This window comes from Macrotis lagotis, chromosome 8 (genome assembly GCF_037893015.1).
Source record: "Macrotis lagotis isolate mMagLag1 chromosome 8, bilby.v1.9.chrom.fasta, whole genome shotgun sequence".
In the NCBI taxonomy this organism is placed as follows: Eukaryota; Metazoa; Chordata; class Mammalia; order Peramelemorphia; family Peramelidae; genus Macrotis; species Macrotis lagotis.
In genome coordinates, this window is record NC_133665.1 from 143,736,524 (window position 1) to 143,790,657 (window position 54,134).

The following is a 54,134-nucleotide window of genomic DNA, read 5'->3' on the forward strand; positions in this document are numbered from 1 at the left end:
TTCCAGTATCTTTGTGAAGAAACAACTGAACACAAGCATCAACAGGAGTATCAAAAGAAAGGAGGACACCTATAGAATTTGATTTACTAAGGGCTAGAGACTATGATGATTTGCCTGGGCTCAAGATTGGGACTGTAAACCAGTGGAGTCTAAGGATATTGAGATTACAGAATGGAGAGTGAAATAACTGCAGAAGTTAGGACTCTGGTCAGTGACAGGCTGAAATGTGATCTATGCCTATAATGGGGAGGATGTACAAAAACAGTCAGAAGATGCCTGTTGATGGAGTGCATATGCAGACTTTGTATATGTGGTATCAAATAGCCACGTATAAGCTCCTCAAACTTGTTTGGGTTTATCATATTCAACCATTGCTTACAGGTAAACCTCGCCAACCAGTCAGAATTCATTATATGATATCATAGCAATACAGAAACACATTTACTTAATATAGAATGTACTATTTGTAACAAGAAATAGGCATCAAGAAAAGAACACAGGATCCACTTCTCTCCTAACCTTTGATCTTCTGGAACAATCCAGGGATTGTTAGATTATGAGTCCTCTTTGCTTCCATTGTTGTGCCAGTTTTCCAACCTGGCACTGAAAAGCAGTGAAAGGCAAAACAGGTTAATAAATCCATCCTTTCCACACTCCCCAGTTCCTCTGCCTATAGGCATAGCCGGCAGGAAGTTAGTGTAATGCTCCCAGTGGTAGCATTGGGTACATTTCATTTTTCAGCATAGGAACCTGAATAATCATGGAATCTGTAGATAGTGCCCTCACTATTATCAATGAAGTCAAAATGTGGTTATAGAAATCCCTTTTCCAGAGAAAGCTTGGGAACAAGAGACTCAGGATGTTGAATCAGATCTTTGTCTCTCCATCTCACTTCATCACTTCCCTTCATCTTTCCCTATCTCACCTCTCAAATGAATTGGACTTAACCATGAAATCAGGAGGGTGATGTTTTTACTTGCAATTGTTTCTGTTTTTGTTAGAAACTCTGAGGGTCTTCCCTTCCCAGATTGATTCTTTTGTGAAGGCAAACTAGGCCATTTTTTTCCTCAATTCTTCCTTCATAAGTCTCTTAACCCTATGGTCTTAAAAAATAAATTTTTTTTAAAAGGCCAAGGCCATCCAGGGTCAGTTGACCTGATCTATGTCTTGTCACTGGATTCCTGATGACCATGGAGGAGAGAATGAGACTGATGACTCTGCATAATTCCCTTGCAAGACAAGACATCATCTTCCTGATGCCATTGGTCCTCCTTAAGAATGACTCCAACTCAAATGAACTTGCTTCACTTTTCTATCAAGAATTCTATCTACTGGGGCAGCTAGGTGGCACAGTGGATAAAGCACCAGCCCTGGAGTCAGGAGGACCTGGGTTCAAATCCGGTCTCAGACACTTAATAATTACCTAGCTGTGTGGCCTTGGACAAACCACTTAACTCCATTTGCTTTGCAAAAACCTTAAAAGAATTCTATCTACTTACTTGCTGGGTTGCTATAATTGCTCATCTCCAAGTCATCTATGAGGTACCAAAGAGTCCCATTAGACATCAAGTGCTAACATTCATTTTGTTTTTTGTTTTTGCAAGGCAATGGGGGTTAAGTGACTTGTGCTAGGTCACACTGCTAGATAAGTATTATGTGTCTGAGGCTGGATTTGAACTCAGATCCTCCTGACTCCAGGGTCATTGCTCTATCCACTGTACTGCCCAGCTGCCTCTAACATTTTGTATTGTACATAATTTCTGTCCTTATCTCATATGCAACCATAATACATGACATTATATATTATGCATTGTATATGCTATTCAAAATTTTAATTTGAATATAATACTCTGCAATTGGCCTCTGGATCTAGGATAATTGCCTGTGACTATGCTATATGCACATTGATGGCTTTTATGTTCTCTACTTATAGATATTATTATGCACTTAGGGAGTCTTTTGGGGTTTTGTAGGCATCTAAGGAAACGACTTCAATAGGTCAGAACTTAGTTTCTGGAAACTCCAAGGTGGTTTCCTTGCATTTTAAGGAAGTTGAGGACATGGGTGGTAAATTTCCATTTATGTATTGGGATCTACTGTCATGGTTCCTAACTATATTAGTAATAGATAGAACTCCTACCACAGAAGCCCAGAGACATCAGAAACTTTAGATTCATGTCTGAATAGAGGAATTGTCACAAAAGGCATGGGGAGAGTTGAAGAGAACTAGGGAGAAGCAGTGATCGTGGCAAAACACAACAGAAAATGTTGGGGTGGGGGAAGGAAAGAGAAGGGATACGTTAGTTATGGAGCTGATTTATTCACAGTCAAGAGGAAACTGAGGGATAGGTAGAGTGATATACTTTAGGTGAAGCTATGAATTGTTACAACCATTCTGGAAAGCAGTTTGGAATTTTGCTAAGAAAATGATGAACTGTCCATAACTGTTTTCCCAGTAGTGACACTGCTAGGAATGAACCTACAATGGTGTCAACAAGAGAGAAAAGTTCCATGTATATCCAAATATTCACAGTAGCAGACACAAAGTGGATAGCTATTGATTTGGAAATGACTAAACAATTTGTGATACATGAATGTAATGGAATATTACTGCTCCACAAGAAATGATGAATATGAAGAAATCAGAGAATGTGGGAAGATATATAGATCAATACAGATGAAGTAAATAGAACCTGGAAAACAATGTAAAGGATGACTACCACATCATAAAGAGAAGGAACAAAAGTAGCAGCAAAAACTGGGTATTGTGTAATTATGATGAACAGCTTATCCCCAAAGAAGAAATGGGAAAATATCTCCTTCCTTTCTTTTCAGAGGTGGAGAGCTATAGGTGTGCAACATTGCATGGACTGTCATGTTTGGTTGATATTGCAATTAATTTTGCTCAGTTACTCCCTCCCTCCTCAACTTTTTTGTCCTATGGCAAGGGATGGCTTGTTGGATAAGAAAAGGGAAGGAATGTTTTGGGTAATTTAATACAATAATAAGATAGATCAATAAAAATTTTAAAATTAAAAACAGATAAAACTGAGGGAGCTAAAAGAAACTAAGATGAACTCCTGCTATACCAAGGAATAGAGTATTTGACTGAAATTAGAAGGAAGGGAGAGATACTGCATGATGAGTCTGTAATGGCATCCTTGAACCCAGCAGATCCAGTAGTATCCTATAGCCAATAAAGCAAATGACAGCTTCCAAGAGGAATCTATAGATTTTCCTACAAGCTACAAAGACAAAGTTGGGAGGAGAGAGGAAATTATTCCTTCCTTACTTCATATGTCCCTCCCATCTCCATGGCAATTTCTCCCCAGTATTCACTATAGGACATTGTATCTATTTGTTTTTTTGCATGGGAGTGAGGGAGGGGACTGAAAATCATTCTTTTGCCCATTTATTTTTTTCCTGTTGTGAATAAGGAATATATCCTGAAATGAGGCCTTGTGTTGTATTTACATAGTTAGTATGCCGAGCATGGAGTTACTTAGGGATCCTAGAATATGAGGAGGGAGGATATAAAAGGATGGGATTGGATAAGTGTAGGCTTGATGACTTTGTGCATTTCTGCCTCACTTAAATCCAATTCATGCTCAAGTCAAGACATCAGTCCATGATATCATTGATCCTCTTCAAAAATGAAGGATGAGGGGTGGCTAGGTGGAGCAGTGGATAAAGCACCAGCCTTGGAGTCAGGAGTACCTGGGTTCAAATCCAGTCTCAGACACTTAATAATGACCTAGCTGTGTGGCCTTGGGCAAGCCACTTAACCCCATTTGCCTTGCAAAAACCTTAAAAAAATGAAGGATGAGCAATGATTAGGAGAGAAAGCTGGGTAAAAGACATATCTCAATGAACCTCTGGGGTTAGTAGATGTGAGTTTTCCAACCATAGAAGAGAAGAAATAATGATTAGGGTCCCCACCATCCAGTGTCCTGTGATAATAATAATAATAATAAAGTTATATATTACATTAAGATTTGTAAAGTGTTTCACATAAAATATTTGATTTGATTCTTGAAACCACCCTCTGTGGTTAATGCTTATTCTGCCAATAAGAAAACTGAGGATGAGAGAAGTTATATAGCTTTTCCAGTCATACAACCACTAAATGTCTGAGACAGGATTTGAACTAAGGTATTTCTTATTAGTCCTCTTTCCCAGATCCATACAGGAAATAACAGTAATAACTACAATGGCTAGCATTTTAAGATTTACAAAGAACTGTACCAGTGTGATCTCATTTGATAATGGGTAGCATTGGCTAAGCAAATACCAGTAGGAGCACCAGACATTTCAGATTGGGTTTCTGGCTCAGTAAATATTTAGTGGCCAGGTGTACAAAGGCTGAACTTTATCTCTATATGACACAACTTTGTAGCCTCTCCAGATGATAGTTGGATAGGAATAATACACAGGAGATACCCCTCACATAGACATATGACTCTTTACTGAGTCTGAGGCCGTGGGGGTCCAAATGTCAGTAGGTATGGTGGCAAGTTCTTGACTTAGTGTTTGAGGTCCTGAAATCCCATTAAAACTGTTAAAACTGTGGGAAGAGGTAAAAAATTCATATCTTTCTGTGACTTAGAGGAAATTATGGGATTAATAAAAATAGATCAAGTTGATTAGATAAAAATGAAAGGCTTTTATATACTTAAGAGGAAGATATCCAGTATAAGAAGGAAAGATCTAGATTAGGGGAAAAAAACCTTTTACATTAAACATTCTGAGAAAAGTTTCACATCTAAAATTTATAAGGCATTGATTCAAATTTATGAGTAAGAGCCATTTGCCAAAAGATAAGTGGAAAAAAGCTATGAATAAGCAGTTTTCAGAACAAACACAAACTATCCACAGCCACTGAAAAAATATTTAAAATCACTAACAACCAGAAAAATGAAACTAATGAAAACAGCTCTGAAATATAAGTTGACTTCCACAAAAGGGGCAAAGACAGTAAAGATTATAAAATTCAATACCAGTATGCCTGTGGAAAAATGGGCACACTAATATAATGCTACTATTATTATGAATTGGTTTGGTCTTTCTGGAAAACAATATAGAGTAAGATGATAAGTGTAGCATGGTTAATGGGGAAGGGGTGGTTTCACTTCATTATGATGAGATTATAGGACATGTCCTATGAAACTTGTGTATCTTAACTTACTGAGGATCACTTTAGATACAAAGAATATTAATTGGATGATAAATAATGTAATATTAAATACTTGGTAGGTCAAAACAAAAACAGTAACAGAAACAAAAAATGATTTAATTAAAGATAATGACAATGAGACAACCAAAATTTTGGGAATGTAGTCAAAGCAATCCTTAGGAGAAAATTTATATTTCTAAACACTTTCATCAACAAAAGAGAGAAAGAATAGATAAACAAATAGAACATACACTTAAAAAAACAATTTTAACAAATTTTAAAAATGCCAATTAAATTCCAAAATAGAAATTTTGAAAATCAAAGAAGAGATTAACAAAATTCAAAGCAGAAAACACATTGATTAGGAACTGCTGGACACTGCCATTCTTACATATTAATTGCTATCTATCACTTGTTCAGACAGTGCAAGTTGAATAGGAAATAATTGTTCAGCAGTCCTATAAAGGGTCTTTACCTTTTTGAGCAGTATGATGAGCATCCTAGGTTATTTGAATATAAAAATGTTGCCCTTCATTTTTTTTTTTTTAGAGTTTTGCAAGGTTATGGGGTTAAGTGGCTTGCCCAAGGCCACACAGCTAGGTAATTATTAAGTGTCTGAGGTTGGATTTGAATTCCGGTACTCCTGACTCCAGGGCTGGTACTCTATCCACGATGCCACCTAGCTGCCCCGCCCTTCATTTTCAAAGAAAATTACATCGGGGAGGTGATGCCATGATAGGCACATGAATTGGATTTGAATGAAGGAATGCTGTGCTAAGTCACCAGCCTCACTTTCCCTTCTAGAGTTGTCTGCGTCCAGTGGTCAGATATGAATCAGGATGACTGGAGATGACCCTGGATGCAAGGCAATCAGGGCTAAGTGACTTACCCAAGATCACACAGCTGTTACGTGTCTGAGGTCAAAGTTGAACTCAGGTCCTCTGACTTGAGAGCTGGTGCTCTACTCACTTTGCCATCCAGCTGCCCTTATTTGAGTATCTGATTGTTATATTCTGGTTAGTTAAGGAAATTTGGCTACATCCTGTTGACTTGTTATGAAACCAGCAAGATAATTCACATCTAGTCACAGCTTAGTGATAAGTGGTGCATTGGTAAATGTTTAACAACTGACTCTAGGAGAAAATGTATGCATGAAAACCTTTACATTATTTTGCATTGTTAACATTTTTTCCCCACTAGTTTCTTAAATCCAAAAATCAGGAAAATTATCAGTCCTCTTTTGGTTTGTAGTGTTTGTTAATTTTTGAAGTATGACTATTTAACCATATTGAAAATTTAACAGTTAGGCAATGTGAGCTGGTTCCAGCATGCCCTCATTCTCCTCCCCTCCCTTTTTGACTAGAGGAGGTTCTTATGAATTTCAAAAGAGCTGAAAGAGTATAGACTTTCCATTAGTATGCTAGCACAATTCCCAGAATTCCTGAGGAATTGTGCTAGGAGACAAAGACAAATTATATACCTGAAGGAGATGAAGTTTCAAGACTCTACAAAGAATCTAGGAAAAACCAGATACCATAAGGGATTCTACCAAATGGACTCTCAGGAGTTATAAATTAACCTTCTTTTGCTCCATAGACTCTAAATTTGAGACTATTTTCCTTTGGACTCTGTATATGGTTGTGGGAGACTGTGGCATCTACCTAGGGAGGAAGTATTCTGTGTCAAGTTCTTACCATATCACCTTAATAAATAATCCTAACTATATCTGGTTAATTGCTATAAACTGATAAGCAAAAAATGAAACCCTCTTGGAGGTGGTAGAGAAGGACTTGTGACATATACTATTAGAACAAAACAACTTCTCAGGAAGGCTAGGTGGCACAGTGGATAGAGCACCTTCTCTGTGGCCTTGGGCAAACCACTTAACTCCATTTGCCTTGCAAAAACCTTAAAAAAATTAAAAATATAAAAAAAAACTTCTCAATCCCTAAATACCTGAAGAGAGAAGTGGCAGCATATTCTAGGGCTCTGGTCTGCAGAGTAAATGGAGTTTACCCCAGACTAGGTGCTAGCTACATCTGGATTTGTTCACAAGAGTCAGTGAGTCCTCTGCAATTTCCAAAGAGGAGGAAATAAACCAGATGTTTGATCTGCACATTGAGTAGTAGCCTTGTGGGATGCTTGTTATCTAACCAGATATGAACTTCAACTAAGCTTTGTGGCAGAGACAGAGAAAGAAGACGGACCCTTTAAGTTCAGGGGCCCCAGGACCAGACCTGGATCTCTCTGAACACAGAGTCCCTTTGTGTGAGCCTCAAAGTGCGCTCTGCTAATTGTAGGAGGGGAGAAAGAATGCAGCTGACATTTAATAGCTGTTGGAGTTGATCTAAGTCCCAGGCTGATTCTCATCTTGGGAAGGTTTTACCCTGTAGTCAATAAGTCTCTACCCATAAAACTCAAATCTGGAAGATGCTTCTAAGCTGGACTTTCAGGAGGGATCCAGGAAGAAATGTGGAAGGGAGCAAACATCCTAGGAGGGAGGCACTATTATTGTCTTCATTTTATCTGTATAGAAACTAAGGCAAATAGAAGTTAAGTAACTTGCCCATGGCCTTCCTAATAGGTAGTTGAGACAACTAGTAAGTCTGTTGAGACAGGATTTGAATTCAGGACTTCCTGATTCTAGGCACATTACTCTGTACATCCTGTTGCCAGTTTCTATTGACAGAACGGAAGGATGATGGTGCTGGGGGGTGGGGATGGGAACTCCTCATATGGATCAGAAAGACTACTCTGAGAAGCCCTTCAAAAAATAAGAGGCAAAAAGGTATTCAGTGACTTCACTACAAGGACCATACTCAAGAATTTTATTTGAGAGAGGGAAAAAAAAAAGATGTTTCTACAAAAATAGTTCTAGCAGCATCATTTCTAATAGGAAAAAAGGGGGAAAAACAATGTGCTCAACAACTGGGGAGTGGTTGAATAAATTATTGTATATGGATGTAATGGAATATTACTGTGCCATAAGAAATTACCAATATGAATAATTCAAAGAGATACAGGGAAATTTATGTGAAGTGATACAGAGTGAAGGAGAACTAACAGAACAATAGGCTTTATGACTGCAACTATGTAAATAAAAAGAAAATTGAAAAACAAAATTCATGAAAAACACACAGGGAAACTTTGTTACTTTCTTGTTAAAGTTAAGATGTACTGTTTGGGGGTCTTATACACACAGTAAATAATAGAAATGTTTAGTTACATAGATAATACTTTACACTTTTCTCATATTGTTTTGTTTGGTTGCTTTTTAAATTTTCTTTTGTTCTTCCTTGTGTATTTGGAGGCTTAAACTTTTATTCAGACAATAAAATAAAGTTTATTACTAACAGTAAGGCAATCCCCTTGGGAGACTAATACATGTCTCTAATACTATGCAGTATGAATGAGTTTACCAATTGCAATTAAGAAATCAGGGTTGGGAGAAGGAGAGGGAAAGGAACAGAAAAGGGGTTCAAGGGGAATCCTGAAGATCAACTGCCAGCCTTAACTGCTTTTCATTTGCCTAACCTGTTTACTGACCCTTGTAATTTTTCTTTCTTCCAAATAGTTCTAATGCTTCCTTGGCTAATTCCTTTTCTTTAAAGACTGGAAATCATTGAGTAGCAAATAACAATAAAGAAGTATTTATAGACTATTTGCTATATGCAGGACTCTGGGCCAGAGACTGTGGAGCATGCAGAAAGAATTTAAGACAAAGTATTTGCCCTCAAGGGTTTATAGGCTAATTGGGGGGAGGCATTGTGCTAAGCATGTCACAAATATATCACTTGATCCTCATAAAAACTCATCGAAATAGATGTTGTTATTAACTACATTTTACAGTTGAGACAGGCTTGCCATTTGGAAACTGAGGCAAAAGGGTTAAGCAACTTGCTCATGATTTGAACTCAGGTCTTAGGGTTCTATCCACTGTGCTACCTAGTTGCCTCAAATTGGGAGATTGGGAATAAAAACTTAAAAAGATAATTTTTAAAAGGCAGCTGGGTGGCACAGTGGATTATTTGTTGCCCTTGGACTCGGGAATACTTGTGTTCAAATTCTGTCTTAGATATTTACTAGTAGCATGATACTGGGAAAATCACTTAAACTCTCTCAGCCTCATTTTCTTCTTCTATAAAATGATGGGATTGGGCTTTATAACCTCAAAGTTACCTTTAAGCTCTAAATACCAAGAATATAATCATCATTCTCTTTTATGTAACAAGGCAGATCTTATCCAATAATTCTACCAAGTTGGTAATATTACTGTATTCTCCCCATTTAATAGATGAGAAAACTGATGCTCAGAGGTATTTAGATAATCTTCCTGAACTTATTAAAAGGCAGAATGAACCTGGATTTTCTTATTTTAAATCTACTGCTTTTTCCATTATATCATGGATGCATTATACATGGCAGTTTGAATCAAGTGCCAAATAGAAATTACAGAGAGTGATTTAAGAGTTAAAAGGCTAGGGTATTCATTATGGAGAAGGTATGGAGCAGTAAGGAGAGGATGCTAGTGGGCAGTAGGAATAAAGACAAAAGTAGGAGGGAAGTGGCAGGGTTGGGAGGTGATGGCAGAAGATAAATTTAGAGGAATCATTGGATTCATACCAATCAGGATCTCCAAACAAGATTGGAAATATACATTGGGACCAGAAAGTAAAGGGTCTTGAATTAAAGACTTAACTCAAGCATCACCTTATACCTTTCCCAATTCCCCCAGTTTCTAGTGCAGTTCTTCCCAAGCTATCTTGTCTTTATTTTGTATATGGTAAATGTACATATATCTGGTACGAACATATATGTATATATATAATATTACTTGCAAATGTACATGTATATTAAATGCATATAGACATCCATGCACATTCACACATATTTTATATATAATCATATAAAATCATACATATATACACATATATAATCTTCTTTGGATTAGAAGCTCTGTGAGGGCAGGTATATTTTCTATTCCTACTACTTATTACAGTTCCTAGTCCATGAAAGGTAGTTAATACATTCTGATTGCTTACTAGAATTTCATCAAAGGGCCAAGTTGCCAGAGTTAAGGAGATCCCAATGGAGAAAAGTAAGGGAATGAAGAATTGCCCACAGATTAATGGATAATTTTTCCAAAGAATTAAACAAGAGTTAGCAGCATTTTCCATGTGATCTTAGGAAAGTAGCTTATCTTTTTTTTTGAACCTTTGTATGCTCATCTATAAAATGGGTTCAATGGTACTTGTAGTACCTACTTCATTATGTTGTAGTGATGACAATTCAATTCAACAAGTATTTTAAAAGCATTTGATATATATATATATATATATATATATATATATATATATATATATACAGTATTCTATTAGATGATGGAGATACAAAGGGGAAAATGAGTTTATATTCTACTGTGCGAATACAATGTGTCCCTAGATAATTAAACAAAAAGCATATACAAGTGACAAAGTAATTTCATGAAAGAGAAAGCAAAAAGGACTGAGGGAGGGGAGATCAGAAAAAGCATTCTGGAAGAGGTGGCTCCTAAAGCTGTATTTTCCAGGAAGCAAGGGATTTCAAGCCCAGGGGACCACCTCTACAAAGGTATAAAGGAATAGATTGCTGTGATGGGAACCAGCTAGTCATTTGACTAAAAGAGGGAATGCCTAAAGATTAGTAATATGAAGTAAGAATGGAAAAATAGATAAGAATCATATTGTGAAGAGCCTTAAATGCTAAGCCAGGGATTTCATATTTTATTCTGGAAGCAATAGGGAGCTATTAAGGATTTTTGACTAGATGGATGACATGGTCAGATTTATGTCTTAGTAATATTAACCTGGCAGTTAAGCAGACAGTGGATTGGAGAGGGGAGAGGAAGACAAATAAGGACAATGTTATAATAGTCTGGGTAAGAGGAGCTAAGGACCTGAATGACTAGATAGAAAAGGACAGAGTAAGAGATTTTTGTGGAAATAGGATCAATAAGACTGGGTCCTTGATTTGGAAATGTAGAGTTAGGTAGAGTAAGACACCCTTGCCAAGGATCATACCTGAGTGACTCCAAAGATAATAGCACTCTCAACAAAAATGAGCAAGTTTGTAGAATATATGAGATCTTTCTGGGGAAGGGTGAAATAAGATGAATTTCTTTTTGATGAATTTGAGGAGTTGATGGACTATCCAGTTGGAGAGGTCCAGAAGGCGGTTAATTTTGTGAGATTGAAGTTTAGGAGAGAGATTAGAGCTAGCTATTCATGCCCTTATATACATACACACACACACACATATATACTCATACATATAGCACACACACAACATACACACACCTATATTCATAAACTCACACATGCTTATTCAAGACTCATCTATGTAGAAATATTACTTGAACCCATGGGAAAAGCTAAGATCACTGAGGAGAGGAAAAGGGCCTAGGAGAAAATTTTAGAAGAGAATCACACTAACCTATCAAAGGAGCCTAAGAAAGAAGCATCAGTAAGTAGAAGGAGAACTAGCAGAAAACAAATTTTATAGAAGTCAGGGGAGGACAGAATGTTCAGAAGATAGGTAGGTATACAGCTTCAGAATGGCCAAACAGAATAAAAACTGAGAACAGATCATTGGTTTTGGTATTTAAAAGAGCATTCCTGACCTTGAAGAGAGTAGTTTCAGTAGATTAGTGGAGTTGGAAACTAGATTGAAAGAGATTGAGATGTGAGTGTGAGTTAAAGATATGAAAGTCACAAATGTAGACAATCTTTTTTTTTTGAAGTTTGCCTCTGAATGGGAGATAAGATAAAAGCTGGAAGGAAGAAAGGTCAAAAGAGGATTGGGGAATTTGGGGATGACTGTAGGTAGCAGGTAAGAAATCAATATAAAAGGAGAGATTGAAGATAAAAGAAAGAAAGAAAATAATTTGGGAACAAGCTTTCAAAGGAGATGAGAGGGGATGGGCATTAGTATGTTGAAAGACTATCTTTACTTCACAGACTCAGACAAAAGAGAGAATTGGGGATGCTGATGAGAGATTTTAGATGTGGAATTGGAGAGGACATGGAGATCATGTCTGCATTCTCTCTTTTCTTAGAAAAGTAGAGGACAATATCTTCTGAGAAGGAAAAGGACTAGATAGTGTAGGTAGTTTGAGAAATGGAGTTTTAAAGTAGTTTCTTTGGAGAATATGACAGACAATTAGGGAAGAATAAAAGAACTGTCATTTATCAAGGCTTCAGTTGAAACTAGATATGTAAATTTTGTCAGCATAGTTCTACTTTCTACTGCATCATATCAGCATGATCAACATTCATGAAGAGGGGAAGAAGGTGGAGGTTAACACAAGATATACTAGTAATAAGACAAAGGACTAAGAGAGTCAAAGATAGCTGGTAGTGTAAGATTGAAGAAGTCAACCATAAGGGCAAGACTCAGGAAGGATGGGAGATGAGGTACCAGTGAAGACTGGGAAAATAGGGAACCGTAGGATGACTAGAAGTCATGACTGAGGGAAGTATTGAAGGAAAGAAAATTATAATCAAGAAGACCTGTTTCAGAAAGTTAGATTATGGGAATAGAACAGTTACAGGTAGCTAAGGTAGAAAGAAAATAGAGGTCATGGTAATTTAGGAGGTCAGTAAAAGAAAAGATCAAATCTCCAGGAGAGAACCAATTATGTATTTTGAAGTCAGAGAGAAAGAATGAGTTAGGTACTAGACTTCTGGACAAAGGGGGCACCATGACCTGGTAAAAGGCTGTAACAAGTATTGAACTAGAAACTAGAGATTAATGGAGTGAACCACCTAGAAAAGTTGCTGAATGATAGTGGTGAAGTGGTGAAGTGGTGAAGATTCATTCTGGAAATGGAATTGAGGAGAAAATAGTATGCCTCCTCTTCTTTCTGGTCCATTACACCGAGGATCATGGAGAAGATGCCCAGGGATGCAGTATCTTCTGGGAAAAGTCACATTTTTTTTGAGCACCAAAACAACCAGAGCATGAAGAGATGAAATCCAGGGGCAACTATCAACAAAAATGTGAAACTGATACTCTCTGTCTCTCTCTGTTTCTCTCTCTCTCTGTCTCTCTCTATCTCTCTGTGTCTCTGTCTCTGTCTATGTCTCTCTCTCCCTCTGGGGCCTTGTTTTCAGCTTGATGTCCACTAATAATCATTATTAAACTGTTGGCTTCTTATTTTTTATTAATCTAGAAACACTAGCTTTCTCTATGTTCCTTGAACATGACCCTCAATCTCTTTTCCCTGGGTTTTTTAACTAGCTGTTTTCATGCCTGTCCTTGCTTACTTCCTACTCCTGAATTCCCTAGCTTCAGCTTAAATTCTATCTTTTTCTTCAAGATGTCTTTTCTAGTCTTTTTCCTTCTCCCCATATCTCATTATCACCATGCACTTCATCTAAGATTACCTTCCTCTTGTAGGTATACTGTTGTTTGCATGTTACCTTCGTCATTAAATTGTGAGTTATTTGAGAGCAGGAATCATGTTTTTGCTTGTCTTTATATCTCCACATTTATTATGTCTAGCACATGAGTACTTTTTAAATTTTTGTTGCTGTTGTCAGTCTTTCCAGAGATTTGTAGCATTATAGGTAACTCTGGAAGACCAACAAGCCTTCAAAATTTCAGGGAACAAAGTGGAATTTTTGCTTCCAGAGTAAGTGGTGGGGAAGACACAGTTAGGTCCCTATTAGTGCAATTAATGAATTCCCTTGAAGTGGTCATTTTATTTGAATTTGCATATTTTACATAATTATATCTTTGAATAGTACAAATTTGAAAGTATGTGAACCCTCCAGTGGCTATGCTATTTGAACTAATTGGAGCCTTGCAATAATTTGGGGCTAGGGTAGTCTCTCTTGCATTACAAAAAGACAGTTTCTTTGGTTTACTTTTGAAGACAGTTCTAAAAACAGATTCTCAGTTCCTCCTGGGTGAGTTGGCATGATTTAGAGAGAGGCTTTATTCTAAGGTTAGACTACCTGGGAATACAGTCTATTGAGTGAACACCTTCCCAAGCTACAAATTCTCTCAAATCCCATTCAATTCTAGATGAGGAGCAGGGTGGGTCTTACATGTCACACTGCCTTCAAAATACAAAGTGGATCCACCAGTGTATTTATTCATGTCAGACAACAAGTATTTATTGAACATCAACTATGTAAACATGAGGACAGAAAAGAAAAGCAAAAAAGATGTAACTACTTTTAAGGAACCCAGAATCTAATGGAGGAAGCAAATGAAATGGAGGTAATCAGCAGAGAGTAGGCATTAGTATTAAAGAAGACAGGGAAAAGATTCTTATAGAAGATGGGATATTAGTCAGGACTTGAAGGAATTCAGGAAACCCAAGAGGCAAATTTGAGGAAGGAGAGAATTCTGGGCCTGGGAGATAGCCAGTGAAACGCTGGATGGAATTGGAATATGGAGTATCTTGTACAAGGAACAGGTAGGAGGCCAGTGTCTTAGGATGGAAAGATAGGTGTAAAAAAGATTGAAAAAGGTTGGAGGTTGTCAAGTTATGAAGGACTTCGAATGCCAAGTAGAGGATTTTATATTTGATCCTAGAAGTGACAGAATGCTGCTGGAATTTACTGTATAGAGGAGTGACCTATACTTTGGGAAGATCAGTTTGACAGCTGAGTATGGACTGAAGTGGAGAGAGATTTGAAGTGAAATTTTATATCAGGTTGTTTTGATAGTCTAGGTGTCAGGTGATGACATCATTAAGGGAGAGAAGGGAGTGTATTGGACAGATGTTATGAAGTGGTAGCATCAATAGGACTTGGCAACATATTGGATATGGGAGGTGAGAGAGAGTGAGGAACTGAGAATGATAACTATATTGGGAGCCTACGTGACTGGAAGGATGGCAGAATCCTTGATGGTAATAGAGAATTTAGAAAAAGGTGAGGGTTTGAGAGAAAAGAAAATGAGTTTAGTTTTGGATATAATGAAGTCTACAGTATATCTAGTTCAAGATGTCCAATAGGCAATTGGAAATTCTAGCCTCGAAGTTAAGACAAAATAAGTAAATCTGAAAAACTTCAGCATAGAAATAATCATTGACTCTATGGAAGATGATGAGTTCACCATTTGAAATAGTATACAGGGAGAAATGAAGAGGTCTCAGGACAGAGTCTCAGGGAACTTTCATGGTTAATAGTAATGACTTGATTGGGGAGCAAACAAAAGAGACTGAAGCAGGTAAATACAGTGTCATAAAAATCTTTCTTCTCCCCCCTACTTTCTTGCATTCCATTTTATGATGTCTTCTCTTATTAGAATGTAAGCTTCTTGAGGGCAGGGACCATCTTGTTTGCTTTTAACACTTAGTATAACACCTGACACATATTAATCTCTTAATAAAGGGTCCACCTAAGTAGTTCATTCTATCATCTATCTATCTGTCTGTCTGTCTATCCATCCATCCATTTATGTATCTATCAATCTTTCTCTCGATACCATCTATCTATGCCATAAATTTATGTATCTATCCATCTATCTATGCTATGTATCTATCTTTTTTATGTATCCATCCTCTAATAAATCTATCTATGCCATGTATGGCTAGGGCTTTCTCCCCCATATGATAAGGGTTATCATTGTGTAGTTTGAAGGCACGTAGAATAAAAATCCCTATCCTTTTCTCCTATCACCCTTCTCCAGAGGAAAATTTAATTCCTGCCAGAAGGGGAAACAGGAGGTTGGGGCAAGAGGTCACCATTTGGCTCTCTTCAGAAAGAAAAGGTGCTGGGCCAGAATTATGTTTGCTTCCTTAATGTTATTCTAAAGGGATGTGATTTTCAGGTTCATTCTAATTTCTGATTGCTCTTTCTTTGATGGGGGGAAAGCAGGATCCCAAACTTTAAATCTAAGTTTTGACCCTTTTCACATCAAATGAACCCATATATGTCAAATAGCACAAACAAAACAAAACAAAATAAAATAACAACAACAAAAAATATTTATCCAATCTTGTAGCAAAACAGAAATCAGAGAAAATATACAGGAGAGTATATACCATACAATACAGAATGAAGGGACTCTCTTTGGGAGAGAGATAACTCAGCTCAACCAAGAGAGTCCTTGATCTCACCCAACTGGAAATTCCTTGAAGTCCCTGGAAGATGCAGAAGGCTGTTAGAGGCTGTCAATTCTTGTCATGTCATCTTCTTCCCATAGTCTATTCCTTCAGTAATCTGAAATGGAATTGGTATCTTCCAATATCTCTCTTAAAGTTGATAGCCAGAAGCACTGGAAATCCAAGGAGATTCAGAAACTTGAACTGAAGAGACTGAAACTCCTTCCCACTCTACCCTTGACTCAGGCATGGGGCATTGATTTCCACCAATGAGGACTGAATCCCATACTAGTGAGTTTTGGTCACATATACATGACATCTGTCATCTGATATTTATATTCTAATTTGCCTTAGATTTCTCAGTTCTAATGTCTTGAGTTCAACTTGTCAAACAAATCCTTATTGAGTGCAGAGTATTTACTTTAGGCCCTAATGACACTCCGTGCCTCAAAGAGCTTACATTTTTGGAAGAGGAGGAGAGAGTGTTATACATCCACAAATAAAACACTAACTCTACAACCCTGGATAACTGAACCTTTCTGAGGCTCAATTTATTCATCCATCAAATGAGGGTAATAATACTTTTACTACCAATCTACCTCACTGTGTTGCTGTGAAAATTGCTTTGTAAACTTCAAGGAGCTCTACAAATATGATACAAAACAGATTATAAGTGTTTGGGAGGGCAGGCATTGTGAGATCCCTAAGGTAAGACAGAAACTTCCCACAACTCTCCCTTCCCAGCCCAGAACAATGTTCTGCACAAAGTGGTCAAGAATAGTTGAGCAAATGCTTGAAAGAATGAAATGAGTTGGGAATTGCTCTCCATACTGCCTAGAACCCAGAGAAGAATAAAAAGAAGAGTTCCTGAATTGAAGGCAGAAGACTTGGATTCAAGTCTCAGCTCTGTCATTCCCTAGCTGGATGACCTTGAACAAATAACTCAAGTTCTTTGAGTCTCGGTTTACTTCTTTGTAAAATGGGGGAGTTGGACTAGATAGCCTTTAAGGTACCTTCCAGCTCTGTCATTTTAAGAAACCCATTTTGGACAGTTCATTTCCCCAGCAGACCCACCCCTGCCAAACTGGGCCTGGAAGGAAGTCTCAGTTCAGTCTGGGGACCCAGGGGGTGGGCATCCCAGATTGCTGAGGGCAGGGCCCAGTGGGGGGGCGGGGCAGCCTCCAATCAGACGGATGCCTGTGGTGGGGAACCTTTCCAGGATTCTGGGACTACAGTGGCCTTGGTTGCTCCCCTGCCCGCTGCTCTGTGAATGGAGAGAGCAAGGGTACCCGGGAGGGTGTGGAGAGGTCGGGGGTCGCAGCCCAAGTCCCTGCCTTCCCCCCCCCCTCCCCCGAGGCACCGCTAGACCCGGGCGCGCCAGCATCCCCAGTCTAGCCCTCCCCACTCTCCTCTGCCCCACCTGAACCGGGCAGGAGCGCGCCTCCATCAGGGGCGCGCCTGGGGAGGGGGGTGGCGACGGGGACGCGCCTCGGCGCGGGAGCGCGCCCCCGGGGGAGAACCGGAGCAAAGATGGAGGCCGGGCCGAAGCTGCCGCCAACGCTGAAGCCGCAGCCGATGCCGCCGCCGTCGGGGCCCCCGAGCCCGGGCGCTTAGGGTCCTGCCGCCCCCGGGCCTGGGTCCGGCCCACGCGGATCCCCCGCCCCAGGCCGGCCCCCCTGCGGAGCTCCAGCCGCCGCCTGGAGACTCGGACAGGTTCGTCTCCCGGCCCGGCCCCGGCCCCGGCCCCGGCCCCGGCCCCGGCCCCGGCCCCGGCCCCGGCCCGGGGGCCCCGCAGTCTCCTCTGCCCGGGCCGCCTCCTCGGGTCTCGGGGCTTGCTGCTGCGCTGCTCCCCCCCGGGCCTGGTCCCCCGGAGCCCCCGCTCCTGGGCCGCGCGGCCCCTCGCTCTCTCGGCCCGGCTCGGCCCAGTGTCTGCCCGGCTCCCCGCGCCTCCAACCCCCTCGCTCTGGCCTCCCCCCGGCCCCCAGCTTCTCCCTCTCCTTTTCCATTCCCCCCAGCTCCCTGCCCCCAGCCTCTTCTCCCCTGGGAAGGCTTTGGGCCTGGGCCCTGGGGCCCCCCCCCTTCCCAGCCCCAGCCCTTCTAGTCTTAGGGCCCCTGCCCCGCCTCCCCTGCCCTTCCGCCCCTCACTCCCACCCCTCAGCCCTGGGGTTCCAGGCTCTCAGGCCTTCATTTCCTTAGTTCCCTCCCCCTCTCCCCGCCCCACCCCCCTCTCCCAGTTCCCAGGCTCCTAACCATCAGGCTCCTGGTCCCCCAGCTCAGTGCATCCCCGCTCTCAGCCTTTATCCCAACCCCAAACCCTGCCACCATGCTGCCATCCCAGGAGGCCTCGAAGCTGTACCATGAGCATTATATGCGGAACTCGCGGGCCATTGGGGTGCTGTGGGCTATCTTCACCATCTGCTTCGCCATCATCAACGTGGTGGTCTTCATCCAGCCCTACTGGGTGGGCGACAGCGTGAGCACCCCCAAACCCGGCTACTTCGGCCTCTTCCACTACTGCGTGGGGAACGGGCTGACTGGCCGGGAGCTCACCTGCCGCGGCTCCTTCACCGACTTCAGCACCATCCCGTCTGGGGCCTTCAAGGCGGCCGCCTTCTTCGTGCTGCTGTCCATGGTGCTGATCCTGGGCTGCATCACCTGTTTCGCCCTCTTCTTCTTCTGCAACACAGCCACAGTCTACAAGATCTGTGCCTGGATGCAACTGCTCGCAGGTAGGAGGATGGAGGTGGCCATGGGAGGAAACTTGGGGGACCCCGAGGCCCATGCACAGTGGACTTGAGGGTTCCTGCCTCCCAGGCTCCCTCCAAGTCTGCTAGTGTGGCCTTGGCTCTATAAGCGGCAAAGACGACTTATGAGTACGCGTTATCCAGGATTATCAGTATCATTTCGAAAAGTCCCCTCACCTCCTTTTCCTGATCCTCACTGGTCATTCAGGTTCTGAGAGTGGTGTGCAGGTAATACTTTGTAGAAAGTTCTGTTCTTTGGACTCAGTCTTTGAGGTTGTATTAGAATGTGAATTAGAGTATAATGGGTGAGCATTTTTTATATAGCAAATAAGCTCTATCTATGAGTTAGAGTTAGGTTACGGGCTGACATGAGGGAATGAGTGCAGTGTGTATATGTGTATTTGTGTATAGAGTATGTGCTGAGAATGCATATCGATGTGTGACTGTGGAGGCTGGCTGTGAGAAAAGTATGCATGTGAAGGGTGTGAATGTGGAGGGTTATATAGTTGAGGGAGATCTCATAAGCATCCAACACATACTTGGGGCACCCAAGTTAGAATATATCACTCATCAAAGTGGTTCTCTGGGTCTTATCTTCTTCGAGGAGGAGTCTGTTAGCTCACAGGACCTTCTGAAACATCTTGCCAAAGCATTATCCTTAGCCAGAAAAGAGGCTATTGGGAAAGAGGACTGATTATTGTGAATGTCTTCCAGAATCCATTAGAGTTACCCTTTTAGGCTGGAGACAGAATTTGAAGACTCAGCTCCTCCCTGCATTTGCCTGAGTGCATGCATGGATGGAGGTGGGGGTGGAGAAGGATGGTGGAATTGGGAAGTGGGGGAGGAGGCATAGGAACAACTGGAAATAGCTGGGTGAACCCTATCAGACTGGGATAGATAGGTTGAGAGGATATGCCTAAAAGTGATGGTTAGTATTATTTAATAAACAGAAGAAAACTTCTCTAGCCAAATGAGGGCTGTACCCTTCAAAGCAATTGCCTCAGGAGACCACACACATAGGTCTGCTAGTGCTCAACACATTGTGAGAAATTTCTTTTTGGAAATTGCCTTCTGAGTCGATGACTCATTTTTAAAATATCTCAATAATGATAAATCTTGGTCCTTTGAGGGTGGATTTTACTTTTGGAAATAAGATAAAGTTAGTTGAAGTCAAAATTTGTAGATAATTTTGTTAAATAAGCTGGAGAATATTGATGCATGAATGATGTGTGTATTGTGTGTATTGTGTATGTGTATCTGTTTGCATTTATGGTAATATTGATGACAAAAATGAGAAAGTACTATAATTGAGGCAAATTTCTTGTGTAATCTGACTCTGAAGATGATTCCTAAAGAAAAGTTACAATAAAGTTATAAAGAATCCAGGTCTTGTTAAGAATGAGTACAAAACTCTCCCCCCACTCCACCCAAGTGACTTCTTTGGTGTAGATAACACTTCATAAATTCTAATCTGTTAAAAAACCATCACACTACAATTATTCTTCATATTACTTTATAGACACTCTTATACCTGCAAATAGGCCATTGTAGGGATAGGCATGCCTTTCTGTGTCTAAGTGGGAACCTTTGCAGTATACAGAATGAGGATTCTGGCTTCATCATTCTTAAGTTTGCATTTCATCCTCCCTCCCACCCCAAAGCCCCTCCAAGCCCTCTGGCAATCTGGACAATTGTTACAGATGGCTTCTAGGTCTAGCATTAAAGTCCTCAACTATTCTTTAGAAAGTTTTCAATGATTTAAAGATTTACTGCTGATTTCCTGGTCCTCAAATCCCCCCAATCCATATAAATTTAATCTTGAGGATTTGGCATTTTTTTCTGGTTTGGTTGCTGTTATCTAGTATCTCCAAGCAGTCACAGATTTACAAAACATTAGGACCAGAAGAGATCTTAGGGATCATCTGATCCAACTCCCTAATCTTATAGATGAGAAAACCAAGGTCCTAAGGGGGGGGCAGTAACTTGCCCCCAAGGCCACACATATGGTTTCTGGCAGAACTGCAATAAACCCCCCAAATTTCCTGAGTACTATAAGAGTCAAGTTGGGGTCAGAAAGAGCTTAGGACTTTGATCCATTTGCTTGAAGGTTTCTGGGCTCTCAGAGACTGTATTTCTGTTTAATTGATAAATTCTGTCTCCTGGGACACCTTTTCATCCAGACATTTTGCAAGTCCCCAAAGAAGAAAAGGATCCAGTCATTCTTTCAGATACCATAGCCAAGGATATAATACATATACTTGCATTGGTATATGGTGCTCCATAATGCCTGAAAGGCTGTTCATATCCATTTTCTTATTCTGTCCTCACCACAGTCCTTCAAAGTATACAGGCACATTATTATTTGGCTCCATTTAATAGGTGAAGAAACCAAAACTCAGAGCTTAAAGCCCTTGTCCAAGGTCACATAAAAAAGTAGTGGCAGAACCAGAACTAGAACCTTGATCTCTTGACTGGCAGGGCAGTGGGCATTTATTTGTTGTATATATATTGAATAAATATATGTGTATAGAGGTTTATCATCTGGTGGGCTGAAGGGGGGAATTTTTTTTTTGGCCATGGTAATTCTTAAAATTCATCTACTGAAGTTTAGAAGGTTTATAAGTCTGTGTCAGTGGAGGGCTTTCACAATGATAAAATCATAGGTCCCTGAAATATTAAATTTATGGAAGCTTTTTCCTTAAAGTTTTCAGTACTTCCCAATGTCAGGTGCTTTGGGAAACAGTCATTAAATGGATGATATTTATATTAGACTACACAGGTTTCAAAGTATTTTATATGCAATATCACATTTGCTCTTTATTATAATCTATGAGGTCACTAGTATAAGTGCTAGCTTTCCAGTTTACATATGACAAAGCTGTGTCTTAGAGAGGTACAGTATTTATCCAAGGTTTTGCTATGGTAGAACTAGAACTAGAATGCAAGTCTCTTGAATCCAAATTGAGTAATTTTTTTCACTACATTAAATTATTTTCCATTATATGAATAAATGTTAAGATGACCCTTGCCCTTACAGCTTAGTTGAGATTCATTCATATGTGTGCATGCTATTTGTGTATATGTGTATGTATGTATGCATGCATGCATGTATACTGTTCTGTGAGTCAGGAAACCCAGGTTCATGCACATATATTGTACATGTATGTGTGTGTGTAGCTATATAAGTTTGTATTTCTTCTGTACCGGTGATTTCATTGATATCAGGAGTTTCCAGTGCAGAAAGTTCCTCAACCACCTCCTCTTCAACTTATAGTCCTAGAGAATTTCCTGGGATAGTGATAGGTTCAGTTCAATTCAATTCAATAAACATATATTAAAGTACCTACTATATGCTAGGCACTATGCTAAGTGTTGGGGATAAGAAGAGGCAAGTGACAATCCCTGATCTCAAGGAACTCATAATCTAACGGGGGAGATAATTTGCAAACACATTATATATGTAATATAATATATATAATAAATATATCTATTTATATATGTATACACACTTATAAAAAGCAAGGTATATACAGAACAAATTAAAAAATAATTAAAGGAGAAAAGGCACAGGAATTAAGGGGTTGGAGAAAGCTTCCTACAGGTGGTAGGACTTTAGTTGGGATTTAAAGGAAATCAAAGAGTTCAGTAGTCAGAGTGGAGGAAGGAGAGCATTCTAGGCACAGGGGAAAGCCAGAGAGAATGCTCAGAACCTGAGATGGGATGTCTAGTTCATACAGCAGCCAGGAAGTCAGTATCACGGAATTGAAGGGTATGTGTAGGGGAGCAAGGCGAAGACCAGAAAGGTAGGGCTTGAGGACTTTGAATACCAAACAGAAAATTTTGTATTTGCGCCTGGAGGCAATAGGGAGCCATTGGAGTTTATTGAGTTGAGCGGGGAGTTACAAGATCAGACTTGTGTTGTTGTTTTTCAAAACAATGGGGTTAAGTGGCTTGCCCAAGGCCACACAGCTAGGTAATTATTGAGTGTCTGAGGCTGGATTTGAACCCAGGTACTGCTGACTCCAGGGCTGGGGCTCTATCCACTGTGCCACCTAGCTGCCCCAAGACTTGTCTTTTAGGAAAATCACTGTAGTGGCTGAATGGAGAATGGATCAGAATGAGGAGAGATTGGAGGCAGGCAGACCCACTAGAAGCTATTGTAGTTACCAAGGCATGAGGTAATGTGACTTGCTTATCAACACAGAGCTATTATTTGTTAGGCTAGAAGCTAAATCCTGCCATGCCGTATTAAACAAAATAAACTAAGCCATTAAGGATGTGTCATATTAACAATATAATTAAAAAGTAACATAAGAGTTCAGAGGAAGGAGAGAATTGGGGTGGCAGGCATAGGTGGAGAAAGGGAAGAATGGGGAAACTTAAGATCTAGTCAGACTAAAGGGAGCATGATTTGAACTGAGCCTTGAGGGAGGGTCAAGTTTTTTAAAAGGGGGACACAGGATAGAAGAATTCAAGAGAAAGAAAATGGTATGGCAAAGGTCCAGAAGTAAAACTATGGAGCAAGCTTAAGGGTCAGTGAGTGAATCACTTTTAACTGGAGCAGGGCTCATTTTGGGGAAAGGAAGGAAAAAGAAGTCTGAAAAGATAGGTTGGAGGAAGGTTGTTGAAGACTTTGAAAGCTTAGGATAAGGACTTTGGATTTTTTTTTTTTCCTGTAGGCTGTGTATTGTTGTATGATATTCAAGATTCTCAAACTTGGGAGCAATATAGTGAAATTAGCATGCAAGAATTAATTTAGTTACAAAATATATTAGAGGGTTTTATAGATGCCAAACTGCTTATCCTAGAGAGGAGCACAATGAAAAAAAAGGAAGACCTCATAAGGCCTCTCAGCTACTTTGGATAGTACCTTGTGGACTTGAAAGAACCCTTGGATATTCTCAAAAATCAATCTACGGTGCCATTTTCTTTCCTACACTGGGTCTCAAAAGAGACTGGATAGACAGATACATAGGCAAATGGACTCTGGACTTTGATGAACAAATGGCAGGGAGGGGTAACAACCCCCTAACCTGTTCATTATTTGAATCTGTGTGTGAGGATCTGAGGGATATGTCTGAGAAGTGAAGACAAGGTGAGTTTTAGGTGGAGGATTAACCAAAGGCATCAAGGCCAATTATTTGGATTCTTCTGCCATGTCAACTTTGGGAACAATTTACATGGTCATAGATAATGCTTGTATGAGGGAAAGAAAGGGGGAGAGCTGTCTGTAAAGTCTAAGCAAAACTCTGGGTCTCATTATCTGGGAGACAGACCCAGAATGGTAATAATAACAATAATAACAACACAACCAGCATTTACAAAGTGCCTACTATGTGCTAAGTACTTTACAAATATTATATCATCTGATCCTCATAATTACCTTGGGAAATAGGTGTTATTATTAGGCCATTTTACACTTGAGGCTTTTTTAGGATTATAAAGCAAATTATCTCATTTGGTTCTCACAACAATTTTATGAGCCAAGTACTAGAGTGTAGGAATCACCATTTTACAGATGAGTGTCCCTAGGATCACACATAACTAGTAAGAGGGTAAACCCAGGTCTCTCCTGATTTGAAGCTCATCACTTTTTCCACTATTACCACACTAAGCTGTTGAACAATGACTGAGGGAGGAATGGAATCAGGGAGAGGAGAAGTAAAATGCTAAGACAGTTATGTTAGGTAAGAGATGAGATCCATGTGTATCTAGGATTTACTTTTCTTAATCTTTTGTTCTGATTTGTATATTGCCTATTTAAATAAATTAAATGTGAACACCACAGATATTCTAATCATTGTTGTTAATATGAGTTAATTTATACTTCACTAATTTAATAAAGGATTTTATTTTAGGGGTGGCTAGGCGGTGTAGTGGATAAAGCACCGATCCTGGAGTCAGGAATACCTGGGTTCAAATACAGTCTCAGACACTTAGTGATTGCCTAGCTGTGTGGCCTCGGGCAAGCCACTTAACTCCGTTTGCCTTGCAAAAACCTAAAAAAAAAAAGAATTTTATTTTGTAAGAGAAAAAAAAGAAAAAGAACTAAGGATCATATAGTCCATACTTCTTCTCCATTATCACTAGAGAACTGGACCGGGGTTCCAGGTACACTGTCTCTTCCCCTTCTTTCAGGTGGTCTGTTCCCTTTTTATTATAAGGCTACCCTTGAGTTCCATTTTTTACAAGAGCTCATCTGCCTAAGTACACTAAGGGGTTGACTCTATGATTTGGAAGGAGAAAAGGAGGCAAGAGGAAAACCTGAAAATTATAGAGCTGGAACTAGAATTAGGAAAAAATAAAACAGGGAGAGCAAGCCATCAGTGTACTAGGTACCTGCTGCTCTTAATTTCTGGAAATAATGGCACAACATTCTAGAATTTTGTGAACTTCGAGAACTCTAGATTTCTAGTAAATAAATGAAATATTTGAACTCTCTTCCCCTTGATCCCTTGGGCAATTGCCTCAGTTGGACCAAAGACATCACCATAGGGAGGTCAAAACCTCTTTGGAGCTAAGTTACCTTATTTATTTAAATGAGATAGTTAGATATTAGCTGTGGTCAAATTCCTGCTCCTTACTCTCACTACTGCTGCTGCTGCTTCCTATTTTTGTATAGCCAGGCCAGGTAAGAATGTTTTTTTACATTTTTAAATATAAGAAAACTTTATATAAAATGTAAAAACCACTTTTGACTCCTGGAGCCCAACTGAAACAGGGCAGGCAGCATGAATTCTAAGATTCTTTTTATTTCAAAGAGTCTATAATTTTGTGATTTTAATGGATTGGGATGGGATTAGACATCTCAGCTGGGCTATTACTAGGTACCAAGGGAAGTCTCTGTAATTAGAATGATAGGATGGGAAAGGATAGTGGTAGGGGAAACCATGATGACGTATTTATTACCAAGCACTGTGCTAGCTAAGCACTTAACAGATATTATCTCATTTTCTCTTCACCAAATCCCATGGGGTAGGGGCTATTATTATTATTATTATTATTATTATACCCATTTTATAGTTGGAGAAACTGATGAAGACTGAATTTAAGGGACTTGCCCAGGACTTGCACAGGAAACAGCTTTAAAGTATCTGAGGTCAGATTTGAATTAAGGTCCATCCTGACTCCAGGCCTAGTGCCTTGTCCTAGCTGCCTAGGATTATGTAAAACTAAATTGGGGTTTGAGAACTCTAGATTGCCAGGAAAGAAACAAAAAGACCCCATACCCACAGACTGAAGAGATCTGTTATACCCCAAACTTCCAGTTACTACCAACCTTAAGTGACCTTATACCTGACCAGGGTAGCCTAGAAGGCTTGGAAGAGTGTGAGGGGTAGGGTGATATTGAAAGAGGAGATACTTCTATTTTGTTTTGGTGGGAAGAGAAGAGAAAGGAGACAAAAACCTCAATTCATTATACATCTATGAACTTCAGTTCTTTTATTTATCTTGAGTTACTTATCTCTTTATGGCACTGGGTGATAGGGTTGATATTGTCTTCCTCATTGACCTCTTCTGAATTGTTGAAAGATCCTAGATGTTTAATTATCTGGGGTTTGTAATTTGCTATTCCTTCCGAATGGCTCTGCCCTGGAAGATCTCGTTCTAAGACCCAAATCTGACTCCAATTACTTGGGTTACCATGGACAAAACACGTTTCCTTTCTGAGTTTTTTCATTTGTCAAATGGGGAAAATAATACTTGCCTTACCCGCCACATGGTATTGTGGGGAAAGCACTGCTCTACTATTTCTTGCCTTTACAATGGTGAGAGAGTCATGTCATCTTTTTAGCTGTTTCCTCATCTGCAAAATGGTTGGATTGGATGGCCATGAAAAGCCATTGAAGCTCTAAATCAGATTCTTCAGGTACTAAGATATATTATTATTAGGAATCGTAATGGTATGAGAGAGCCTACATTTTCTTCTAGATATGCCCCACTTGGTGACCTCATCTGCTGCCATGGGTTTAATGATTGTCTCGATGTAAATGATTTCCAGATCTATACATACAGCCTTTGCCTTTCTCTGACCTTGAGTTCCACAATACCGACTACCTATAGGTCATTTCAAACTGGATGTCTCATTGATATCTTAAATTCAGTATGTTCAAAACTGAATTTATAGTCTTTCCCCCCAAACCCACTTTTTTCTCCTCCACCTTGAGAAATCCCTATTGTCCTTTAAAGGTCAGCTGAAAAAGCCACTTTCCACCTGACTCTTTCCTAATCTCCCTTCAGTGACTTATTTCCAGTGTCCCTAAACTACCTTGTATTTATATTTAGCTATGAATATGTGTATATGTACATGTTGTCTCTTCTATTAAAATATTAGCTCCTTAAGAGCAGGGGCTATTTAATTTTGTATTCTCCTGCAGCCTAGTACAATGAAGGATATCTATCTATCTATCTATCTATCTATCTATCTATCTATATATAGTGGGTACTTCACAAATGTTTGATTGATGAATTTATCAAGTCTGTAGGACTCAGGTGGGTCAGAAGTTGTGGACAATAGACCACTTAGAGTTGTTCTATGAAATGTGAATGACTTTTGACTTGTTTCCTCTTCTGGGGTGGAGATCAGTATTCATTCACTAGAAGGAAATTATGAGAGGTGAGCAATCCAAGCTGGGAAACTCAAGTATGTAGATAACATAGATTTTGTGGACCTAACTTTCTGAGGTTAGGCTTCTTAAGGCATTACAGAAATCCTGAACTTAGACAGTCCTTCTGGAGGTCATGACATAGCTCTCTGGAAGAGCCTCTGCTCTCTGCTATAGATGTGGAATCTCCCATCTGTCTAACTCAACCATCCTCATAGTTTTGAATAAGAGCTTTCACTTGGTTTTCATCATTTATGAAATGAGATGCACAGAGAGGATTAAGCAGGCGAGTCATCATAGTTTAATAATAATCCTTTACATCTGTCTAGTGTTTTAGACTTTGCCAGGGCATTGTCTCACTCATTATATATATACACCACTTGATTCACACTCCAGGAATTGTCTGGCCTTAGTTTCTTCCTCCCTCAATATGGAGGTGGATCAAGCTAGATAATATCTAACATCCCTTCTAATTCTAAATTGAATGATCCTAGAAAGATTCTTTAATCATATTGTTTTTATTTGACAGTTGAGGAAATAAAGGTCTGGTGACCTACCTAAGAATAGCCAGATGCTATACTTGCCCATGCTAACAAAATAGTAGTAGATTAGCCCCTAGGTCTTTGGGTTTATAATCCAGCATTATTTTTGTCACTAGATTCTGCAAAAACAAAATTCCAAGGAAAAGTCAAACATCTTTGAACAGCAATCAGCAAGGGTAAATCAGGACTGGTCAGGGCAAGAGGTCTAGTGAAGCAGGAGGAATCTACCAGGTTTTGCTGAGTGAGTCTGAGGACAAGCTATTAGGTAATATTGCAAAGAACAAGTGGTTCCTATGAATTCTAGGTGGGGAAGAAGAGCCTGGCATCTGGGTATTCTTCAGATGGAGGAAAGAGCAGACTAGTATAAGAGTCTAGGAAAAAAAAACTAAAAAAAAGAGTCTAGGGAAGTAACTTGAGTCAGAAGTCTAGCGAGGGTGACAAAGGAGTTTCCAAGAACCAAATTATCAAAAAGGATTTTAGCTCTTATTCTAGGGATCAGGTCATTTTTTTCCATACCTTGGTTTTGTAACTCCCCTGATGTGTGGAAGCAGGCAGGGGCTTATAAATGTTTTTATAGCTAGATTTAATTACATCAGAGGCAGATGGAGAATGGCGAGGGCAGTGAGAAGGAGCATGACTTGGTGGGGAGAAGTAGGAAGGATATTCCAGGAGGAAAGACTCAGTGGAAGCTCTAGAGGGTCAGCCTTGTTTGGGGGGTTGGGAAACAGGCTTGGTAGGAGCAGAGACTGGAACTGGAGTTTGAGTGATGAGTCCTCTTGAGAAGGGAATGAGTGTGAGGGAAAGTTGGTGCAGGATCCTTGGAGCCTATGCTATGGAGTTTAGATATGACAGAAGAGGTAGCTGAGGATTGCACAAGTTCCAGAGGAATAGCATAAACAAAAGGATATTTAAAGAATACTGACTTTGACTGCAGTGTGTGGGATGAATTGGAGGTAGGGGAGGTCAGAGGCATGAGGTCAGCTCAGACCTGATGAAGTAATGCCACCATGTGCTGCTTTGGGTTCTAGGCAACATGTAGACAGTTGGTCAGATAGTTGACTGTGGTCACTTTAGGTCTTTAAAACAATGTTTCCCATAACCCCTAACTCTTAGTAATTCTGTCTGTAGTGATACTGTTCTCGTTTTATTTTGTTTGGGTTTGATTTCAGATTTGTTTTGGGATTTCATTCATTCAATGACTATTATTGAGCATTTATACGTGCCTGTGCCTTGCACTGTGGTAAGTGCTGTTGGGTATCAGTTTATTCCCCCCACCCCAAGTCTTAAGAATTGGAAAGAGCCTCAGACATCCTCCAGTCCTGCTTGCATCTGGCCCAAATTCCCCTTCACAACATTCACAATAAGTGGCTGTCCAATCTTTTCTTGAAGACCTCTGTGATGAAGAGATCCTATTTGGCTTTTGAACTGTTTCCCTTGCTAGGATGTCTTTGTTTGACAGCAAATGTAAATCTGATCCCTTTGGGGTTAAATTACACAAATCCATTCTTTCTTCCACATGACAACTCTTCAGATACAACTCTCTCCTCCATCTCCAACCAAGTCTTCTCTTCTCTAGGCTAAACATTCCCCACTTTCTTTAACTGATCCTCATATGACATGGGATCACTAGGTCACCTTCCTAGGTCATCCTTCTCTAGGCACTCTCTAGTTTATACAATATCTGTTCTAAAATGCAATACTTAGAACTCAACACAATAAATCATATGTGGTATGACCAATTCTGTTCTAGAATCCCTAGTCTTGGAAGTTATGTCTTTCTTTTTTTTGTTTGTTTTTTTGCATGGCAAATGGGGTTAAGTGGCTTGCCCAAGGCCACACAGCTAGGTCATTATTATGTGTCTGAGGCCGGATTTGAACTCAGGGACTCCTGACTCCAGGGCCAGTGCTCTATCCACTGCACCACCTAGCCACCCCCAAGTTATGTCCTTCTTAAAGTAGCCTAAGATTGCTTTTTTGAGGGGCAGAGCTGGGGCTATTAGAGCACTCTGTTGATTCATGATGAGCTTACTATTTTCAAAACCCTTTTTTCCCCAGATGAAGTGTTATCTACCTATGTTTCTCCTATCTTGATTTTTTTTAGCCCCAAGTGTCAGATATCACAAGAATCCTTATTAAATCTTATTAAATTTGACCCAACATGCTAGCCTGTCAATATTTTTTTCCAGAACCTAATTATCCAGGAGTACCTGGGTTCAAATCTGGTCTCAGACACTTAATAATGACCTAGCTGTGTGGCCTTGGGCAAGCCACTTAACCCCATTTGCCTTACAAAAAACCTAAAAAAAAAACCAGAACCTAATTATCATACAGCATATTATTATCTCTTTTAGCTTTGTGTCACATTAAAATTTCATAGGTTGGTCAACTATACCCTTTATTATTTGTAACATGGTTAAGCACAGATGCGAGGACTTCAATAGATTACTCTTTGTGTTGATTATTCACCAATTAGAAATCTCCGTATTTGTACTTTATTCTAGCTCATATCCTATCTACAAGAATGAGTTTTTCAAATGTTCCACTAAAATATAATTAAAATTTACAGAACTCCTCTAATCTATCAGATTATAGTAATTCTTTCCAAAAAGAAATGAATTTAATATGACCTGTTCTTGATGAAGTCATGCTGGCTCTTTGTGATTGTTGTTTCCTTTTCTGGATGCTGACTAACCATCCCTTTGGTAATATATTGTAGAATTTTGAATTGAATAGAAGTAATGCTCACAGTTTTATAGTTTATAGATTCCTTTCTTCATTCTCTCTTTCTGTCTCTGTCTCTCTGTCTCTGATGGCTCTATCTCTGTCTTTCTTTCCCCTCTTTTTTTCCTCTTTCAAAATTATAAGAGTATTTGTCCTTTTCCAGCTGACATACAGAGGACATCTTTCATTCTCCATGATTCACTGTTGGTGGTTCAGCAATCGTTCCTTTAGTAATTATGCCATTTCTTTCTATACTTCATCTGTTCTTGGGAGCTTAAAATTACCAGGACAGTGAAATCTTCTTTTAAGACTTCCTCACTTGTCTTGATTTTCATTGTCATATTTGGCATTTTTGGTCCTTTTCAAGCATAAGTGTGGGAGAGGGTAAACCTAACTAATTATCTGATCCCACTTAAAGTAAACAACAAAATGCAAAGTTCTGGTTCTTTAAACAAGTGATAATCAATCAGAAGTGGGAACTAGAGTGAACAAGATCTGAACATCTCCCTGAAAGTAGGTTTTAAATGATTATGGAAACTTGGTCCTGCTCTGTGGGTCATCTAGAAAATAGATAACCAGTTTGGAATCCAGAGATTTGAGTATCTGGCCATTGAGAGGAGAGCAAGTGATCCCTGAGGAGTAATCACTTGAGTGGTGGAGGAGGAGAACCCCTTGGCATTAAACTTAACCTCCACCTCCACCTGGACTAAGAGGAAGACCTAGTGAATTTGGGAGGACCAGAAGGCTTGGAATTTTTTTCATTAGTGTTCTAGCACTCTTCTCTTAGATAGCAGTGGTTGACCACAGGGTTTCCATCAGGAGCTAGGGATAGACTGGATGTGATGGAGACAGGCAGCTTCAAGGACCTACAAGGAGCCCAGGTATACTGTACCCAAAGGTAATATCTTGGGAACTCCATAAAAAGGACTTTCAAAAGTTATTCTCCCTTTGCTATGCATATTCTCTAATCCTGAACCCATTTTCTCCTGGACACTGAATGGACTTGTGGGAATATGTCACAGAATTTGGGATGATATTTTATACCAATTGTTCCTAATGACCCTCCTTAGTAAATACTCCTTTCTAAAGGCTAATTAAGTCTGATTGATGAAAAGATATACAATGATAACCATGGGGGAAAGGCATACAGGTGGGCACTTTTGAACTGTAGCCTCTACCCTGAACAGTAGTGCTATTTCTTTGATGATCCTCCTCTTTCCCTCCTTCCTATTGGCTTTAGCTTTTCTGCCTTGTCACAGCTCATTCTGCTGCTCTTCTAGAACTATTCTACCATTCATTCTCTGCTGTTGATTCCTTCTTCAGGATACCTTTTAAAAATGTGATTGGGTGAAGTGCTTTCTGTGCAATTATGTTTGACTTTTTAGAGAACTTCCCTCTTTCCTTATTGAAACGCTTTCTCTTTGTAGCTTTAGAATTTCATTTTTGATAGTTTCCTGGATGATTTTCTTTATAGAGTTTTATTCCAGGGGACCCTACTTGTGCTGTCTTTGAGTCCTTTGAAATCTGTTCTCAAAATTAGGCTACATGTCAGACTATATACCTGGCTTTCTCCTCCTTGTCTATCACAAATTTTAAAGGAGAGGGGGTCACTTTCCCCTCCCCTCCCACCCAAATTGCCATCATTTTAATTTCTTCCAGTTCTTCTTAATTGATGAGAATCAGGGTCCAGAATTGCAGCTCCTCCCCCATTGACTTCCTTCATCTTCTGAAGGATTGAAATTATCATTAAAGCAAGTCAAGAAACGATTAGCTCCTCTGTTTTTGGCAAAGTGAGAGTTCTGACAGATGTGTGAATAATTAAGGTCTCTTATTACCACTACTAATAATAGCTAACATTTAGAGGGTGCACTTTACAAACATCTTCTTATAACCTTCTGACTACAGGTGTTATCATTTCCATTTTAGAGGTGAGTGAACTAAGCCTTGGAGAGGTGGTCACATGGCTAGGCAATGTTAGGGGTGTCATCTAAACACAGTTCTCCCTGACTTCAGGACCAGTAATTGTCTTCAAATACTATATCTCAACAAACAAACAAACAAACAAAAACCCTCAAATACTATTATCTCTATGCTAGTTTTTGATCTGCTCCTTTAAATCTTCATCTGTTTCCTCATTCTGCCCAAGTGGTCTGAGAATACACCTCGCTAACCATATTGATTCCCTTTTTTGCCTTTGACCTTCAGCAAATTGCTCTACTGTGCTTGCTCATCTGGTTCCTAGATTCCCTCCTGAATCCATCTTTAGGTGGTCCTTAGCCATTGTGTTCCTTTTGATCTAATGACCTGGATTCATCTTTCTTTGTTTTACATCTCTTGAGTACACTTACCAAGTAAATCTTTAAAATATTTGTGTCATTTCCTCCTCTTATAGAATAAGCTCTACCACAGTAGGCACTATGGCTTATTTAAACTACTTCTTTCCCTCCCATCCCCTCCTTGTACTCTGCTGTTCCTTATTCATATATGCTTAGACGATATTTGTTGAATGAATGAAAATAGTTTATCAATTTCATCCAAAAGGACTACCTTTTCTATTGGGGATTTTTTTGAATTATGAAAAATGTGATCTCCGGAAGTTTTGCTACTCTTTGGCAACAAATAATATAGCCTTGGACATAAGTTCTTGATCTAGATCCTATGAACTTTTTTTAAAAGAGACATATATTGATAACTTTCCTCACTATCATTTTCTCACTTTTCAGTCCTCTGAATTTTATTTTATTCATTTCAAAATATTCATCTGAGAAGGGATCTATAAGTTTCCCCATTTTGTCCATGAGGTTCATGACAGAAAACCTACTTTGTTCTAATCCAACTCTGAGGAAACTTTTTTTCTGCTAAAGATCATTAAGATATTTATAACATCATTTGAGGGCTATATTTAGTCATAATTCACCCCTAAAAAGCACCTAGATTTATTGAATTTCAAGTCCTACCTATGGTTGCCTTGGTATCACCAGACCAATATGGAGTTCCCCTTCCCTATAGCTAATCCCTGGATTCAGTTTCCTTCCCTGAAAAGGATACAACTGAGTGAGCTATTCTCTAGCAGCCCTTCCAGTTGTGAGGATCAAATGACATAATTTTCTTTCTCTTTTTTTTAATAGATCTTATTTATTTTGAGTTTTACAATTTTCTTCCCCTAATCTTACTTCCCTCCCCCCACCCCCCACAAAAGGCAATTTTTACAGTCTTTACATTGTTTCCATGGTATACATTGATCCAGATTGAATGTGATGAGAGAAATCATATCCTTAAGGAAGAAACATAAAGTATAAGAGATAGCAAGCTCAGACAATATCAGTTTTTTTCTAAATTAAAAGTAATAGTCCTTGGTCTTTGTTCAAATTCCACAGTTCTTTCTCTGGATACAGATGGTATTCTCCATTGCAGACAGCCCCAGATTGTCCCTGATTGTTGTACTGTTTGGAATGAGTTCATCAAGTTTGATCATAGCCCCCATGTTGTTGTTAGAGTGTACAGTATTTTTCTGGTTCTGCTCATCACGTTCAGCATCAGTTCATGCAAATCCCTCCAGGCTTCCCTGAAACCCTGTCCCTCCTGATTTCTAATAGAACAATAGTGTTCCATGACATACATATACCACAGTTTGCTAAGCCATTCCCCAATTGGAGGACATTTACTTGATTTCCAATTCTTTGTCACTACAAACAGGGCTGCTATGAATATTTTTGTACCAGTGATGTTTTTACACTTTTTCATCATCTCTTCAGGGTATAGACCCAGTAGTGGTATTGCTGAATCAAAAGGTATGCACATTTTTGTTGCCCTTTGGGCATAGTTCCAGACTGCTCTCCAGAAAGATTGAGTTTACAGCTCCACCAACAATGTATTAGTGTCCCAGATTTCCCACAACTCTTCCAACAGTGATCATTGTTCTTTCTGGTCATATTGGCTAGTCTGAGAGGTGTGAAGTAGTACCTCAGAGAAGCTTTAATTTGCATTTCTCTAATAAGAAATGATTTAGAGCAATTTTTCATTTGACTATGGGTAGCTTTGATCTGTAAATTGCCTTTGTATATCCTTTGACCATTTATCAATTGGGGAATGGCTTTTTTTAAAATTTGACTCAGTTCTCTGTATATTTTAGAAATGAGTCCTTTGTCAGAAATACTAGTTGTAAAAATTTTTTCCCAGTTTACTACATTTCTTTTGATCTTGGTTACAGTGGTTTTGTCTGGGCAAAAGTTTATTAATTTAATGTAATCAAAACCATCTAGTTTGTTTTTAGTGATGTTCTCCATCTCTTCCTTAGTCATAAACTGCTTCCCTTTCCATAGATCTGACAGGTAAACTAGTCCTTGATCTTCTAGTTTGTTTACAATATTGTTTTTTTATGTCTAAATCCTGTATCCATTTAGATCTTATCTTGGAATAGGGTGTGAGGTGTTGGTCTAATCTAAGTTTCTTCTTTACTAACTTCCAATTTGACCAACAGTTTTTATCGAAGAGAGAGTTTTTATTCCAATAGCTGGACTCTTTGGGTTTATCCAACAGCAGATTATTATAATCATTTCCTGCTATTGCACCTAGTCTATTCCACTGGTCCAGCACTCTATTTCTTAGCCAATACCAGACAGTTTTGATGACTGATGCTTTATAATATAATTTAAAATCTGGTGACATAATAAGTTTCAAGCATTTAACACAATGCTAAATAAATGTTAGCAGCAACGTCCACACAGAATAGATTTGTGAATGCATGCATTTGTTTATTGTATGTTATATAGTATCCCCTTAAGATTTGCAAAATACTTCTACAATTTAATTTTCATAAAAACTCAGGGAGATATTATTTTCATTTTATAGATGAAGAAACTGAGTCTCAGAACAGGCATCATCATCATACTAGTAATAATAACACTCATGGAGTGCTTTGAATTTTTAAAATGCAGTTCATGATTAACTTCAGAGTTTCCCAGTTACCTTGCGAGGGAAATTTACTCCACTTATTATTTTCATTTTCATAGGATGGCACAATAGCCTAGGGGTTATTGCGCGTCAGGGGATTTGATTTCAAATTCTCTTAGCAGATTCTAGTTGTGTAACTGTGGACAAGTCACTTAGTATCTGAGGACCTCAGTTTGCTCATATGTAAAATGGGATTAATAATATCTACCTCACACAATTATTGGGAGAAAAGAGCTTTGCAAATTTTAAAGTATTAAACAAGTATGTGTTATTAGTATGATGAAGATCTGAGACAGGAACAGCTGGAACTCTAACCCAGGGCTTTTGACTTCTAATCTGATGATCTTTCTACAGTATCATGTTCTCTCTTTATGGTTCATATCTATAGGATAATAGATTTTAAGCCCAAAGAGATCTTAGAGACCATTGAATCCAATCCCTTCATTTTATAGATGAGGAAACTGAGGTCCAGGAAGGTTAGGGGATTTTTTTTACAGTTATACAGGTGGTAAGGGGTATGTTTCAGGCATAGAAAGGGAAAAATAATACTGGAGAACTCTTGGGGAGAATTAAAAAAAATAAGGTGGTTACTCATGCAGTAAAATTAGAGGATCAGAAAGACCATTTTGACCCTAAATATATCCTCCTCCAACCTGTCAACATTGAAATTTCACCATTCTTGAGTTTAGAATCCTTCATATTCCACTGAGAGGGGACCTTAACAACTACCATCAGCCAATGCCTTAGATGCAGTCATAATTAGCATAGGACAACTGAAGTTTTTACCCAGGTCAATGATAGGAGGGGACATACTTCCTCCCCAACATGCTCTGTGGCTTCAGCCCTTAGTACTTGTCCAATACTGGTCCCCTCCTGAGGGCCTTGGCCTCTTCCCCTCCTTAGCATAAGAATGAGGCTGGAAACTGTAGGAAATGGGCTGTCCTATCTCTTTTTGCCATTCTTCCAGAACTGAATTTCTAGTTAGTTAAGGTGAAAGATTTCTAGTTCTGGTTGAGCTCAGTGGGGATTAATATTGGCAGTCAGCTGAGAAGAAGATTCCATGAGAGTGAAACATAATACAGATACCAGGATGAGGTGGAGTATCATCAAACGTAAAAAAAGGTCATAGAAAAAAAGAGCATCAGACTTGAGAGGAGGCATGGTACAATGGAAAGAATGCTGGAATTTAGTCAGAAGACTTGGTTTCTACCATATTTTACTTGAGTGGCTTGGGTGAGCTGCTTATTCATTAAAATGCTGGGGCTGTTCTAGATGATCTCTAATATCCCTTTCTTTTTTTTTCTTTTTTCTTTATTCATTCATTCATTCATTTATTTTTAACATTACTACTTCAACTTGAAGTCTTGAAATTAGAAGTCCTGGGTTGGAGTCCTAGCTCTGGCCCTGACTTTGTGATCATAACAGTTTCTTTATCTATCCAAGAGGGATGAGAATCTTTGACCTCTCAGGGGTTTTGATATTCAGATTAAATGATGCTGATGGAGCTTGGGTTTAGTAAACAGATTACCTGGAAGGAAATTCAGTCTGTAGACAGAAATTCCGAGTTGAAATCTCAGCTCAGACTCTTACCAATTGTGTGACCCTTGGTTGAGTCACTTGATTTTCTTGGACCTGTTGCCTTATCTGTATAAGGAGATCAGACTCAATGACCTCTGAGGTCTTGTCTGTCTAGGATTCTATATAAGTGGAAGATATTTGAAAATAGAATCATCCATTGTTATATGATGTTAAAGGACTAGGTGACTTGGGGGGGTGGTAAGTGACTTGGATAAAGGGCAGGTAGAGTCTTCCAAAGGGACTTGGGAACACACATGGACCTGGAAAAGTAATAGCTAACATTCACAGAGCTCTTTAACATTTGCAAAGTGTGTTACACAAGCTATCTAATTTGATCCTCACAACCACCATGATCCTTACAAGTTCCATTAGGTGCTGCTAATATTACCTCCCTTTTATGGATGAGGGAATTGAGGTCAAGAGAGACTAAGTCACTTGACCAGGGTCTCACAGTTGGTAAATGTCTGAGGCAGGGCTTGAACTTCTTGCCTCCAAATCCAGTGAAAGATAAAGAGTTGGCCATTTTTGAATCTTAAGTTTGGGATTTAGACAAAGAAGTGATTTTCTTCTTTAGGTTTGTCAATCCTAACTCATGGAGTAGATAATAGAACTACATACCTGAAAGGGACCTCAGAGACCAAAAATCCCTCTCCAGCATCTTCAGTCTCCCCTTGAAGACTCCTTTGAGGGCAGTCCATTACCTCTCAAGACAGAGCATTCAACTTTTGAATAGTATTATTAAGATATTTTTTTCCCATCAAGTCAAATTTTTCTCCTCATTGGGTCTAGTTCTACCTTCAGGGACCAATCAGAAGATACGATCCACATCTTGGTGGATTCCTTACGGGTGCCCAGATCCCCCCCTCCCCTCACTCCTAAGATACAACTCTCTCCTCTAGTTTGCCTTTTAGCAGATCCAGACTGTAACCCTGATGGCATGTGCACGTGTGGATAAAGTGGGTATTGTAGTCAAGGTGGTGAAACTATCATCCTGCCACTGGAGGCCCAAGTCAACTCATGTCTAATATCAGATCCAGGTGTAGCAACATCCTCATTAGCCATTCCATCAAACTTGACATTCAAATTCTTTCATAGTCTGGTTCCAACTTACCTTCGCAGCCCTATTTCCCCCTCTCCTTCAGTCTCACTGTTTCTCACACATATTCTACCTGGGATTTTGCATAGAGTTTCATTCATTCATTTGTTCACAATTAGAGCAGTTGGGTCTTAGCATCATTACCTTAGAAATAATCTAATCCAATTTCTGTTACTAATCAAGAGATAGAGTCTAGAAAATGGACATGGCAGACTACAAGTAACAGAACCAGGATTCTAACATAGGCTAGCCGACTCCAAATCTACTGCTCTTTCAATTAGTTTTTTTTTCATTCTCATCCCTCCCAGATACTGCAAAAAACAAGAAAACAAAACTCCCGTTACAAACATGTAGTTGAACAAAACAAATTCTTCAGTGTCCAGTGCTCTTTCAGAGATAACATACTAATTAATGTAGCAAACATTTTTTGAAAGCCTACTCTATGCATTACTTGAACACAGATTAAAAATAAATTTCACAAGTATAAAATGGAGTATGTCTAGACAGAAGTTCATTTGAAAAAACATGGGGGGGGTCTTGGACAGCAAGGTCGATAAATGTGTCTGTTGACAACCAATTGGCAACCAAGTAAATATCATTTTAGGTTGCATTAGGAGAGGCAGAAAATGTGGGACTCAGAAGGGGCTATTTGTCCAACTGTCCTCTATTCTGGGCAAGTCACATTTGAAGTGTTGTGTTCAATTCTGGTTGCCAAGAACATTAATAAGATTGGGAGTATTCACTTAAGGTGGAAAGGAGGTCCACCAAGTACATGCCATAAGGGCTCCAGTTGAAGAGATAGGGATGTTTAGCTCAAAGAAGATAACCTTAGGAGGGACATGGTAACTGTCTTCAAGACTTTGAAGGAATATCACACAGAAGAGGATGTAAAGTCATTATATTTGGTGTCACAAAGAAGAAATAAGAGGAAAGGGTAGAAACTGGAAAGATAGATTTAATATTGATGTAAAAAAAGGATCTAATTATTCACGCATAAAAAACTAAATGAATGAAGACCATCTTTTGTCCACACTATGACATACAGGTAAATGACTACCTATAGAACTGTTAGTTTCTATATCTTGGCATTGCAAATGGATTAAGGCATCAAGCCCAGAATTTAACTAGAGTCAGAGAGAGGGCCAGATTTTGGGGGAAATTGAAAGTTCTTTGAACTATTTTTTCCAAGTTACCCTCACAAAAAAGACCCATTTTTTTGGAATGTGATTTGATTTGATTTTTTCCAATTACACGCAAAGATAGTTTTCAACATTCGTCTTTTTGTAAGCGTTTGAGTTCCACATTTTTCTACCTCTCTCCTTTCCTTCCCCAATTCCCATGACAGAGAGTAATCTGATATAGGTTCTACACGTTCAATCATATTTAGCATATTTCCATATTAAGGAGTCATATTTTTAACACAAAATATTTTTTCAGTGACAATGTATGACTACAGCTGAAGAGAAAGTATAGGTTAAAGTCTTTCTTCAAAGTATCTATTAACTTATGAATATGTTTATACATACATCCTTAGAAGAATATAAGCTACCTCAAGGCAGGGATTGTTTCATTTTTATCCTTATATTCCTATTATCTAGCATAGAATCTGGCATATAGCAGGCATCTAATAAATGTTTGTTGAATTAAATTAAGTTGAATATATACATATTATACAAAGACATTAATAAAAGAAGATAGACCTAGACTATAGATATATGATGGAAATATAGTTAATGTTTATTTAATGAATCAAATTGAATATATACATAATATCTAAAGATATTAAATAAAAGGAGACAAAAATAGAGCTAAATGATGGAAATATAATTATATTTTATATGTCTTCTTTTCTTGATTGAGATTATAGACAGATAATCTGGGAATATGGAAGCTAGGTGGTGCAGTATATAGAGCACCAGTCCTGCAGTCAGGAGGACCAAAATTCAAATCCAGACTCAGATACTGGATACCTACTAGCTGAGTGACCTTGGACAAGTCACTTAACCCCATTGCCACACAAAAACCAAAAAAAAGCCTTTCCTCTCAAATCATCTGTTGAAAAAATACTCCTTTAGTGTTCAATGCTAGTACCTTCTCCTCCAGGAAGCCTCCATTGTCTTCATCAGCAACATCACTTATCCAGATATTTACTTACTTGTTTCAGGTATGGAAGTCCTGGTTCTTTCAAGCTGACTGTGAGCTCCTTGAGGACTTAATACATCTCCTGTCTCTCCCACAGTTCCTATCAGATAGCTAGGAACCTAAAAAGATAATTGCTGAAGATTTTTTGAAATTAACTCAAATTTGCAGAGGATATAGCCCCTGACTACTGGGAGATGATAATGCCTATTGAATTGTGAATGTCTTACCCACTTACCACTGCCAGTAAAACTCTGTTCTAGGTAATGAGGGGGGAGATACCAAATCGAAGGTTCAAAGGGGTTTTTAGCTTTAGGTCAGAGGAACAAACTTGAAACAGACTGGAGAAACAGCAATGAACATCATGGATGTCTGGGAAAAGGAAAAAAATACTGGAATATTTAGACACGAAAACATTCATTCATTCATTCTTTCATTCATTTCTTTGAGATTTATAGTGTTTTAAAGCTGGAAGGAGCCTTAGGAACCATCCAGATCAAACTCTTAATTTTGCAAATGAGGAATCTGAGGGCCACAGAGGGAAAGTAAGTTTTCCAAGGTCACAGAATAAACCAGTTTTAGGGCTAGGACAGTACTCAGGTTTCAGAATTTTTTCATTGGATTTCATATATGCAAAGTCAGGTGCTTGGTGGTATGGAGTGGAAAGAGAGAGAACCAGAAAGGGGCAGGGTTCCCTTGTAATCTAGGAGGGAGATAAGTAAGGAAGAATATAAATATATATATATATATATATATATATATGAATATGCATATATAAAAATGTGTAAATGCATATAAATGTGTATATATTCACATATTGTTTTACTGATGTTTAGAATTAAAGAGATAGAAAATGCTCATTATTTAATTAAATTTTAAAGGGGGCCATATAGAAATTTTCCCAGAGATCTGGTTGTTAAAGTAATAAATTTTTACTAGCAATACACGTGTCTATACAGGTTCTCTTCCATAGACATGCTAATATGGGCTAAGTGGGTTGTTTTCCCAGGACTGACCTTGAGCAGGTCACCTCACATCATTAAGCCTTGGTTTCTCCCTCTCTTAAGAGGAGAACATTAGACTGGATGTTTTTGAAAATTCTTTGGGTCCTGACACTGTATAATTCTTTGATTTCTTATGCATGTTTTAATGGTGGCTTTCCTGATAGCAATGCAGTAATTGCAGGTGAGGTTATTGACTAAAGATTGACTATAACAATTTATGTATATTAAGGATGTGCATGGCCACCCTGGGTGCCTCAGGACCTGTCCCTAAGAGCCTACAGACTAGTAAAGGAGATAAGATAGATACATGAATAATTGGTATAGGCAAGATACCTGTTTAGATGCTATTTGCACTAGATGACCTCTGGGTCCCTTTCAACTCTCTGATTCTAAGATTCTAGCAAATATTAGGCAAATTGGAACATTGTTAACTTTAAATAAGAGATCTCAATAAAGTGCTATAAGACATGGGGAGAAAAGAATCATTTCCATCTGGGGGTGATCAGAGAAGGTTTCATGGAGGAGGTGGTTAACTCACCTGGATCTTGAAGGAAGGGATTTCAACATGATGTTTGTCATCATCACCACCATCAGCAGCAGCAATAGTATTACTACCACTACCATCCTCTCCTGGCACTAAACAAGACCTCAGCAAAAGGGTCCAATGAGAGTGCCTGTGTTGTGCGAGAGTGTTGAACTCCCCAGGAGGATTATGGTCTCTAAACCCAAGGCTATTTGGGTCAATGAGAAGAACCTGCAGATCTGTGCTAGAGGACAAGATGTGAACTATGGGCTATCTATCCTGATTGAATCCTCAGTAGATTATTTTGGTCTCCAGGAATCTTGGTCATCCCAAGCCTGGTAGGTCACCTCATGGATCAGGGTGGTGCTGGCTTCATTGTCCAAGGGGCTTGGGACTCTTGTTAGGAGCTAGAGTAGGCACCTTCCTCTCTCTATCAAATGTTCTCAAATTCCAAACAGGAAATATGGGGCCAGTGTTTATTCTCTGAGGCACTATACATGAGACAAAGCACAGAAAAATGGATAGAGAGATAGATGAGAAATAGATTAAAGAGGAGGAAGGAATGGAGAAAGAGGAGGGAGAGAGAAGGAGAAAGAGTGAGATAGGGAGAGAAATAGAAAGTCATAGAGATATTGCAAAAAAGGCAGAGACGGAGAAATAGATGCAAAATATGGGGGGGGGGGGGAGAGAATATCAAGAAATTCAGGGAAGGAAGCAAGACAGAGAGATGGGAAGGAAAAGACTCTGAAGGCAGTGATTTGAGAGAGGGAAGAGAAGCGGGGTTCAAAGGGAGAGGGGTTGAATCTGGAAACCCAGCAGCTAGCCAACCCAAGCCAGTGAGCTGGGAGGGAGCTGATGGCTGTTTCCATGGAGATAGGAATTCACTCACTAGGAGAATGATGAATGACTGCAGCCCCAGCCCTTTACCTCTGGGACTTGGGGTCCTTTCTTCCTCCTAAGGGTCTTGCTCTTCCCCCAACCCCAGCCTCTCCCAGCCCATTCTAGCCCCTCCCAGCCCAGGCATGGAGGGGGGTGGTGATTGGGAGAGGAGGAAGGGATGTGGAGGATACAGGAGGAAGATAAGAGAGGGAAGGAAATGAGAAGGGCTGGGCTAAGTATGTAAGCTATATGGTGTCTAAGTACGCTTATGGGAGACTGGATTTGACCTCCCCTTAGACCCATTCTCTCAAGGACCAGGGCTCTCCCCCCCCCCCCCCCCCCCCCGCCTCATAGGATGTGACCTTGATTAGGAGAAGGGAGAAGGGGAATTAGGGAGAGGTCTGTCTCCATGTCTGATCTGGAAAGGGAAGAGAAGCAGTTATGGGTAGAGGAGACAGAATCCAGGCCATATAGAGAGCTAGAGGAAAGGTGTTGAGATGAGTGGAAGTAGGAGGAGAAATTGAGAAATAGAGGAGAGGGAGGGTAGGGCAGAGGGGCAGGAAAGGGGAGGTGAAGCATGGTGAAGAGGAGGAAGGGAAACGTACATGCTTGCTTTTCTTGCCAGCCTTTGGTTCTGATTCTCCTAGTCCCACTCCCCACCAAATGACCTTTACTTTTCGAAGGTACACGGGGTCCAACTTTCTCTGCCTTCCCAACACAGGTCCTATTATCGTTAATGGATAGAAGGTGAAGATAGTGGAGTAAAAGACAGCCTCATCTACAGGAAGATTGTGGGAGTAGGGAGGACATTTAAGGATGAGGCAGGGGTGTGTAAATGAATTGACTTCTTGGTATTCTTATTAGGTTGAAGACCACTGGGGTAAACTGAAAGGGGTAGGAGTTTTGCAGGTTAGGGATCAGGAGAGTGAACTTTGAAGTTAGCCTGAGTTTGGGGACATCTCTTCTTTCTTGTCCTCACCTCAAGATGACCAGAGATTCATTTGATGGGAGAATTCTAAGAGATCAGAATCTGGCTTACAGAAACGAGCACAGTACTGGAGTCAAAAAGACACCCTGATTGGCTCCATAACCTTGGAGACCAGCAGAGCTGTCCTTAATGATTGATTGATTGGTGGTTTATTCTTTTTTGTCAAAGAAAATCATGACATCAGAGAGCTGAATTGGATTTGAGTGAGGGTTTGCTGTGCTAAGTCACCAGCCTCATCTGGGACTGGTGGCCAGATATGGATCAGGATGACTGAAGATGGCCCTGGCTGTGAGACAATCAGGGTTAAGTGACTTGCAGAAGGTAGCACAGCTAGTAAATGTCTGTGGCTGGATTTGAATTCAGGTCCTCCTGATTTCAGGGCCGGCATTCTACCCACTATACCATATGTCCTTGGTCCTGACCAAAATCAAAGTGATCTTTCTCTTCCTACTCCTTTTCCTTTTCCTCCTTCTCTTCCCCATCCCCATCCCCATCCCCATCAGCTTCATCCTTATACCCAAAAGCACATGTGAAGGGTTCTTGTTTTGGGGGAGCTTCCATTTTAAGACAATGGAGAACCTAAAACCAAAAGGACAAAAACAGGAAACTAGGGGCTATGAGTACATGGGAAAGCAGGTTTTAAATCTCTTAAGTGCCTTTCAGGACAAGGAGCTAAGATCAAGGGTTTGATTGAGAAGGGTGGGGAGGAGTTCCACACTCAGAGTGGATGGGGTGACCGAAAATTGCCAGTTCTGCACTGGTCAATCCATAACAGTTTCAAGAGGCAGGAGGAGATTTCAGAAGTCATTTGAATGGGGTGAGGTAGGTGATTTAAAAGAAAGGTTTTGCAGGATCAATACAGGGGTCTATTCCTAGAAGTTGGTTAATAGGATCTATTGAGGAAGGAAGGAAGGGAGGGAGAAAAATGTGGAACTCAAAGCCTTACTAAAAATGATTGTTGAAAACTGTCTTTGCATGTAGTTGGAAAAATAAATTTTTAAAAAATAAAAAATAAACATTTTTTAAGAGTCAAACAATAGGCTATGTGCTGGGGACATATACAAAAAAAAAGGCAAAAACATGGTCCTTGTCATCAAATTTTTCACATCCTAATGGGAGAAAACATATAAATAAATATATATGTACAAGATATAGCAAGAGTAAATAGAAAGTACCTAGGGAAAGGCAGCTCACTGAGGAACTACTTCCATTAACTGGGTGGTGTCCTGCCTCCACCACTGGAAGAGAAAGTTCTGGTGACTGTCTCTGGGTGTCTCTGGGTGACTGGCTTTTATGAGTAGTAGAGGTAATGAATCTCTTTTCTCCCCCTCCCTGGCTGCCTTGGGGACCTGGTCCTCCTTTCGTCCAGCCCTTTGCCTGGTCCTGGGCTGTATGATCTTCCCTGATGGCTGGGATGCGGAGACCATCCGGGATATGTGTGGGCAGAAGACAGGGAAGTATTCTCTGGGGGACTGCTCTGTTCGCTGGGCGTACATCCTAGCCATCATTGGTATCCTCAATGCCCTCATCCTCTCCTTCCTCGCCTTCGTGCTGGGTAACCGGCAAAACGACTTGCTGCAGGACGAACTCAAGACAGAGAGCAAAGGTGAGTGGGGAGGGACAGAGGGAGCCAGGTGCTCTCAACTGGCCAAGGTCCTGACAAGGCAGATGGGTTTCTCTGGAGTTCACAGGATAAAGGGGGGGGTGTGGATGGGGGGTTGGGGAGCCAGGAACAGACTTGAGCAGCTCTTCTCTGTGGGTCTGTCCACTAGCTCAGAGATTGATTTTAGAGAAGGAAAAATGATGTCTCATGTGGCTTGAGAGAGGTGAGACCAGGGAGCCTTGGATCACTTGTGTGCTATGGTTATCACCCTTCTGAGCACTTGTCTAAAGGGGACATGGAAGTGGGGTCCTGAGGCTCTTTCTTAGGCGCTGATCCAGAGGCCAGACTGTAATCCCTATAATGGAATTTTGCTACCTTGATTTGTGAGTCAGAAGACCTAAGTTGGGATCCTGGATTGTCCAATTTCTTTTTGTGATCGAGTCATTTCCTAGGCTATCTGGCAGGAAACTTAGAAGTCATTCAGGCCAGTCCCTTCATTTTGCAAATGAGGAAATGAATACATACAGAAAAGGAGTGATTTGCCTGATTCCAAACACATCTCTCCTTCCTTTGGACCAAGCTGCTGCTCTCTGGATCTGCTTCCTCATCCACAAAACAGGAATAATACTATTTACACTACTCATGTCACAAGCTCAAATGAATTGCTGCGGTTTTTTTTTTTTTTTTTTTTTTACTGATTTCATCTGATGTGGGAGAATTCCCTCTACCAAAGTCATTAGAAGACCTCTGTGACTCAGAGTCTTCCAGAATTGTATGAGGGCACTGGGAAGGGAACGGACTTACTTAAGGTCACACAGACACAATCGGGCAAAACTTGAACTCAGGTCTTTCTGATTCTGAGGACATCATTCTAGCTAGTGTCCTAGGCTGCTTCTCCAATGTTGGCTCCCAAATTAAATATATATATCAATAAATCTGAATGCAATAGAAATGGAAATTATTAATAACTTGGGCTTCCCCAGGCAAGGTTAGTAGGGACTATCTCATTTTAACCCAGGACCATCTCACTGAATCAATTTTGGGGGAAAGTCCACAATTCCTTCTTGTCACTCACACCTGAGAGTTCTTTGCTTGGCAGTTGAGGCAGAATGGCTAAGCTAAATTTATCCTTTTATGGAATCTTCTACCATCTTGCCTCACCTGACCCACTGTGTCTCATCTTTTTTTTTTTTTTTTGCAAGGCAATGGGGTTAAGTGGCTTGCCCAAGGCCACACGGCTAGGCCATTATTAAGTGTCTGAGGCTGGATTTGAACCCAGGTCCTCCTGACTCCAGGGCCGGTGCTCTATCCCCTGCACCACCTAGTTGCCCCTGTGTCTCATCTTCTTCCTCCTCATTCTTGGCTCCCAAAACTTTAGCCTCAAGTCACCCACAGACACGTCCAGGTGTTCCCTCTTGGGTCTTGCTCCCTCTTCTACTCTGTAGCTAGTGGTGTCCCTGGACTTAGAGCCTAGATTAACATTGACATTCACCTTCCCCTTTGTCCTAAGTTGCCTTTCCTTCTCCTATGTGATCCAGCCGGCCTGCACATGCTCAGCAGCCCTTAGGTCCACCCGCCCTGCTCCATAACTGCCTTTAAATCATAGGCCATCTCCATCAAGAACTCACCAAGCTACTCTTGATCCTTTGACCTAACAAAGCAGAAGGGTTATGGGCAATCCAAAACCCCAGATGAGGAAAAAATAAAAAGATTTGCTTGTGGAATGGAATGAATTATACCTGGTGGTCCTTGGAGCATAAAACAACAGACTATCAGAGTTGAGAGGGACCTTAGAGATTGGTCAGTGAATCCAAAGCCTTTATTTTGTGGTAAAAGTATTGAAACCCAGAGAGGAGAAATTATTCAAGTTACCCAGTTAATTAGATACTTATTCAGCACACACCTCACCGTCTATTCCCCCTCTACCTTTGGTCTCATCCAAGGCTCTCCCCAGAATTCTCCCAACTGTTGTTTTCTGGAGGAGTAGGGAAGACTTAGTAAATATATTAAATAAAAGTCAGATTTTTTTCCCCAAAATAATCTTGCACATTTAAATAAATGAAACTCTGAAAAAATGTCTCTTCCACAACCCGGAGAAAAACTGTGTATAGTTGCTCAAAGCTGCTTCTGCTCCTGCCACTATTTCTAAAAATGAGAAATCCCCTTGTGAATATTAGGACACTTATTTACTACAAAAAAGATTTCTTCTAAAACCTAGAGGAAAACTGTGTATAGTTACTCAAAGCTGCTTCTACTCATGTCACTATTTCTTTTTTATTTTTTTGACAAGGCAATGGGATAAAGTTGCTTGCCCAAGGTCACACAGCTAGGTCATTATTAAGTGTCTGAGACCAGATCTGAACTCAGGTCCTCCTGACTCCAAGACCAGTTCTCTATCTACTTTGCCACCTAGCCACCCCTCATGTCACAAGTGGTAGATCCCCTTGTGAATATTGGTACACAGAATATTTTCTCTGGATTGTGAAGGTCAGGGTCTATGAAAGATCCATCCTCTGTACTGGATATTGCTTTTGGATAATAATGGTTGAGGCAGGTGTATGCTGGTAAGCATTTAACAATCAGCTCTTTAACAATTAGCTCTATGGGGCACAGGATTACATACTATATACTTTCAGTTTTAATCTGCATTTTTTTCTCCATCACTTTCCTAAATCCAGACAAGCAACAAAACAATAAATGAAGCTCAGATTTGTGGTGCTTTTGGTTTCTAGATGCTCATGCTGAAGATTTATCACTGACCTGTCCAAGTTGGCTCCAGCATATGCTTGGGTTGAAGGGGGACGTCACCAAGACAGCCCTCCTTGGGGATGGATTAGAATAGACTGGAATGATGACTTCCTCCCATGTTCCCCGTTGAATTACATGCTCAGTGTCAAAGTCACTGGGAATTTAGGGAAGGGTCCTTTGGCTTGTGTAAAGGGTCTATGGCCTCAAGGGGAGACCGGCCAAAGGAGGATGTCTTCATCTCCCTTGTTTTCCTCCCCAGTGTGGTGTAGTGGAGACAGTCCTGGAGAGAAAGTCAGAGGACCTGGGTTTACCTCCTGGATCTGCTACTTAGTACCCTGTGGGGTCTTAAGGGGGTCCTTTTCCCATTTTAGGTCTCAGTTTCTTCATCTATGAAATGAGTGTTAGTCTAAATGACCTCTGAAGGGAATCAATGAGCCTGTATTCCAAGGGGATTATTTCTTTCCTTTTTTTTTGGCAAGGCAATGGGGTTAAGTGGCTTGCCCAAAGCCACACAGCTAGGGAATTATTGTCTGAGGCTGGATTTGAACTCAGGTCCTCCTGACTCCAGGGCCGGCGCTCTATCCACTGTGCCACCTGGCCGCCCCCCAAGGGGATTATTTCTGAGAGACAAGATTAAGGACTAGTCCTTCCTTAACCTCCCTTAAACCCATTCTAAGGGACAAAGGTTGGGAAGGGTTCAGGTTTCTAGGTCAGGACCTTGTTCCTCACAGGGGCAGGGATGGGGCTTAGGACGTCTTTATCTAACTGGCTTTTTGTCTCTCTCTGTCTGTCTCTGTCCTTCTGTCTATCTTCTCTTTTACTCTCTCCCCCATCCTGACCACCCCACCCTGCTCCTTTGCTCCCCGTCCTGACCCCCTTCTCTTGCAGATTTTGTTGGCTCTGCGGTAAGTTCTGTGTTACGGCCTGGTGGGGAGGTCCCAGGGTGGGGGGTCCTCCCCTGTCCAGTTTCTCACTCACAGGGACCCTGAGGGGCAGGATCTCAAGCCAGAAAAATGAGATGAGTTCCACTTGTCCAACCCTCCCTCTCCTCTCTGTCCATTTGACCCCTAGGGCAGACCCTGACATCAGACTCCTCTCACAGTAGGGCTGCCCTCCTGCCTTTCCCTGATCCCTCCCAATCTCTATTCCTGGCCAAGGGAGCAGATGGGGGTGGCTTCCTGACCTCAAGAAAGTCTTTCTCTCTGGACCCAGGGAAGGCCTGGGCTCTGGTTCTCAATGGCACTGGACTTTCAAGAGAACCCGACTTCCCCTGGGCCTCTCTGGCTTTCCTTGCCCCACTGTCCCCTCTAACTTCATGGAAGGTATCAGGGCCAGATCAGGCCTACTCCCAGGCCACAAAATTTGCAATCACCAATGGTGACTCAGTGACCAAATCTTTTGGTTCCAGATCATGGGGGAAACCCCTGTATCCTTCTGGGGTTCCCCTTCCCTGTCTGGCCCTCTAGGGTCCCCACCCACAACTGCAGGTTCAGTTCTCAGTTTGGGGGCTGCCCCTCCTGGTGCTGACTCCCTCTGTCCTGGCCCCCTCCACTCCCTCCCACTCCCCCCCCTCCCAGAACATAACAGAGATGCTGCCACTGGGCCTTGCCCTCTCTGGAGGCCCCGGACTGGACTCTTTCCCGCCTTTTTCTGCCACCGACGGTTCAGTGACGTGCACCTCGAAGCCTCAGATGCTGCCAACCTCCCTCGGGCGGCCTCCCCGAGACCCTGCTCTCCCCAGCCAGCTCACCTAAGCTGAAGATGACCTGCCTGGAGGGAGGGAGCCTGGAGTCCTGGGGCCACTCACCCCCTCCTCCTCTCTTCAGCCAACATCCCACTGGCCACTGGCCCCACCGCTTTCACTGGGGTCCAGACAACTGCAGCTTTGTTTCAAGACAAAAAGATCAACTGAATTAACTGGCGAGATTCAGAGATGCTGGGGAAAGGCCCGGGCCAGCTTTTCCTCCATCTCCCTCTGTGCAGGACCCCCTCGCCCCCTTCTTGCCCTTTCACGCTGAACCAGAGCAAGCACTGGAGCGGGCCAGAGGGGAGGGGGTTGCTTTCATTCTGGACTGGCCTCCAGCCTCCTCCTGACCCTCTCTCGGGAGGACTGCTCCGCAGACTGGGTCCAGCCTCAATGCCCCCCACCTGCCCCCGGCCTGGGCCCGTTTTGTACAGCACAGAATTCTCAGTTCTTTTGTTCATGGGGATGGGGGAGGGAGAATGGAAGAGGGGGCCCAGAGACAACATTCCTCTCCTCCATCTGCCGGTGGCAGAAACTGTCCTGTTTCTTTGATACTTTTATGTGCAACTTGAACTTGCAGCTCACCTCCAAACAGGGTACTCCCCATCCCTCCCCCCAACCCTGCCACCCCGTGTCCACATCTTCTCTCTGCACCTCCCCCTCAAGCAGGGGACTCCACCACTATCACTTTATGCTTTAAGCCCATTTTTTGGAGACATGATGGGGCTGTAAATGGGGCCAAGGGAACAGGTGAACACATGAGTGTGTATGTGTGTGTGTGTGTGTGTGTGTGTGTGTGTGTGTATGTGTGTATGTAGAATGCGAGTCATGTGAACTATTGGTTGTCAGAGAGAGAATGGGCTTCTTGCCTTATCTCCTTTCCCCCATCCACCCACCCTCTGCCTTTCTTTTCAGAGTGGAGAGATGGAATGAGGGGCACCAGGGGAAGCTCACAGGGTCCTCTGCATTGTAGGAACAGAGCCACTAGCCTTGGGGACCTCAATGGGGTTCAAACCTTCTTTCAACTCCCTCCCATCCCCCTCCAGAAGAGTGGGTGTTCCCATTCACTCTGACCATTGAGCATACCCATGGGATGTAGATTGGATTAGGAGGCTCTCTCAGAACAGCCCCCCCCCCCCAACGGATTAGAACCTTTGCTTACCCTCTACCCGACCAGGAAAAGACAGAGCTCCAGTTTCCATACGTCTCTTTCCTAGGGCTGGGAGGCTAGGTCCTGGATGGTTTGGGACAGGGGTCACTTCTCAGGGGCCCTAGGCCCTTTTCCTTTCCCCCCCACCCAAGGGAAATCATTCCACTCATATACACCTCTAGTGTGGCCCCAGCACTGTGCTCCCTCCCGACTCCTTCTTCTCTCCCCTCCTACCAAAAGAACTTCATAAAAAGAAACCCCAACCCAAACCACACAGCAATGCTACATTACAGTTAGAGAGTGGACATACTGATCCCATGATCCAATGAAGCCGCAGGATTCCCCAGTCGACATCCCGAAGGTGAGGACAGACTCATCCAGGGATGGGAGTGGTATGAAAATGAGCTCTTTGAACATACACACCAGAGTTCCACATAGAAGGCTCCAGGGTGAGAGAAAGGAGGATAATAGTGAAAAAGGAGGAAAGAGACCTAGCAAGCACAAAGGCTTCAAAGAGGAAAAGGAAAGGAGAGAGGGGGAAGACATATGGGGGAAAGGAAGAGTAGGGTGCAAATGGGAGGTGAGAGAGACACACACATTTGGAGAAAGGAGGCAGAGAGGAGAAAAGTTGACAACTGAGGAATAAGAGGAAAACATGTGGTTGGAGGGAAAGACATATGGAGAGAGAAGTATGTAGAGGGAAACAGAAGCAGAGATGAACAGAAGGAAGAGGAGACAGATGGAGGAAAGGATTGAAGAAATTTAGATAGAAAGAAGGAGCTAAAGATGGGAGAAAGGGACAGGGACAGTGCTGGAGAATGAGAGATGAGAAAGGAAAAGGGGTACAGAGATTACAGAGGTCGAGAGACTTGAAGAGGAAGGAGGGAAGAGGCTGGAGAGTGGGAAAGGGCAACAGGTGGAGAGAAAGGGAAACAAAGGTGGGCAGAGAGGGAGACGGAAACAGACAAGGAGAGAGATTTTGAAAGAAGGGATGAGAAATAGGGAGGTAGAGATGAGAGAAACAGAAACAGAAGAGACATAAGAAAGTAAGAAAGACAGGAGAGAAGAAAGGGGAAAAGTGGGGAAGAGAAAGAAAGGTAGAAATGAGGGAGAGAAATGAGTGGAGAAGGAAAGGGAGACAGAGGCAAAAGGAAAAGGAGAGAGATGCAATGATTTGAAGAATAGGGAGAGACAGATGGGGAGAATGGAGGGACAGACTGCTGGAGAGCAAGAAGGAACGAGACACAAGAGGGAAACATGGGTGGAGACAAAGAAAAGACAGATGGGGAGAGGAAAGAAGCCAGGGAGAAAAGAGGGAAGCAAGAATTTTTTTTTTAAAAGAAAACTGGGAGGCAGAGGTGGAGAGATAAAGACTGACAGATGGGGAGAAAAGGAGATGGGAAAAACAGGAGACAGGAGAAATAGGGAAAGAGAGGAAACATTGGGAGAGAGAAATGGGAGGGAAAGGGACAGTAGGAAAAGGAAACTGCTGGAAACGAGACAAATACAAATGGGGAAAGATGGAGAGGAAGCACTGGGAGAGAGAAATGGGAGGGAGAGGGACAGTGGAAAAAGAAACAAATGGAGGTTTAGGGAGGGAGGGGAAAAGGGTGGGAAACAGGAAGAGATGGAGGGGGAAATAATCAGGAGAGAGAATGAAATAGGAAGAAGGTAGTAAATGGGGAATGGATGAGAAGGAAGGGGGAAAACATTTGGAAAGTGGAAGCAAGGAGGCAGAAATGGGGAGAGGGAGGCAGATGGGGAGAACGGGAAAAAGATGGAGAACAACATGGAGGGAGGGAGAAGGAAAGGAAATGGGAATGGATAGAAGAGAAGGAACAAGGAATTGAATGGGGAAAAAAGGAGGGAGCATCCTATGGGGAAGGAGACTGACAGATTTGAAGAGATGGAGGTAGGGATAGGGATAGGGAAAGTGACTATTAGGGTGAGGAGAGGAAAATTTGCTCTCCAAAGGCTTGAAAACTTCCAATACTGCAATTGAAGACTGAGGATAAAAGGTCCCCCATATACTCCAACTAGTCAAGGCGGACTTCCTTGCGTGAGCCTGGGCTGTGATTGGGGATGGGGATGGGGTAGTGGTAGCATCCGACCTATCCACCCTTTCTCCCTGAGTCTTTCTCCTCTCAACACTATAGGACAGGGTTCGGCTAGAAATCCAACCCTAACAGGCTGGATTTGAGTTGAGGCTGTTTCCTTTTGCTGAGAGATTAGAGTGAGGGGGATGGTGTCTTCAGAGGACAGCTCCTATTCTGATGAAACTGGGCCCTGTGGAGAAGAGGGAGGGAGACTGGCTCCCCAGAAGACAGAGCTGCAGGGAAAGAACTAATGATGGTTACAACCCAGGCCAGGTCCCCTGGGAGACATGAGCAGACCGAGGCCTTGGGAATGGGCCTGAGTAGACTGGAGTCTTAGGGAAAGTAGTTTCTCCTGGAGCATTGCACCAAGACACAACCCAGGGGACTGGCCCAGGAGAAGTTTCTCAGACATCTGATACTGTCAGAATCAACAGGTTGGATCCGACACTTGATGCTTTGATCAGCATTATGTAAGCGGGGCTGAGGTCCACCCAGGTCCCCTCCTCCTTGGTAGCCCAGAAACATGAAAACTATTGCTGGAGAACTGAAGGAGGAGGGGGTAGATTCAATTCATAGGGGATTGAGGGGGACAGGAGCAGAAGGTACTCCATCCAGTGTCTAGACTTAGGAATACTAAAGGGACAGTTGGACTCTGGACTCCAATGAATGAATGAATAAAAAAAGCATTTATTAATTGCTTACTGTAGGGCAAAGCATTGTGCTAATGCTGGTGACAAAGAGAAAAGCAA

At 41.1% G+C, this 54,134-nt stretch overlaps 1 protein-coding gene across 1 annotated transcript; it reads left to right on the forward strand.

Annotated features, from left to right (window-relative positions):
- Positions 1 to 18,594: 18,594 nt before the first annotated feature.
- On the forward strand, positions 18,595 to 50,149 carry LHFPL4 (LHFPL tetraspan subfamily member 4). Its single transcript, XM_074196071.1, has 4 exons — positions 18,595 to 19,000; positions 45,414 to 45,650; positions 49,284 to 49,300; positions 49,973 to 50,149. The coding sequence occupies exons 1-4, from the start codon at positions 18,595 to 18,597 to the stop codon at positions 50,147 to 50,149; spliced, it is 837 nt and encodes a 278-aa protein (XP_074052172.1).
- Positions 50,150 to 54,134: the final 3,985 nt, after the last annotated feature.

Excerpts from the sequence above, each read along its gene's own strand:
- LHFPL4 (XM_074196071.1), top strand. The coding sequence starts at position 18,595 with ATGCTGCCATCCCAGGAGGCCTCGAAGCTGTACCATGAGCATTATATG. Across the intron at positions 19,001-45,413 it reads CTGGATGCAACTGCTCGCAG|CCCTTTGCCTGGTCCTGGGC; the intron begins GTAGGAGGATGG and ends CCTTTCGTCCAG.